A 72,089-nucleotide genomic window follows, 5' to 3' on the forward strand; every position below is an offset into this window, starting at 1 on the left:
AGGAAAGACTACCAAGAATGTCAAAACTTGCAAACCAAAATCGAAAAGGTGTTTCAAGACGGAGGGCAACCGATATGTATGCACACACACAAAAACAAAAACTCTATATGGTGTTAGGTATGGATGTGGAAAGCCAAATGGAAGAACCAAACGAAAAGTCTATTGTCAAAAGTGGGTAAGATCCAAAATTCACAAGTCAAAGGCGGTGATCACAAAAGGCATACACAAGGAGGAACACACGCGTGGGACAAAATGGGGTTAGCGCGACTTGGAAAATGAGCAAGAACAAAATGGTCCTAACGAAGACTACTAGCTCGGTGTCACGCTAACACAAGAGAGACCGTGGTTTGGTTGCCAAAATTGAGAAGCAACAAGATTTGCGCAAGACGCCTCTCTTCTCTGTTCTCTCTTTTGCTTAAAAGCTTTGGACTCTTTTGTGTATAGGTGTCACTCACACACTTTTTCTTTTTCTTTTTGTATTTTTCTTTTTCTTTTTCTCACTATGTAAGGATACTACTATCTATGCAAGTATGTCACACTTCTTTTGCTTATCTTTTCACACGAGCTTGCTTCGTAGCTTTGCTCAACACACACACACCCTCACGGTCGGGACGCTTGCGCAATGCTTTGCAACACTAGAAAGCCACTCTCGATAGGAAAGGTACGCAAAAGAGGCTAGGGCTACAAGTTAGGAGCAAGTTATACCACTTGATGATGGTAGCCGACGATCTTGAACTTGCTATGGTGGAGGTGTCAAATGAACCGCTTGGATCCTCGGGGTGCCGTCGTCGTTGTCGATGTTGCGGAAGCTTTGTGGTAGCTGAAATGGCACTCAAACCGAAGTCCAAACACAAGGGGGTTAGTACCAAAACGAAAAACGAAGGTTGCTGTCAAAATTTCGGCCAGGCGGAACTTCCGGTCCAGAGGGGCGGAACTTCCGGTCCTCCGAGGTGGAACTTCCGGTCGCAATCAGATCTGCGGGCTGTTCGTCGATTTGGGCGGAAATCCGGGCCGAAATCCTTCGAATTCGAGGAAAATTTGGCACTAGAAGCTGTGGGAAGGTGGGGGAATTGCAGATCAACACCAAAGACAAGTTTCTATTGGAGCAAAATCACAAATAACTCAACAAATCGAGAGATCGATCCAAGGCCAATTTGGGGCTTTTTTTTTTGGGAAAATTTTTTGGAATTTTTTTTGGGCGAAATTGGTGGAATTGGGGGATGTGGGGGTCAAATCCGTGGCAACCAAAGAGCTTCTGATACCATATGATAAGGGCTAAGCCCAAGGATGTGCCCGATCTTCACGGATTTGGGTGGAACTCGTGGGGGCAGGTGGATGAACGCGATGAACACGAAGAACGCGAGGGGGAATCGTGGGGATACAACACACACACGCACACAAACCGGTTTTCCCTCGTTGGCCCGATACACCAACTCGATAGAGGTTGCAAGAAAAGACCTTCCGGTAGAAGTCCCGCAAAGAGATCGACAAATCGAAGCTCGCAAGATCTAGAAGGGTGAAAAGACCGGAAGGTTGATAGAAGTGCAAGCAAAAGACCAAATAGGTAGAAGTGCAAGCAAAAGATCAAAAAAACGGTAGAAGTCACCAAAGAGATCTTGACAAGTCGATAAGGAGCCCGGGTGGGTACAAGATCAAAGATCTAGGTAGGGTTCCCACAAGGGTGAGCTAAGCTCAGGTTTAATTTCACATCAAGTCTAATCTCAGATCTGAGCCAACCATGCTATTTATAGGTTGGGGCGAAGGGTTAAGTTACACGCTAAAAAGTGCTGTTTTGCTGAAGTTCGATGGGGCGAAAGTTCCGGTCATCTTGGGCGGAAGTTTCGGTCAGGGGCGGAAGTTCCGGTCGGGGCGGAAGTTCCGGCCAAGTTTCGGCCTTGTTCCGGAATTCCGCCGTTGTCCCGCAGTAGCATTCAGTAAGGTTTTCGCGGACTTTCGAAACTTGGGCGGAACTTGGGCGGAAGTTCCGGTGGGCGGAAGTTCTGGTCCCTCGGGGCGGAAGTTCCGGCCTGATCCATTTCGCTGGGCGCTGGAAGGCATCTGGAGGGCATCTGGCCGGAAGTTCCGGTCCTAGGGGGCGGAAGTTCCGGCCTGGAAGCTGTAGCTCCATCTTCATCATTTCCAGCTCTCTCTCCATTGGCTTGGTCTTCATGGCTCGCTTCTTGGTCGATGTACCTAATTGAACATAGGGTATTGGCATGAAGTAGCAAGCCATCCAAAGGGGTGCCAAAAGCATACATGGAGAGGAGCGAATTCACCTCTTGGTGTAGGGCTTGGGCTCGAGCTCGTGTCATTGGACCACGAGGAGGGCTTGTCGGTCTTGATGTAGTATCGACCTTGGGTAGAGCTACATCAGAAAGATCTGAGAACCAACTTGTGGTTAGATAGTTAGGAGGCAATGACACCCCAAACCAACCAGAGTTCAAAACGAAACAGGTTGTGACTAGCGGGTGTGAGGCGGGACCAAAATGGCTGCCATCTCCTCGTGGTAAAGATAAATGTTGATGCATCACCTGTTAAATCTGAAGCTAAGAGAGAAGTTGCTGCAATTGCTAGAGATTGTGAGAGGAAGTTTCATGGGTGTTCAGTACCGACATTCATGGGGATAACTGATCCAACCGTCCTAGAAAGCATGGCATGTCGATCAATATCTGAACCACTGATCTCAACGTAAGGCGAATAAAGATTGCAACTGATTGTTTAGAGGTTGCTAACTCAGCAGAGAGATGGAGGAAGATATGACTCCGTTGTGAAGGAATGCATCGATTGTGCTAAACATTTTATAGCGGCTTATTTCCGTTATGAAGGAAGATATTTAATGATGAAGCACATTCCTTAGCTAGATTTGTTTCTATACGGATTGGATTGGATTAAGTTTTAGGGACCCTTTTTTACAATCTGGCAAAAAGGATTTTGAAAAGCAACAATCTTTTTCTTTATAGGCAAAGTGGGAGAGGATAATTTTAATCAGTTTGATTAGGGAATTAACTTGATTCCCAGTTAAGTGATGTTCTTCCAATAAATTTATAGTGTGTGAACCATTTTTTTTGTTACAATTCACCTGCGATTCAATAATTTCAGTTGCAACCTGGCTTATAACTGGAAATATCTCAGTTACAACTGAATCTTTCGGTTGCAACCCATTTGCAACAAAAAAATCCGAGTTGCAACCCTACTTGAAACCGAAAATCTTAGTTGCAACTCATAAAGCGCATGAATCGTGATGCAAAGTTGTTCGTTATCAACTTAATGAACACTAAGTTAATTCTCACCTAATTGAGAATTAGTTTAGCCTTATTAATTAACCTCTGCATGGATTGATAAGTACATCCTTCAAGATTCTTTTAAAGACATACAACGCCAACAACCGATTGGTGTCGGATCTAGCGAGTGATGGAAATATAAAAGCTATACTGATCAAAGCTATGCCATCAACATTGTTGGATTTAACACATTCATGCAATTCTCTTGAATATGTGGTCGTAGTACGTAGCTATTCGGAATACCGCTGAAACATCTCAAAAAATCATTGCCCATACCATCTATTGGAACAATACGAGAAAAAGAGTCGAGTACACGCAATGAATAAACAAGGTCATCATACCCCTCTCACATTGGCAAGAAGTCGTCGATATCAAAACTCAAGCCGCAAAACTTCAAACATGTTCTCATGCATAGTAACAATCTAGTTTACACAATTATAACTGCAAAGTTACCACTATGAAAAAATGCCATTAGAATTTTGTCTTTCTAAAAAATATGTTTAATTCATCTTACAATCCCTTGTATGCCATTATGAACCATGAAAATATCAAATAAAATACCCATATATTTCTAGTGAATTTCGTCTAGGTTTTGCCTGTTTTGCAGAAAAATATTTTTCTACTCACTCCAAGGCCTTGTTTGGTATTAATTTTTCTCGAGGTTAGTGGGGAATAATCCCTTCAGGGATTGGGTGAATTCCCTACCTTCACATAATTCCCTTAAATTTTTTTACGGGGGAGTAATTTCATGTTGATTTTGGAAATGGACATGGACTATAGCAAGATTTCCGTCTAATAGAGCATTATTTGGCATATCGCCTCCTTGTTAAATATTCCTAATGTTTCTTAATGTTCATTTCAGGTTGCAGAAGACCGAAACTTGCAAATGCTCTGATCAATTAGGACGCTTATAGAGTGATAGTAGTCGGAGATGTTTGGTGTCAAGCCCTTGTTTCAAGAAAAGATGGAGATTTTTTGCCGTGACTCCTTCTAGGAGAAGTTTTAGTTCGTTGCTCTAGAATTAATCGATTGAATCAGAATGTAACAACCATGACATAACACCATCTATGCTATGTTTACCTGCAAGACGTTGGAATCTTGTGTAGATGTCACGCTCATATTTTGCTGATTGACACGGTGGGTAAAGTTTTTATAAATATACATGTATGCATTATAATCCCGAATGGATGGTGTAGTATCTTGTGTATATAGCTAGTAATTAAGACGCCCAATGTGGAACGTAGTTCACTCAAGTTATATGTCAAATTGATTCACTTTGATATTTTCATTTATCGGGGACAAACTGAAGATGGTAGCTTCGTGCTATGCTCATAGGTTTCTAGGTCGCACTTGTTAGGGTTAAGAAGAAGAAGGCTAGAACGGGTGAAAGTACGACCATGAACTCATATATTTATAAGTAGGAGATATATATACATGCCATGTTTTACACTTTTGTTGGGAGGATAGATGATTTAGGAGTAAAAAAACACAATATGGGGAAACATTCCCCATTTTTTTTTTACCTTGAATGCCATATGATGATATTGTTGAGGTGTTTTGGCTTAATATTTATCTTGTTGGTTTGAATACATTTATGAGGATTCTTTAGTTTTATTATGTGCGCACGCGTGGGATTTCACATTTCTATTGAAAAGGTCATGTTCCAAAGGAATACAACATTTAAATTTCATATGCATCTCGTTTTTGAAGATGTTTGCCATGCTTAGAATTAGTATTCAAAACTGAAAATTCATGAATTTTGTAGATTAAGCATTTCATGATGTTGTTACTCCTTCTTATTTTTCTTTTTGCCTATGTTTGTTTATTTTTCTTGTGAATTTCTGGATCCAAAATGAAAAGACTAGCGTCAAGAATCACCAAAAGGTAATTAAACGCATCACGCATGAGAATATGAGCAATATTGAAACATGCCCAGGCTTCTGGTACGTATTCTTTGAGGGAAGGCGGCTTTCCTTCTCGCAGAATCCGCATCGCAAAGCTTCCCCCTCCCGTCGCCGCGCCGGCGATGAGCTCCCCCTCCGTTCCCGGCCACCTTCCAGCTCCCACTCCTCCACCAGATCCTCTCCCCCCTGCCTCAGTATCAGGCTCAAGCTCAGCCACTCACAAGGCCTCCGCGCCAAAACCTAAATCCCCAATCACCACCGCGCCATCACCATCACCACCAAAACCAAAACCAAAACCAAAACCAAAGCCCCCCTCCAGAAATGCCGCCGCCATTCCGGTTACGGCGGCTACCGTCTCCCGTAGCTCCCCTGCGGCGACCAGCAGCGCCCCGGAGGACTACACGCCGCGGATGGACATGGAGTTCGATTCGGAGCAGCAGGCGTACGAGTTCTACCGCCACTACGCCTTCAAGGTCGGCTTCAACGTCCGGAAGCGCTACACCAACAAGAGCAGGAAGACCGGCGAGGTCACCTCCTGCAAGCTAGCCTGCTCCCGCGAGGGACACAAGCAGCACTCCAGCGCCGCCACCAAGCCCCACAACGGCGCCGCCATTTTCTTGACTGAATCCCGCACCGGCTGCAACGCCCACCTCACCATCCGCCGCAACAATCCCGGCGAAAAGTTCCAGGTCAACGCTTTCCAGCCGCGCCACAACCACCCGCTCTTCGCCCCGCCCCGCGGCGTGCCCAGTCCCTTCCAGTTCCATGATGCCCCTGTTCCACCACCACCTGATTTTCCCAACGGTGATGCCGGCGCGTGTGCCGTCGGTGAAGGGCCCCTGCGGACTAGGCGGCAGTGGGAGATGAAGTACGGAGAGGCCGCCGCGCTGCTGAACCACCTCCAGCAGCAGTCGCTGGCCGACCCGGCGTTCCACCATGCCGTGCAGCTGGATGCCGAGGACAAAGTAGCGAATGTTTTCTGGGTTGACGCGAGGATGGTCATCGACTATGGCCACTTCGGCGATGTCGTCGCCTTCGACGTCGTTTCTAGGAACAGCATCAGCCTCCGTCATCTCGCCTCGTTCGTCGGCTGCAACAATTTCGGCGAGCCTGTGGTCTTTGGACTGGCTCTCATGTACGACGAGACCTGCGAGTCGTTCCAGTGGCTTTTCCAGAGGTTCCTTCACGCAATGTCTCGACAAGCGCCAAGGACTTTCTTCTCGCATCAGGACGCTGTCATAGCAAAGGCCCTGTCAGTAGTGATGCCTAGTACGAGCCATGTTATATGCACGTCGCACATTAAGCACGGCGCAACCTGGAATGTTAATCATCTTGCTAAGGGTCAGTGCGATTTCATCAACGAGTTTAAGGCGTGCATCAGCGAGTATGATGAGGAGGCGGAGTTTCTGGCAGCTTGGGATGCTATGATCAGTAAGTATGACCTTCGTGGTAACGTATGGTTGCAGAAGTTATTTGAAGAGAAACAGAAGTGGGCTAGGCCCTATGCAAAAGGGATCTTCACAGCTGGGATGAAAGGCACACAATTGAACGAGCGCCTGAATTCTGACGTGCGGGATCATTTGAAAGCCGAGGTGGATATTGTTCTGTTCTTGAAGCATCTTCAGAAGGTGATCAACGACAGGCGGTACAAAGAACTGGAGGTTGAGTACAACTCGAGGTTGAAGTTGCCTTACTTCAAAATTAGAGCTCCTGTTCTGACACAAGCTTCCGAGGTCTATACCAGTGTGATATTTCAGTTTCTACAAGAAGAATTTGAGGAGTTCCAGTCAGCTTACATTGTGAACCGTGATGAAAGTGGCCCGTGCCGCGAGTATGTTGTCTCGATTGTTGAAAAAGAGGAACAGTATACAGTTTATGGGAACTCCACGGAGCAGACTGTTTCATGCTCATGTAGGAAGTTTGAGACAATCGGATTCTTGTGTAGCCATGCTCTAAAAATTCTAGATGCTATGGATATAAAGTATATACCGGATAGATACATCATGAAGCGGTGGACCAAATACGCAAGGTGTTTGAACTCACCAGAGGTTCTAGGGCAAGAAGTTCAAGTAGAGAAATCACTGGAAATTTCTAATCGCTATCAGTACATGTGCCCGAAGTATGTTAGGCTTGTTTCCCGGGCATCAGAATGCGAGGAATCCTGTAGAGTGCTAGACCAGTTTTGGGGAGAACTTAGTGATAAAGTTGAAGAAATCCTACAGAAACAAACCAGCATTGGCACATCTGTGAGACAGCCTGATGTTCAGAGTCTTAAGATAGCCTTATCTTCTATCACAAAAGGCGCTGAATCAGAAAATGTCCTGGACAAATCAAGCAGCACAGCAGCAAAAGTATTAAAGAGGAAAGACCAGAAAAGTAAAAATCATCCGAGAAATTGCATTGAAAAAGGTCTGAGGAAGAAGCAGAAAGTGCACTCAGAAGAACCCACAGTGCAGTATGCTTTTTTAGATGCTTCTGCACAATCTGGAAATGCTATGTTTCAGGTAAACTCACTATTTTCTTCGTTGTGGTTGAGCTATCGACACCATCTTAACCATGCAAGTTTGAACATATGCCTCATATTAATTATGGACTACTACCATTCAGAATCATCATGTAAAATATTCATTGGCCACACACAGCATATTATTATTATATTAAAATCTCTGCTGTCCTTGGATTCTCTCATGAACACATGGTACGCTGCAGAGCAAGTGTGTAAACTCATGCCATGCATCTTATAAGTACCCCTGCTGCCAGGACATGCAGTACTAGAGTTTGCATTATTACTTTTTAAGTTCTAGGAAGCTATTGCATGCATAGCAGGATTTAAAATTTATGTTTACAGCATTGATTTATAGCTTACTAAAATATTAGGTGTACTGGACCAAAGATATCAGATTCCATACTCTGCACTGTTAGTGTTAGTGTCATACGTATCCTAACATTTGCAACATGCAGGACTTGGAGGCTCCTCCTAACATGTCCCAAATGGGTAGCCAAACTCCATCTTATAAAGCTTACATGGTACGAATTTATGATCTATTAAGTGCTTCCCTGCAATATTTGTGTCCTTCGGTCATGCTGTATCAAATATTTATCTACTCCCCTTCGATCCAGGGGACTGGCCTTTCAAGTCCTATGGGGACAATCAACTATGAAGAGATGCACTCTGGCGCAAGTCCAGCGTTCTCTCTGGTATTAAGATTACTTTGTAATATTGAACTCATCACCCCAATTTCTGGCCAGCGTAATGATTATTAAAATTTTACTCCTGCAGTTGTTGCCTTCTCAGGAACTAGACTTTGTCGACTGTCACACTTCTCAGGTTTCAAGTGACAGCCAGCACAACCAGGTAAGATGATTGTACACATGCCTAAAAAATGATAGCATGATAGTATGTGGTTAGTGTAAAGATTTATTGTATTTTGTCTTTGGTCAGTTTTGTGGCCTCTTTATCTGACAATGAGCTCTTAAGCGCAAAATAAGCCGAGTTCACCAATCTGCGTTCTTCATCTGTAGGGGTTGTAGAAATCAGTGTCTACTTGAAGACTCTTGTGCTTCTCTCTCTGGAGCACGATCAATGGGATATGTGGGCTCTTTGTGGTAAACTGAATGATTCTCATGGCTTACGATGTCTACACGTCATCATCAACTCTATATGACAATGATAAGCTGCACAGGTGGGCTTATATATTTTGTATGCCGCATTTCACTTGCCACCGTAGTCCTCTCTTGTTACTAGCAACCTAGTCACTTCGGTTTATTGTAGTTTACAAGTTGGTATTTGGAGCTTTGTTATATATTTGTTGTTCATGTACACTTTAGCCTGCAAGTGGCCATTCCCATGGGTGCTCACCAACTGCATACTTGTGTCCATTTAATTTAAACGGGATGCCACTTTGTCTCGGCATAATACGCTAGTGCTAAGTGGCGTCCGACGTTTATACCCGCCAGCATCGTCAGATAAAGAAAAGCTAGCGGCCAGCGCTCCATCAGACTAGCAGGTAGGCATCCCATCAATTGGCATTGAGTAGTACTGAAAGAGCATGAATGATGTACTGGCATTCTAGTTTCTCATCATACAAACTAATTGCACGAACGAGGTACTATGATTTAACTCCCATCTTAAGCAGGCCATAAAATTAATACATGAATAAGTTATATGGCATTGTGCTTCCTTGTCAAGAGCTACAATTTCTCCAATCATGACAACAAATAATACAAATATCAAGAAAACTGATTTCAAACATCAGAATTGATCTTGCAAACCAAATAATTTGTTGAAGTTTCTTGTTTGTTCATGAGATTGCTAAACGTCGAATTATGTGGAATTTCTCGTTCTTATTTTCGTCCAAACATGTAGATTGATCTCTGTTGAAACTTCAAGAGCGGCATGTACGTGGTTCATTTCAGAATCACAAAATCAGTGTTATATAGATGCACAGTACAAGTGTAAAAAATAGCAGGTTAACTATGAACAAGACGACAACATGCAAAGCATATTAGTGTTATATAGATGCACAGTAGCTCAAAACTACTGATCACAACCAAATGGTGCAATCAGAGCGGGCCCATAAATCACTTGCCTTGTATTTTTAACATAATGTCAAATACTGATGCATACATAAGTGGTCAAGCAATAGGACTGACCGACAGCACATACAAAAGCATGTATAGTCTTAAAGTGAAGAATGCCCAAGCTGCTTGGGTCCCTGTCGCTGTCGCTGCTTGAGGAGATTGCCCAAGCTCCGCCAGTGTCGTTGTCCGTCAAGGATGGCAATGTCTCTCTTAATGCCCAATGCACTGTTGCTGTGAGCGCTGGGGATAATACACCGGAGAAGAAGGAGGGCACCGATGATGTGCGCATTGAGGGGATGACGCCTCAGAAGATGAAGACTTGTCTGTTTGACCCATCTTCGCTGTCGGCATGCGACGGCCTCTCTGCTGCTTCTGTTGAAGTTGTTGAAGCTGAGGAGGGTTGGGAGCATGTGGGTCGGGGGCGCTGCTCCGACCAGGGCTCTTCCCTCGAGCCGTCAAGGGAAGGTTTCGAGCGTAGCCTCGCCTTCAAGCGTTGGGCTCGAGGAAGGTGCTTTCGTTGCCTCGAGCGTGGCCACCAGGTCAGCGTATGCCGCGACTACTTCAGATGCATTCGTTGCCGTCGCCCAGGGCATCGTGAAAGGTTCTGTCGCGCTCGCTCTCCGGCTGCTCGCGATCGCTCTCCAGTCGCTCGCGCTCCTTGCCAGAAGAGTTGCACCCCGTCTGTCCAGCCTTGTCAGACGGCGGTGACGCGTAGTTGGGCTGAGGTTGTGGGCTGCCCGTCGCTACGTGTGATGGTGCCGCCTATGCCCCCTTCCGGGTGTTGCAAAGGTTCCAATGCCAACATCGGTTTGGACCCTGCCTTGCAGTCCCAGTTTGCCCTATTGCGCACGGAGATCCTTCAGCTTGTCGCCGTTCGCATCGAAGAGGTGGCTCGTCCTCTGCGCGAGGAAGCTGCAAAATTCAAGCTTTTGTTGGCGCGTGTTACCAATTCTATGGGGCGTGCAGATTTGTTTGCTTCCTATGAGTCCTATGAGCAAGAGCCGTCTGTGGTTGTTGATGATGATGTGGTCGATGTGATGGCGTCAAAGGTTGATGATGAAGCCTTTAATGCCAAGGCCCGTGGGGAGGCAGATTTGGTTGGAGAGGAATGCTTGTTTGGTTGTTTATCCCCTCGGGTCTCCCCATCACTGCAACCTGCTGTGTCAGTTTCCCCTGAGTGCGAGGGCAACGATGGGATCATGCCTGTGATTCAGATCATGCCCGACCTGCAGGAGCTGTGTGAGGACCCTTCCCCTCTTCTTTCGATGGTTCACCATCAGGCGGACTCGCTTGTGATATCGGAGGTGGCTTCCGCACCACCGCCAGTGGAGGCAAGTCGTTGTAGCGACAAGATTATGGAGGCAGATGTTCTGGCACCTAACTCTGATGCGCTCTTTGCTAGTGAGCTTTGCGATCTTCTCGCCAGGTTGGAGGCGGCTAGCCCTGGATCTAGCAAAGAGATTGCTCGCCTCCTACAGGAAAAGTCTTCGAGGGGCAAAATCCAGAAGGTCAAAGACTACCTTGGGAGCAAAAGTAAGAAAAATGGCGCCACAAGAAAAGAGTCCGCGGTTGGTTGATGGATTATTCTCCTTTGTTGTCTAAAAGTTTGTGGTTGTAGGAGTTGTTTGCTTTGGGAGTAGTCCCCATGGTTGGTTGTGTTGTTGTTACGGTTTTTGCCCGGTTTTCCTTTAATTAACTGGGCATTCCTCTTCTTAATTAATAGATTGGGGCAAAGCTTTTGCCCCCATTTCAAAAAAAAAAAAAAAGTGAAGAATGCAATAACGTCATTGCATTTTCAGGTTGGATGTATAGTCTGCAGCTAATCCTAACTAACAGCCTCAGCTCTTTCACAAAATTGCGTTAGTAATCATCTACGAAATTAGTAGCACTCTTACTTATAGAAGCGCACAAAATTGCAAATGATATGATGTCTTATAAACAGGTCCTAAAAACTGATGTGATCATGATGATTCATTATATGGGTGAACAATTTTTTCCCTTGTGATCATGATAAGTGTGAATTTATTCAATGATGTATCATTTAAGTGTGAAAATATCAATGCAAAATTTAAGTATTCTGGGCTGCATAAAAATGACAAAATCTAAAAATCTTTATAGATTTGATATGTGCACCATTCACTCTACTTAGATGCACAATTTTGTCATTTTTGTGTAGCGTAGAATACAAAGTATTTCGCCGTGACATTTTGCATTCTTGTAAGATATGTTATTGACCACATACCGTATTCTCTGCTTTGAGTACTAAAAACAAGTTTTTCTTGTTCCTTTTAAGCATCCTTTCGTTGAGATACTCTGTGCATCCATCTTTTGCACTTCGATTCTTTATCCTTTTCCTTTTTGAATAAAGTACGTTGCTTTCACTGCGAGTTTCTAGGGAAAAAATTGTTCACCCATATTATGAATCAGATCATGGACGTTTCGATGACTTTGTTGCCAAATTTAAAACTACAAATGACATTATGGTCTAATAGCTTGTCCCTTGTGATCATTTCCACAAGTATTCTCTGATAACAGTATTGATTCACATCAAATTTGAAGGTTGGAGAAAATTTCCAAGATCACATGCCAGCCAGAATACGCATATATAACTAAAGAACACTCTCTCGAGTTCACTAGTATCAAAACTTTGGATAGAGATTCTTACCAAAAGCATCAGAACTCTGTGGGTTCGATGTTTTAGCATAACCATAACACTATAAATCTTTCCAACAAACATGCTACAAAATTTGGCACAATAGAGATGCAGGCGGTCAGATTCCCAACAATGAGGAATTAATAAACAAGGGACACGATGGAATTTTAGCAAGAGGAGAGTGAACAAGATTATATACCTTCTTCCGGCTCTTCAGCAGTGAACTAAGGACCTGGCTAGCAACCTGCTCCTCCCTGATGCGGGTGGCTCTCCATGGACCTGGCCGGACGGGCTGGAGGCGGTCGGAGAAGGGGAGTTCCTCCATTGAGGGCGCCTGCCGCCATCGCCATGCATGGAAGTCTCGATGTGGCGGCGTGGCGGCCATAGCGGGCGCACCGTGAGAGTCCCGTGAGTTTTCTGTGATGCCCGTGGGTGTCCATTTAAGCGAATTAAGTGGGATGGGCTGGCAGCGCCGTGGGCAGCTGGTGCCCACTTATAGGCGTATGCACTTAATAACTGGTATAGATCTGTTCCGAAATCTTTCCTTCTTTAGTTTTCGGATTTCAGTTGTGCAAGACTGATTTGATGTGTTCTACCTACTCTTAACCTTTTGCTCTTCAAATTCTTCATCGAAATACACCCATGAGATCACCTGATAACAATTTTGTCTTCGAGTCTTTCACAATCGCTGTGGCTGATGAGCACACATGTACTGTTGCTGCTACTGCTGGAAGGTAGTAGATGGTTTATGCAAAAGAAAGCTGATTTTGGTAGGTAGTGCAATTTTCCTCATGCCCATGAATTACTAAACCAAGTTACAATGAGAACTTGAAAAGATTCTCGTGTCCCCATCTGATGAGCATTGGATGCATATGGCTTTGCTTTTGATTTTGCACCAGCAAGGAAATAAACAGGACCAGAAGGAGTGAAGCACCAACAAGAAATAGTTTTCTAGCTTATAAGCTTCTACACCGTAGGAAGAGCAAAATAACCAAGTATTTCTTTGAGCTAAGCTGATCCTTCAATCTGCGGGAAAGAAGGAAGAGTTTAGAAGAGCCCTAGGAATGACATGGTCAAACAGCCTTAGCTAAGTAGCTAAGCATCTGCGCCATTCAGTACTTGGAATATATAGATGCAGCTTTCGGTGGAGTTTGACGGCCTTGGCCTGCATTATTTGAAGATGTTGAATGATGCTGATGCGCTGCAATCTAAGTGGCTATGGGAGGCACACACTTCTGACTCGCTACCATGGGCACAAGTGGGCTTGGCAGTTTCCATTGAAGCAAGAGTGATCTTCATGCATGGCCTGGATCTTGATTGAGCTTAAGGATGGCAAGTCGACTCTGTTTGGCAGGGGCCGTGGATAGATGGGCAGAGAGTAAAACAAATTGCACCTGATCTGTGTGCTTTTGTCAAACCAGCAGCGCGGCGGGAGAGAACGGTGATGGACGGAGGATCTTTTGGAGTATCTCTCTGTCCCTGCTGTCTTGCAATTCCTGACTCTATGGAGAGCAATTGAAGCCACCCCTCCACTCGAACAGGGATGTGACAAGTGGATTTGGAAATGGACTGCGTCCGGCTGCCATTCTTGCAGTTCTGCATACAAAATCGCCTTTGAAGGAAGACTGTGGCTGGTCATCTCTGGTTTGGAAACCATGGGTTCGTCTGAAATTCAAGTTCTTTGCTTAGTTTGCACGAAGAAATCACTGCTGGACATCAGATTGTTTAGCGCGGCATGGCCTCCCGCACCAACCAGCCTGTCCTCTTTGCGCCCAAGCCATGGAGGATATTGAACACCTACTGATTCAGTGCCCCTTCGCGCGAGAAGTTTGGTTCTACATGCTGGGTTGGATCGGGTGTCAACACTTCACGCCGGTGGTGAGTGACAGCCTTCTTGAGTGGTGGTCCAATTGCCAACAGAGATTCCCGCGAACCTCTGCTCAGGCTACAACTCTGTGTTACTCTGCACGTTGCGCTTAATTTGGTTGGAACGAAATAGCAGTGTGTTTGGCTTGTAAATGAAAAGATAAAGGTTATGTGTAGGGACTGGCAACTTGTAGGTGGAGGTGGGTTAGTAAGAGTTATTCCTGAAGAGTGCTAGGGGTGGAGTTCAGCCGGTACCGCTTGTGGCGCCGATGATTTGTGAAACAACTCTCTTCTACCTTTATATATAGACACGCAGACCTCCTGAGAGTTCTGGGAAGAAAAAATAGATGTATGTTTTCTTTTGTTGTTAAGATGTGCCATTGGATAGTTTCCCTAACTATTGAAAATGCCTTAATGTGCAGGCAAGTGGTGGATTGATTCAGATTTCAGCTAGGGATGACTTTGACTTCATAGCTAGGGCCTGTGACAGGTACTTTACATATGATTTGGAAATCTTTGTCCGTCAATAATTAATTGTGAGTTCTCTTTGTTGGATGCTTGTAAAATTGATCACAGGAAAGTATGATCACTTTGCCATCGGAAGCAATTTGTGATGCCGAGGCAATGATCTTGTAGAGGATTTCAGCTAGCTGTGAGGGGATAATTGTTTCTGGATGAAGAAGGAAAATGGACTCCTATGTTTTCAAGCAAATGGGTCAAGTTTGACTGATTGGAGATGACGTGTACGTTTGTGATCTTGCATGCACTGTCCACATGGATGGTACGCCTGAGCACGGACAACATTATAATGCCATTACCTTTTGACAGCTGGAAGGGTTCACCAAATGGAGGCCCAGAAATTTAGTTACGAACTTGCGTGTTTTTTTAGAGCAACCACATATTTCATTAATCGAACACCAAGTTACATGAAGCAACACATGTGAAAACTAAAAGACAAACCGGGATAAAATGATTATCTTGAATTTACAGATAAAAATCTGAAAGATCGAGAAATACAAAACGATCTCTAGGGTTTTCTGCAACCACGGTAGCCAGCGGCCGCCGTCCAATTCCAACGCCGCCGAGACGAACGCAAGAAGAGACGCCGAGCCTCCACCGTTGCAAGATCCAAAAAAGCACCATCGCCAACGAGACTTTGTGAGTCGATGAATAGGCTTGCTGCAAGAAGCGAGGCACATGTCGTTGTGGCACGTCGACCGCGGAACGTCCCCGTGCTGTCTTGGACCAAGATATGCCGCCTCCCATCGACGAAGTTAGAGAAGAATGACATAACCACCACCTCTGGACCAACATCTTCGCTCCAGAAGAACCATCTCGCCCCGGCCCCCAGCGCCGTCGTGGACAACGACAAACGCCAGTGACACGTTGAGAAACAGATCTCGCCAGATCTGAAGAACGACGAGAAGACCAAGCCTCCGACCTGAAAGATCGACAAGCACACGTTGCCAACAACTCCGAGACACCACCGTGAAGGTCGCCGCCGGTGTGGGAGTGAAGTTGTGGCAGATTTATTTGCTCGGGTGCCGCTCCCACCACCCCAACGACGCACCATAGGAGACAAAAAAACTAACCCTAACTACTAGGCTAGAACGGAGGAACAGGGTTTCCCCTCCCTCATGCCGCCGACAGAGCGGCAAGCGGAGAGCAAACCAGGCCCAATGTGGAGATTGGCCCAACGTGGAGATTGGGAAGATTGGATCGCCTCCGCCTCTCGCGAGCGGAAGAGGAAAAACTGGCCGTTACGAACTTACGATTGTGTTCTCTTGAGTATGGCATGGTGATATTAGTGTGGAACCATACATAAAAGAATCTACTCGAAAGTATCATGCTAAGAAAAATTAAAGTTGCACGTGTAAATTAAAAATTAAAGTGAACTAAAGGACACGTTTGTTTCAACTATTTATATAAATTAATAAGTGAACCATGAAACTAGTTTTTTTTTTCTTCAGAAATGGGAGTATCGTCCCTGCCTCTGCATCAATTGATGAGGAAAAGTAGTTGGTAAACATCCTTTTTCTTGTGAGAACATATTGAATATAGTTTGGATCATTGAACATATATTGATACATAGCCTATACTTATCAATCAGACTAGGATTCAGTTTCTCGAAGTAAGAAATGAAACGGTGCTTATCATTAAAGCATTTGGTAGAAACAAGAACCTTGAATTCCGATTTCCGGAGAGTCTTCAACATAAATCGGATGCTTCCACTCTTTCCAGGGGATGATGGCTCCCTGGGAGCATCACTTGAACAAATGGAGATCATATATGGTCAGCTGTAGGTATCAATCTCAAGAATGAATCTCTCTCGAATCAATTTCTGCTATCAAATGCGAACAAGAAATTGTTCCTGCTATATCGTGAAATAGGAAACAATATGGCAAGCTATATCAATAGCATTGCAGAATAAGATTCAGGGAGATTGCAACACGGTATGGTGATCAAATTTCAGTTGCAACCTATGTTGCAACTCATGACTAGCATGATTCACTGAGCAAATCTAACTGTCGGAAGCATTTTGCTTAACTGCATCTCCACTTGCAATCTAACTGACAAGTCATATGCATGAGCCACGATGCAATTAGACGGTGTAGAAATTGGATGAGCACTAACCTAGTTCATAGCTAGGAAAACCGAATACTTAAGCCGTTGAGCTTCTCAAGATTACTTCATGACATCCTTCCAGTTTATCTTTACTTGTGAAAGCCAAGTTAAAAGACCCTACTATATCAAGAGAGGAACCTATGCTGCACTCTATATTAATACTCCTTCCTGCGCTACAAAAACCATTGGACGTCAGTCCTTGCACTTAAAATCTGCAAACACGATGTGAAGGAGCAAGCCATGCTCCATTTTTTGGGTATGTTCATCAAGAAACTAGCCCTGGCCGTTCGGCCGGGCCGCGTCGTTTCAGCGCCCCAATAGCCGCGCAAAATATACATGGACCTCATCACACACATCCCTATCCTGCGCGCGCATGTTCGCACCGCACGTACGTACGCGGTAGCTTTCACCAGAACCAGAACCAGACTTCTCTTTTCTTTTGTTCCCCGGAAGGTGGAAGCTACGCGCGGTTGAACCATCAGCCAGCCCAGCCGAACCTTGTCGGCGACTCGGCGCCGTCCCTGGCTCCCTGCCACCGCCACGACCGCGACTCCTTCCCCTCTCTGTTTACTTCTTCCACAGCGCGTCGTCAACTCTGATGTCGGTCGCGCACTGAGCACTGAGCACTCGTGTGCGCGAAATGCTCGTAAAATTGCTCCTGGGAACTCGATTGGAAACCACGGAAATGCAGACGGCGGCGGCCTACCTTGAGCGAGGCCGAACGCAACTAGTCGGTACCTACCTAGTGTTAGACGTTCTGGGTAGAACGAGTGCTTTTGCCTCAGCCTCGGTTTCGTGTTTATATGGGGCAAAACAGCCACGGGTCGTTTACAGAGTTTGTTACAAAAAGAGGTTGTACCAGATACGATACATGAAATATAAAGCTAATACATATTCTAACACCCTCCCTTAATCTGAACCTTCAGAAAGGTTAAGATTACGTTTGAACTCATCTAGCTTCTTCACTGGCAAAGCTTTTGTAAAGCCATCAGCCACTTGATCTTTGCTTGAGATGAAATGAATGCCCAATCTGTTACTAGCAACCCTTTCTCTGACAAAGTGAAAATCAATTTCAATGTGTTTGGTACGAGCATGAAAGACTGGATTTGCAGACAGATAGGTAGCCCCTAGATTATCACACCAGAGACTTGGTTTTTGCAACAGTTTTACTCCAAGTTCAGTAAGAAGAGGTTCAACCCAAATCAACTCAGCTGTAGCATTAGCTAGGGCCTTATATTCAGCTTCAGTACTGGAACGAGACACTGTAGCCTGTTTTCTTGCACTCCAGGAGACCAAATTCGGTCCAATAAATATGGCAAAACCACCTGTAGACCTTCTATCATCCAGGCAACCTGCCCAATCTGCATCTGAAAAAGCACTTAGAAATGTAGATGATGATTTTGTAAAAGTAATTCCAAGTTTTAGTGTATCCTTCACATATCTGAGGATCCTTTTGACAGCTGTCCAATGTTCTGTAGTTGGAGCATGGAGAAACTGACACACTTTATTCACTGAGAAGGCTAAATCATGTCGTGTGAGAGTCAAATATTGCAAGGCTCCAACTATGCTTCTGTATTGAGTACAATCTTCAGAGCCAAGAGGTGTACCATCTGTGAGAGATAACTGTTCAGAGGAAGACAAAGGTGTAGGGGCAGGTTTACAACTATGCATACCAACTTTGTCAAGTAATTCTGTGGCATATTTTTCTTGTGTCAAGAGTAGACCATTGTGCAATTTTTTTACTTCAATACCGAGGAAGAAGTGTAGGTCTCCTAGATCCTTGATAGCAAAGTTCACATTCAAATCTCGAAGAAGGGCATTAATAGCACGATCAGAAGATCCAGTGACTATGATGTCATCAACGTAAATCAAGACAAACATAGATATACCTGACTTCTTTAGGAGAAATAAAGAAGTGTCAGCCTTTGATGGTGTAAATCCAAGTTCACATAGTTTAGAACTCAATCTAGAATACCAGGCTCGAGGCGCTTGTTTCAAACCATATAGAGCTTTGTCAAGTTTGCAAACATGATGCGGAGCATGAGGGTTCTCAAAACCTGGAGGTTGTCTCATGTAGACCTCCTCTTCCAGAACACCATGAAGAAACGCGTTCTTGACATCTAGCTGCCGTGGACTCCATCCACAAGAAACAGATAGAGACAAAACAACCCTGATAGTTGCAATTTTTACCACAGGACTAAAAGTATCCTCATAATCAATGCCATACCTTTGCTTGAAACCTTTTGCAACCAGTCTTGCTTTATATCTGTCAATGGAGCCATCAGCCTTCTTCTTAATTCTGTATACCCATTTGCAATCAATCAAGTTTTTGCTTCTATTTGGAGGAACAAGGTGCCAAGTCTTGTTCTCAAGGAGTGCATTATATTCTTCCTTCATAGCTTTACACCAATTTTGATCATTCAAAGCTTCTGTAAGTGTTAATGGTTCACCTGTAGAAGACAACATGCCATAACGAACCGTGCCATCAGTATACTGTTTTGGATTGCGTATACCTTTCTGCAGCCGAGTACGAACTCCAGGTGGAGAAGGTGGAGGTGGCGAAGCAGCAGCAGAATTGTCAGAATCGGTGCCAGAGTTTGCATCATTCGAATTTTCGTCGGAGCTTTCTCCCCCGGCCAGGAGCCCTCAACGGAGCTGGCCCAGAAGATCCAAGCGAGCCGGCGGGGAGACACGGCGCCGGCGAATGCAGTGCGCATGTGATGATGAGGCCGGGCTCTCCACGCTCGGCGAGGCAGACACGCGGCGACACGGGAGGGACGCAGTGCACGCGGTCCCCGGGCGTGTGGCCGTCACGCGCAGCGGGACGAGCGAGGCCCTGCCCAGCGGCCGACGCGACGGATGGCGGATCTTCCTCGTCTTGCTGCGCCTCGGGATCGACAGAGTCGAGGAATGTTCAGCATATCCACCTCGTGTTCTGTCTTTGGTTTCATCGTTTTGCGTCGATGGTCATCAACAGATTCCGCCCATTTCCTTCAACTGTTTTTGCTGTTTTCTTCAATATGTGTAGTTTCCTGTAGCACATTAGTAGTAGACACAATAGGTACAATATGGGCAGTACAATTTTGAGCACTCTCATGAGAAGAGGAAGATGGAAGGAGAAGAATCTCCTTTTTAAGAAGGGCACCGGCATTTGGATGGAGGGATGCAAACGGAAAGACGTTTTCATCAAAGACAACATCGCGGGAGATGTACACGCGACCTGTAGAGATATCTAGACATTTTACACCTTTGTGAAGAGGACTATAGCCAAGGAAAACACATCGTTTGGAACGAAAAGCAAGCTTTCGTTTATTGTAAGGACGAAGATTAGGCCAACAGGCACATCCAAAAGTTCTAAGGGCATCATAGTTTGGTGTGATATGAAGAAGGCGTTCAGTGGGGGTTTCAAAGTTGAGCACTTTGCTAGGGAGCAAATTTATGAGAAAGGTGGCAGTTATAAAAGCTTCATCCCAGAATTTTAGTGGCATGGATGCATTTGCAAGTAAAGCAAGACCAACTTCAACTATATGACGATGTTTTCTTTCAGCTGAACCATTTTGTTGATGAGCATGAGGGCAAGAGACATGATGTGTAATGCCAACCTTCTGAAAGAAACCGTTTAGTTTCTCATATTCACCTCCCCAATCTGTTTGCATAGTAACAATTTTCCTATCAAACTTGCGCTCAACAAATTGCTGATAGTTAAGAAAAGCTTGATAAACATCAGAACGCTTCTTGAGCAAATAGATCCATGTGAATTTACTAAAATCATCGATAAAGCTTACATAGTATGCATGTTTTCCCACAGAGAGAGGAGCAGGGCCCCATACATCAGAAAACACTTGCTCCAAGGGAGCAGTGGAAACACTAGAAGAAGTGGGATATGGTAACTGATGGCTCTTGGCCAACTGACAAGAGTCACAAACATATGGGGTACTCTCTGGGGTGTAAGCTATTTTATTTCTCCTAAGAACTTGTTGAACCACGAATGAAGATGGATGTCCTAAGCGGCGATGCCATGTGGATGATGAAGGCTTTATTGTGATGAAGGCGTGCTTGGCGGTCTCATGAAACATGGGCACCAAGGGATAGAGACCACCCCAGCAGGGGCCCCTAAACAGAATCCTTCGAGTTGCTTGGTCCTTGATTAAAAAGAAGAAAGGATGCAACTCAATAAAGACATGATTATCAAGGGTAAAGCGATGTACTGATAAAAGATTTTTCGATGCACTAGGAACATGGAGAATGTTGTTTAGATCAAAGGAACCATGAGGAGTGCGCAAAACTGAATTACCAATATGACTAATGTGCATACCTGTGCCTTCAGCAGTACGGACCCGATCTTGACCATGATACTTGTTGGCGATGAGAAGTTTGTTCAGTTCACTAGTAATATGATCAATGGCACCTGTATCAGTGTACCAGTTTGTGTCGACGCCATATGACGCAAGATTTGCTCCTTTGTCACCATCATCTCTGTCCTTCTTGTCATCAGAATAACGCCACCAACAAGCATTTGCAGGATGGCCATATTTCTTGCAGATCTGGCACTCAGTATCAACATACGGAGTAGGGACACGGTCTGAGCGACGTCCATCTGTTCGGCGGTAGCCACCACCATCATCTCTGTTTCTGTCACGGCGATCATCTCTGCGATCACCTCGACGATCATCACGACGCCAACTTCCACGGCCATCATCTCTGCGATAGTTTCTGTCATCATCACGGTATCCACCGCCACGGTATGGACCGCGGTCCGGGCTGCGAGCCCGAGAAGGTGGAGGAGTGCGACCACGGGGCGGAGGTGTATGGGCACGAGGACGTTGATCACCACGTCGAGCCAGATTAGCAGAGGAAACAAACGAGCCATTCTCCTCCACCCCATTGCGCATGTCATAGGAGCTCAGCTGCTCATAGAATTCCTCCAGTGATGTGCCCGGGTTGCCATTTACTGTGGTGATGAGGGCGTTGTATTCTCCTTTGTCTAGTCCATGCAACAGATAGCCGAGAAGTTCATCATCTTCAACCGGTTTTCCAAGAGCAGACAACTCAGATGCAAAACCCCTCATCTTGGTATAATATTGGTCTGCAGTCAAGGTGAGCTTTTTAGTGTCATTGAGTTCACCTCGCGAGATCTTTGTGCCTTGGTACGGGAAGCAGTCTTGAACATGGCTCCGATGGCAGTCCAAGCCTCGGCAGTAGAGGTGACTTCAAGCAGATGTGAGAGGACCTCGGGTGACAGAGTATTGAGGAGAAACCGAAGAACTTGTTGGTCACTAGCCATCCACTCTATGTATGCAGGATTGGGAACTCTGGTCTTGTTCTTCTCTGAGTCCTCTACTTCAATGGTTCTTGCAGGAGCTTGATCTGATCCATCGAGAAGGGACATCACGTTGGCACCACGGAAGGCCGGGAGGACAAGAGCTTTCCATAACAGGAAATTGTTGCGCGTTAGTTGCTGAGCAGGAGGCGCCCCCAGGGCAGCAAGGGCGAGCTCGACATCCCCGTAGAACTAGATGCACTCATGGCTGTTGATGAACAAGATGATCAAAACCGATCTAGGTTTTAGGGTTGTGATAGGCCGGTGGTGACAGCAGAAGGCTGATACGGCAGGTTGTATGTGTGTAGCGGTGGCGGCGACAAGCTGAGAAACTTGACGCGCGGCGGCTTGTGTCGTGTTTGACGGTGGAGGCGGCGGCTGGGAAACAGCGGCGGCGGCGACGGTCTTGTGTTTGTCTGGGTTTTCTTGGGTTGTGGAGGCGCGGTGACAGCAGCAGAAGGCTGCGGTGACGGCGCGGTTTTGTTTGTGTTGTGGCGGCTCACGGCGGCGGCGGCGGCAGCTAGGTCTGGGAAGAGGGTAGCTCTGATACCATGTTAGACGTTCTGGGTAGAACGAGTGCTTTTGCCTCAGCCTCGGTTTCGTGTTTATATGGGGCAAAACAGCCACGGGTCGTTTACAGAGTTTGTTACAAAAAGAGGTTGTACCAGATACGATACATGAAATATAAAGCTAATACATATTCTAACACCTAGAAGTAGAAGGCTAGGGGGAGACAGGAAGGAAGAAAGCAAGAAGCTAGCCGGTAGCTTCCATCCAACAATCCCTACCTCCTGAGGAGCACAGCAGCGGCGACCCAACGCAGAGAAGGTGCCCTATGCCGGGCTCGTGACTCGTGAGGCCACAAAGTCAAATCTCGCGGGCTCACCGAAATGTAATGTACATTTGGGTGAACCCGTGGATAGGCCAGCGGTCCGTGTTCTTCTTCGATCCGGTTGAAGCAGAGGTATATTTAGCGGGGCACCTTATTCGATCCACGCTGCTAATAATTTTGCATATCTGTTTCTGTTAGCTTATTTTGTCCGTTTCAACATAATACAAAAGTAAAAACTACAATAAAAAAATTAAAATAGATTACCATCAAATAAACAACAACTATATTACCATTGGACATTGGCAGTTGCCTCTCGTTGTGTTCATGATTGAGGGTTGTCGCGGCCATCATAACATCGGTATTACCGTCAAACACGTTGTCCGACAATGTATGGATGAAATGATTGTATAAAACCTCGACCGAGCTACTGCTCATCTATGTACAACATAAGAACAATAGTTATATCGTGGTCTCTACATCAATGTATATGCCGGCATCAAAATAGAGGCCGAGTTGTACCTTAATTTCGGCCGCGCAAATGGCATCATAGGTCCTGGACGCCGTGGTTCGCTGGCGCGTCTGAGCCTCTGGTCGGCAAAGTCGAGTTTTCCCGGCCGTACCATAGAAGACAACTGCAAAAGGCAACCACCCTAAGTGGACTGATGTGACGGTGTCAACCGGAAGGATGACACGGGACGAAGGCGGGGACGGCTGCAGGTCCCGAGCACCTCCGACGGCGGCAAGAGGACTGGCCTCCGGCAAGCATCGGCCGAGGCGGGCGCGCTGGTTCACCAACGGCAAGGAACGTCATAGGCGGTGACAGAGAGGAAGGGGTCAATTCAGAGATGGGCTGGTTTCTGTTCCACTAACATGAGGGTTTGAGGAGGACAAGAGAAAAACTTTGGACCCACCACTTTTTCAGCGTAAATTTTGATTACAAATATAACATGTGAATCAGTCCGGGACGGTTGGTCCGGTTTGAATCGCACCGTTAAGCCAGTGCACCCTATCCGCCGCCTAGGTTTGTTTGCCTTGTCTCGCTCGAGCCCCAACAGGTAGCCTTTCATATCGTCGGTGGACTACACCGTAAGTTCGCTTGGCAAACTCTCACCTCTACTCCTGATCGACCGGGGCTGAGATAATGTTGACAATTACTACTGTAACTGGGAATATGTCAATTATTTTTGGTCAAATCCACTAAGCTGGTTTCTGAAAGTCGGATCCGAAAGCTATGCGGTCGACCGATGAGCTAGCCAAACCAAACCTGTCGTTGGGCACCGCCACGGCCGGTCATACCCCTCTGGCCCTCTCGCTCTCGCAATTGCAAATCGTGCGCGTCAACAGTCAACTTAAAGCTAGACGGAGTATTATTTTATATGCACGTTAAGGCAGTCGGAACCCAGGAAGCCCACGCACAATCCAGGACGTGGACGTGGTTGACAGGAAGAGAGCGAGAAGGAACGTCCCATTCGAAAAGTGTCTTTAGCACATGAGCACCAGTGCTCCTGGTACTATAAAGTCATATTATTTGTATTTTAAAAATATTGAAATTAAATACCTACATACATATAAACATTCCGAAAATACGGCAGAAATTTCGGAGAAAAATATGTTATATTTTGAGCTATATAAAAAAGACAAATTTCTGACAAATATACGTCTCTATACGTAGTCATAAATTTGTTTTTTTCCTGTAGCTCAAAATACAATGCAATTTCTACCAAAACTTCTCACGAGTATTCGGAACATATATATGTATTCATATAATAAATGTGATGATTTTTTGAAACACGGATATATAATTTTTTTAGTTTTTCAAAAACTGAGAGCACTGGTGCCCATGTGCACCAAATGCTTACTCCGTCCCATTTCCTTTTTGTCGGAAACTAGGCTACACAGAATTTGACCTTTCGCAAGCAAACCAGCTCCTTTGTCGCCCTCTTCCAGTTGTAAACTGGCCAATCGACAGTCAGCCGTAGGCGTGTGTACTCCTAGTTAGTGCGGAAGTTTCTTTTTATTAAATAAGCAAATAACAACAAATTTTAATTCGAATAAAAAGTAAGGAAATCATAATCATAAAAATAATAACTAAATCAATCATGCAGACTAACAGAATAGTTGAACAAATTATATCTAAACACGATAAACCGATCACATTCACTCCAAACACTAGAACAAGAAGCTATATGTATAGATCTGAAAGAGAGAAGATAGGGTTACATACAGTGCAACTTGAGCGGCGGCTTCGTCTCGGTGTTGTCGCCCATATCGCCAAAGAGGTTGTCAATGTCCAGTTAGAAGTTGTCATCGGAGGACGTGATGATGCCATTAGTCGCACCCTAGCGCTCCCCAAAAAATTTGATTACCCCTCACCCGTACAGGTCTACGAAAGACAGGAATCCGTCCTTCGATGTACACCGAAATACGTGAGTGGGTAGATTCTGGAGGTAGCTGAGTAGGTCGTGAGTGTGTAGCCCACGTCCAAATCAACACAAGCCCACAACCTAGAAACCTATAAACAACTCATAACACGTTCGTTAATGACTCATAAATTAACAAACGAGTAATTTTCCGAATAGTCAAAATAGAAACATGTATGTGTATGATCTCGGTTCATTCCTGCGCCGTGACGAGGCGGATGGCGAAGAACGATGAGTGCACAGAAGATTCTTCTTTTCTCACACCCTAGTGAAAGTAAAAAAGCTCACCTTATAAACCGTCAAGCTCTTTCCTAACTAGCAATAATGTAGAACTAAACTTTAAACCCAGCTAGGGTAGAATAATTGGGGCAACGGGAATTTCCAAATTTTTATTCGCTATGGGCCTACAAGGCCCAGCAACAATTTCACGAGATAGTATTATTGTGGATCCGGTAATACGCGCGCTATACGAAGCTATTTTTGCTTTTCTTATTGCGGCCTGATGGAGGCTTGAGACTAACCCACACCGTGTCCTGCGTTAGGGAAGCGAGCAGGATTGTGCGTATTAATGGCCAGGGCAGTACACGATCGCGATGGTTGCTGCCACGGTCATGAACTACAAACAGTGACACTGGCAGGCTGTCTAGCCGCTCCGCCGCCCCCGCAGCCGGAGGCCACGAGAGAGCGCGCATGGCATGTGAGCGTGTCCATTACACCAAGTGCAGTTGGGCGATCGATCGTGATGTGTGCCCGATTTGCGACGTGTCTCATAATTTGGTGCCGATCTGTACGTACGGTCTATTTGGACGGGCTGCGCGTGTGCCACTGCACGCACGTGCGACTGCTCGTCCTATGTCGGGGGACTAGTCCAGCTCTACACGCATGGAGCCACCGGCCGGCGGGTACATATGTAGCCAGGGCCCGGGGCACACCACGGACGTGATTGGTTGCCATCGATCTCTTTGTATTTTTTCTTTTCGCGAATTTGCCAGTCTCTTCCATTTCAGCGTTTCCTTTTGTGCCATCTTCCACAGTCTTCTCGTTTGTGCGAGGTGATTGGCTCATGTATGCCCGTTTACCGGCTCAGGGGAGATGTAAATCGCAAATCGTTGGTTTGGAGGTTTCCTGTATCGCAAATTCGCTAGCCAACCTTAAGGATGGCAATGGAGCGGGTTTGGACGGATATAGGAAAACCAAATCCATGCCTAAATCCATCAGCATCGCTCTGCCCCGCCCACGAAATTATCCATGGGCATGGATGTCGCCCCAAATCCAAATCCGATGGATACCTGGATATCCATGGATATCCATGCCCATAAAATATCAGTACCATTTCAGCAATATTTCACTTGCATTTCATAAAAAATAAGCTAACATGAATATTTTGGCAGCATTTCGACATTATTTCAGTAGCATTTCAGCCGTAATTATGTCGATAATTCATAGGAATATCAAAGCAACAATATATCACATTACCGAGGAGGCGGAGCAATCAACGAAGATCCACAGTCAATGCGGCCGGCGGAAGCCCTACCAGCACAAGGCGGTTTCGTGATTATTTAGAGTATAAAATCATTAAGGCTTAAATTAAGCGTTTGGTGATTTGGGCCTAAAAAGGATATCCAATCGTAGGTAAAATTGCATGTGTCACTAACATGTGGGTCCCACATGTCAGTTGGATATCCATCGAATATCCATGGAGCAAAATCTCTGCCCGTGCCCGCTCCATGAATTATCGGATATCCGCCCCATGAAATCCGTGGACACAATCAACCCTCCATACCCGTGCCCGGCGGGTCGAATATCCGTGGATACCCGGATCCGTGGATAAAATTGCCATCGTGAGCCAACCTTTTCTTAAGCTCGCTGGGACAAATTCACGTTAGCTGCTGTTTGTCGGCCAAAATCTCACTGGAGGAATTCCTTCACCTCCCACCGATTCACGACGCATGTTTTACACCGCCCCGCCTCACCGCTAAATCTGGCGCGCAGCTCCATTTTCCTCTATTCAAGCTCTCCGTCCGGTGAAACTTCTTCACCGAAGAGCAGGTAAGGGACGCCACCATGGAGGCCATGATCAATGAAAGGGGCAACACCGAGACCCAACATGCGACCCAAGTTGGAACATAAACAAGTTCGGTAGATATTGAAGAAAAGCAATTGCTCGACGACGAGCTCGCTCGCCAAGCCAAAGGAGGGTCCAAAAGAACCATGGATGCACAAAACTTGAGGACATGTGTCTTTGCGAGGCTTGGCTGGAAATAGGAAAATATGCAATTTGTGGTGCCCAACAAGAGGGAGGAACATTTTGGAGGAAGATTTTCAACTACTTTCATGAGGCACAAATACTTGGGTGATCACCAGTTTCAGAGTGATCGGAGTGAGGCCTCTCTCATATAAAGGTGGACATTGATTCAAGAGCAATGCACTTAGTTTCAAACTTTGGGCCACTTCAATGACACAATGAAGATGCGGAAACATAGTGGCATTAGGCATTTCAAACTTTGGGCCACTTCAAGGCTGCCAACCAAATGAAGAGCTTCACACCGGTCCATTGTTAGACGATAATCTAGGATTTCCCCAAGTGGTAAGACCTCTATGCGTCCCAGTCCACCAACGAAGGGGCGAAGTCCAATATCATCGATCTCGATGCCGCCCCGAGTGCGTCTGGTGCATCAAAGCTGCCAAGGGGATGGACCAACTCCAATGTGGATGCAAAGCGCGAGGCTTCGTCGCAAGCAGCCATGGAGACGATCAAGACACTTCTAACCGATAAGGAGGTATCAAGTGAGAAGAGAGACATGAGAAAGAGTCGGAAAAAAGGTTAGGCCGTGAAGAGCTACTACGATGTACAACACAAGAAGCTCAAAATTGAAGAGATCAATGCTCATAACAAGCAAAAGGAATTGGAGGCTTCCCTACTCTCCAAGGAGGCCAAGATCATGGCTATCCCTGTGACCGACAACATGAATCCTACTCAGCGAGCATGGTTTGAGAAGAAGAAAATCCTTGATAGAGATTTGTGATTCATTTGATCACACTTCCATTTGTGTTCCATCCTTTTTGAACTTTGAACTACCTTGTAGTGCTACTTAATTTGCTATCATTTTAGCAAAATTTGGATTATCAGCTATTATTTTCTGTATAATTGGATTATCTAAAATGCGGACCAAAATTGGTCGTAGTTGAGTGCACTGCCACGCGCAAACAAACATGAGACTCTAGCTGGTCCATGGACCACGAACGAACCGAAACAGACACATTCGGTATCCGAAATGGATCGAGGCGCTAGGCATCTCTAGTGGCCCGGTAGAAACGGACAAAAAATAATTGTTTACGTTTGCGCGGATAAAAATTAGTTTGCGCCAAGCGAGTGACCCGATGCAAAGTGACTGGCCAGTTTACCGAGAGGCATTCACGGGACTCAAATTTACACCCGAAATGGTTCGCCGCGGACATCCACACTCATCGACAATTTGAGTCGCGTAAAGAGAATCTCCAGACCCACACTGATCTGACGGACGGTGAAATTAAAGAAGAGGAATAGACAAGGCGCGCTTTACTTTGGGCCAAGCTGCCGTCGCGCTCGCTCCAGACCGACAGCGTACGGAGACTATAGAGCTAGGCAGGTGAGCTAGGTCGACCAGCCGTGTCACCCGTCGCTAGCTAGCAACTGCACCAGTCGATGGATGGATGGATGGAGGACCGACCGGTGGCTTTCTCGGCCACTATCATGGTGTCTCGTCTTTTCCGAAAGCAAGCACGGTTGCTTGGCTAATGGCGACTCCCGCCCCGTGACCGTGAGGCCAGGCCTTTAATAGTATAGTCAGCTGCTGGCTATAGGCCATGTGCCATGTCATTTGTAGCTAATATAGAGCCAACATATATAATAGTGAGCTATAATCATGTACTACTTTATCAATGGATGACCCACATTTTACTCTCACAAAGTGCCTAGGAGCACGTGCTAGAGCTAGCTCTTGCATGAGAGCCCACTCATTTTCTCTCTCCTCCTCTCTCTCCTCCAACTAAGCATGAATATATTATTTTAAGCCTTATAATCAGCTGACTAGAACTTATTATACTTGCTCTGATGGACCGACAGCGAGACGGGTCGACACGATCGATCGGCCCACACCACACGCCGCGTGTGACAGCTACACTAGCCTTCTCCATGAATATGCACCCATCATCAGCCATGAGCCATCCATGCTCGCTAGCTGGAGTAGCTGCCTTCATCTGTGCACGCTTGCTCGCACGCACGTAGCGTGGGCCACCGGGCAGGGGACAAATTAGGGACAGCCTTGATTAGTGCCCGCAATTCGTCTCCATGCTCGCGTGTTTGCCCCGCCCTAATCACCTCTCGTCGCCTTGCTCTGAGCCTGATTGGTAGCCAGCATGGTTTTCGGCCTCAGCACTGCCCACTTGAGCTAGAACGGACAAAGATATGAATTTTGCAAAATCAATAAGTTGTTTGGTAGCCTGCATCATCACTCTTTGCACGAGTAGAGATACAAATGCAAGTTGTTTGGTTGCCTGGACTCGCCCAGGTGTAGGCCAACAACAGAGTGGTGACGCCGCTGGGTGCACCTGTAGTTGTCAAGAATTTGCGGTCACCGTCCTCGGCCATGAGCAGCAGGCGGCAGACCACTTCGTCTTCACAAGAACCACGTTCGCGGCATCGTGCTCGCTTGGATGCACACCAGCGACACGACCGCTATGTTGTGTTTGCCCACGGTTTGTAAGAATTTACGCCCGTTGTTCTTGGTCACGAGAAGCATACGCGTCTATGGCTCCGACGACACATACTGGATGGCCATGTGGTGGCCGGCGAGCATCCTCTTCCTTTTCCTCTTCCTCTTCCCCCTCTTTCTCTTTTTCTTCCTCTTCCTCTTCATCTTCCTGAAAGGAAATTTCGAACGATTTACTCTATGTGAAAAATCTGAAGAAATTCGTCCAAAAATGCTCCACTTTGACCACGAAAATCGAGAAGATATAGTCTACGAAACTCGGTGCCGATGGTCAGAACTGAACCCTATCGGCCATATACATCTTTTTCGTGTAGAACTCGTCTTGATTCGAAGCAAGCTTGTACAAATCAGTAGTGGGTAGGATAAACAAGTTTTGACGAGAGATAACCTAACAATTGCATGTGGAGGTGCAACAGTGTGCTCGTTTTGGCCTGTCCCGATGAAAACGATCGATTCGAACTTCGAACGTTCTTATTTTGCTGGCTCTCCTCCTCGAAATAGGCTTTCTCTCCGCTATATTAATATAGCAACCACACGGTACAACAGCTGGGCATCAGCACAATCATACTCAAGAGAAAACATGAAAGAAAGAGAACACAAAGAAAGCTAACAAGGTCGGATCGATGAAAACGAAGGTGTTCCGTAGCCGTTGCGCCCACCGGAGGATTCCCACCACGATCCTAGCACTCTGAAAAGCCGCATACCAAGTAGCACCTTCAAGAAGGCATGCGACGACGACGACGCTGCTACCCGGACTGGTCCTAGGGTTTCCCCCGGTACGCATGATACGTTGCAAACGTATCTATAATTTTTTATGCTTCATGCTTGTTTTACACCAATTTATATATGTTTTGTTTACACTTCGTGACACTTTTATGCATTTTCCGGAACTAACCTATTGACAAGATGCCACAGTGTCACTTCCCTGTTTTTTGCTGTTTTGCTTTCAGAAAATTTGTACACGAAATACTCTCGGAATTGGATGAAACAAAAGCCAAATTCCTGCTTTTCCCGGAGCGAAGACGGAGTCCATAGGAGAGACGAACAGGGGCCACAGGGTGGCCAGACCAGGCCTAGGCGCGACCTAGGCCCTGGCCGCGCCTAGGGGTGGTCTGGGCCCCCTGGCGGCCACCGACCTCGCCCTTCCGCCTATAAATGCCTCCCGACGCAAAAACCCTAAATCAATATGCCTCCGTCCACGAAAGATTCCGTAGCTCCGCCGTCGTCAGAAAAGATCCGGGGGACAGAAGTCTCTGTTCCGGCACCCTGCCGGGACGGGGAATTGCCCTCGGAGCCATCTCCATTGACTCCAGCGCCATCTTCATTGTGATTGCTGACTCGCACGATGAGGAGTGAGTAGTTCTCCCCCGAGGCTGAGGGCTTTACCTGTAGCTATGTGGTCTATCTATCTCTCCATGTATGATCTTTATGTGATCATGAGCTTTGTAATCTACTTGAATAAGTAGATGTTATTCTTAAACTATTATGCTACTCAAATTTTATTATGTGATCTCCGGGAACACCTTGTCCAACGGTGTGAAGGTGACAGTGTGCACACCGTGTTTGTTTTTAAGCTTAATTTACAGAAATACTTATGAATTTTGGTGTCTAGTTAGTACCATCTTTGTATGCTCAAAGTGACAACATGGGGTGTCCATAGACTAGGAATGCGAACTTTTAGGAGTGCTTATGCATCCCTACGCAGTGAATTTGTGTTTATTATCAAACCGGAGAGTGGTTCAGAGTAGCGCAGTGAAGTGATAATATCTATGTATTCAATTATGATATCATTGTTGAGAGTATTCACTAGTAAAAGTATGATCCCTAAGCCTTGTTTCCAAGCATTGAAACTTTGTTTACAACCAGTTCTACTGCTGCTATTTTTATTTCAGATTGCAATTACCACTCATAATCATCCATATTACTTGTATTTCACTATCTCTTCGCCGAACTAGTGCACCTATACACCTGACAAGTGTATTGGTGTGTTGGGGACACAAAGACTTCTTGTATCGTAATTGCGGGGTTGCTTGAGAGGGGTATCTTTGACCTCTACCTCCCTGAGCTCGATAAACCTTGGGTATCGACGCACAAGGGCAAGGAAGGAGGGCTTCACCCAACGCCCTTCAGGAAGGAAATGTGGCACCCGCGAGCGTCACCGCATCAGCGTCGGCTAACCTGACAGAGGTTTCTCCCGACCCTCGCACCGGATACTCCAATGTGCTCCACCAAACTCACCGCCCACCAACATGCTCCACCATGATTGTAGAACCACCATCGCCGCCTTACCGCGGCCAACGAATCGAGGCCAGCAAGCCAAAGGAGGATTTCGAAGCCGAGGAACAATGAAGTAGTGGCCACGCGGGAGGGAACCGCCTCCACCGCCAATGGCGGTACCCGTCCGAACATACCGACAAGGGCCATACCAGGCCCTCCTGGTCCAGCCGAGCACAAACCCACCTAGTCCATGCTCATGAAGCCCCCGTCGGGACGCTGCTGGACGCGCGCCTCCACCTCGCCCACCTCAGCTCCGACCACCTCTCCTGCCCGCTAGAAGCAGTCCGGCGGCACCCGAGCCAGGCCTCCTAGCCCCAGATGGGTCATGAGGGCCCGACTCTGGGCCTAAAGAGCCCTGCCGCGCGCCATCTCTCCGCCCCGCCGCCAAGCAGCCGCGCCATCGCCAGCCTGCCGCCCGTCGCTGCGCTGACCGAAGACCCGCGCCGCCGCGGAACCTCCCGAGCCGAGGAGCACCGTTGCCAGAGGAGAATGCCCCGCGCCCCACCTCCAAACGCCCGGGGAGAAGCAGCTCCGCCGCCGCCGGCTCCGCACGGGGCTTTGCCCGAACGGCCTGCGCCGACGTCGGCGGATGGGGAGGCCGAAGGAGGGGGGCGAGGAAGGCTAGGGTTTGGGCACCCTCCTATCGCCCGCGGGGAGCGACAACGAGGGCCGGGGGAAGGGGAAGTTGGGGACGGAGGCGGGGAAGGCCTGGCGGTGGTGGCACGGGGCGGAACCCTAGTCACGGGAGCGGTTCCTTCGGCTTGTAAATTCTATGCTCCTGTGATTATTTTTCTGCTTATTTTGCTGGCTCTGAGGCGCTTTAATTTTCATGCTCGTGTGAGAAAAAGAATAACCCTCCGGTCTCTTGTCTCTTTTAATTGACTTGAACAAGGAAAAGCCAAATGCCGCGTTGTTCATTCTACATGCTCCGATCCTTCCCTCAACAAACATCATTAACTGTCGTGTTATATATTATTGAAAAATACTGTGTGTGCATATGCATGCGTGTGTGGTATGTGCATCTCTGCTAACCGTATTTATAATTTGAGATTTGGACGCGTGTTTAACTATAAGATACTATTATTTCTCGCAAAAGAGGAAGGAGCTGTAAGCTCGTGTTGTTTGTGCAGCTACTTGTCTTGGTCGCTCCGTTTCGACTCATTTTTTTTTTCTTTTTTTAAAAAATGGGAAGGTGGTGTATGCTAAGACAACTTGGATGACTTTGGTTCTAGCTAGCTAGAGTTGCGCGGAGAATGGATCGTGCATTCAGATTTGCATCGCAATGATGTGATGGCTGTCGTTACTGCTCCCTCCATCCGATAAAATCATCTTAGATTTATTTAAATTTAAATGTATCTACTTTCTCCGGTTGTATTTAATCGGGCGGGATTAGTTCTGAACATGTACATAGACACAGTGTAGTGGCTGCGTTCGATTAAATCAGGTTAGAGGTAGTAGATACTAAATAATTTTTCCATGCATTCAATTTCGATAAATATAAGACAATTTTGATGGAGCGGACATAATATAATAACTGAAAAACAATGGAACGCGGCTGTTGGGTATGTCATTTGGCATGATTTAATTTGATTTTTTTTTCTCTTAGAACATACACCTTCCAATGAGATGAGATGAGATGAGATCCCCAACAACAGTACTAGTAGTGTGTAGAAAATGAGTGGCGTGTCGGCATGTAGGAAAACACCAAGCATCTCTAACAATAATAAACTAGCAGTACTATATTTCTCACGTCAATTCCTTGTCCACAACATCATTCGACGGAGCACCACACCATTTCTTTTTTTGCACACACAAGCGAGAACCAGCACCCACCGGCGATACGTGTACGTCTTCCACAGGCAGGTGGGCCCCTCGCCACACATGGGCTGCCTACCCCGGAGCCCACCGACCCACCCACCTAGCCGTGCCTGGCCCGGCAAGGAATCTCCCACCACCGCCGCGACCCCCGTCCAAAACAACACCCGGGCCCACATGTTGGTCGGGCCCCGCCACTGCCCATCTGTCCCGTGGGCCCCGCTGCCGCCCCGACCGCTGGACATGCGCCTACGCGCCACCATTTAAAATCCTCCCATTCCCACCCGTCTGATAGACCTCCGGCAACCACTCCTTTATAAAGGAACACAACACCAAAGGCACACCACATCTCGCCACCAATCCTCATCCTCATCTTCACATCCTTTTCCTCCTCGTTCGACCACCGGCGTTATCTCTTCCAAATCCATGGAGCTCGACTGCGCCACCGAGCTCCGCCTCGGCCCTCCAGGAAGCAGCAGCAGCAGCGCCACCAGCTGCAGCGGCGACACCAAGAGGCCGTCGGCGAAGCGCACTCTCGACGACAGCCGCAGCGAGGCCTCGGGGACCGGCCCGGCCGCCGTGGACGACGACCAGGACACCACCACACCCGCCAAGTAAGCTTCCACACACGTAGAAACACCCCTGGACCTCAAGAATCTGTGATACTCCATGAGATGGTTAAACTAACCGCGGCTAATTGCTTACAGGGCACAAGTTGTCGGGTGGCCGCCGGTGAGGGCGTACAGGAAGAACACCTTCCAGGCGGCAGCAGCCGCCAAGAAGGCTGAGCAGCTGTTCGTGAAGGTCAGCATGGATGGGGCGCCGTACCTCAGGAAGGTCGACCTCGGGCTGTACAAGGGCTACAGGGAGCTCAGAGACGCGTTGGACGTGCTCTTCACCGCCAAGCCCTTCCCCGCCTCCGGCGCCGCCGACCAGCTCGCCGTCGCATACGAGGACAAGGACGGCGACCTCATGCTCGTCGGAGATGTGCCATGGGAGTAAGTACCATATTACCCCCATCATCTGAATCTGATTATGAGTTCCCTCTTCAGAAACTGTTGGTTTTTGTAAATATGAACAAGTGCCTAATTACGAGTTCCCTCTGCAGTATGTTCATCTCTTCCTGCAAGAAGCTGAGGATAATGAAGGGGTCCGAGGCCAGGTGATCATGATCAAGGCAGAGGCTCTGCGACACATGGGAAAGGATCAACGATCGGGAACCATGGCTGTACAGAGAGGTTTAGCAGTGCCTGTGCTTGTATCCAAGAGGCTGAAACATCTAAGAAAAATATGTGTATATAGTCCCATCTTTTCCTTTTTCTTTCAGTATGGGGAGTTTTTGAATGAGCCAAGGCCGAGAAAAGAAATAAGAAAAAAAAGAAGAGGAATTTGACTTGAGTTTGCTCATTTCTCTATCCAAAAGATTCTCTCTGTTTCCTGCGTGCTCATACAATGGAACTGTGGGCAGCAGTATTGTTTTGTAAGATCTGAGTGGCTACCATCCCTGCACCCATCACATTTTGATGTAGTACTAGTTTCTTTTTGGTTACTACCTCTCTCTATTGATTCCTACTGCTCTTCATCAGATCTGAAAGAAACATCTCCACAGTTTCGTTTTAGATCGAATTCTGGCCGCACCAAAGTCGCTGAAAATACGGAGACCCCAAACCCTGAACCTTACAATCTATTCACTGAAAATGAATCAGAATTCAGGAAACTTTACCCAAAATTTAAATGATGATTCTTTAGAGAAAGCCTGAATATTTTGGGGGCAGCCAAAATTCAGTGAAAATGCTAAACCCTCCTATAAGAGAATCAAAGGATATCGTTGCCCAAACCCATCAAACAGAAATCAATCATCAGAAGCATATCCTTTGTATTTCCATGAAGTTATCGCTACTAAAAAATACATAAACACTTCTTTCATCAAGGGAAAGGAAAAACAAACACCACTGAAAGAACAATCAAACATGCAAACCTCCAATAAAGATATGGTACCTGCCTGCCTGTCTACTGCCAAACAGAGGAGGGGCATGAACCAACCAACCAACAAACAAACAGAACCTCACTGGAAGAATCCAAACCGCACAGAAACCCACGCATGCTGTCTCAGGGGAACAATTCATGTGCAGAGCTGCAGACAGTGGTGTGATAAGTAGTAGTCTGTACTAGCAGACAGTCGATGGATGATTCAGAGGACATATCATGATGCTGTATATGGTTGGTGCCCACCTTCCAGGAATACGCCTGCACCCAGAATAACGCTGCCCGATGAAATATCCCAGCGTAACGACAGCCGACAGCTGCTACCGTCAGGATTCAGAAGTTAATATAACGGGATGACTGAATCAGTCTTGGGATGTAATTAATAGTGGTATTGTTGTTGTGTGTAAACAAGGGAAAGTAGGAAAAATAATCAGTTAATGCAAAATGTGGAGGTAAAAGTGTTTGCTAATCTGCTATGATATCATCAGGATCCGTAAGTTAATATAACCTGATTACTGAATTAGTCTTGGGATGCAATGGTGAATAGTGGATGTGTGTCAGTTAGGTTTACTGTCATCATTAGAAGTATGCATGGCCAACTAGTTCAAATCTTAACAGAGGTTGAGCTACTAGTGATATCTTCAGAACTGGAAGTATGGCCAACTAGTTCAAATTTTAGCAGAGGTTTAGTAACTAGTGATGCCTTTAGAACTGGAAGCATGACAAACTAGTTCACATGTTAGAAGAGGTTCATAAACTAGTTATGCCTTCAGAACGCACAGATTGAGTTCACATGGTAATTGAACATAATGCTAAGCTCACGGTAACATCATTTGATGAGGAACAAAGAAAACAGAGCTGAATGGCGATTAAACCATTAGTCCAAACTATTTTGACAAATAACTATTACTGAAGCATTTTAAACGCAAAAGGACACTTAAGAGGAAGATTTCGCTTCATATGTATCAGGCAGTTACCTCATACACAAGACAAGGTTGTGGAGTCTTTGTAGAGTCGATGGGTCAGAGGACATATGATGATGCTGTATATGGCTGGTGCCCACCTTCCAGGAATTCCCCTGCACCCAGAATATAACGCTGCCGAATGAAATATGTTAACGTAACGACAGTTGACGACTGCTACCATATTATCAGGATTCAGTAAGTACTATAACGTGATATCTGAATCAATCTTGGGATGCAATGGTGAAATAGTTGATGTCTGTAAACAAGGGAAACAAAATGAAAAAGGAACACGCGATGGTAAACACAAGTTCAGTTATAAATTGTTTGCTTGATACTAGATATTAGGACCTGTTATTTTTTTTTTTTACAGGAGATGATCTAGTGTTAACCAACAACGTAAGGGGCCTGAATCCATATGTTAAGGAGAGATCAGCAAAACATGAGGAAGAACTCGTTGTGAGGTAGGTCATGATTGGAATTATAGCCAACTAGTTCACATCTTAGACAAGGGTCGTCAACTAGTGATGCCTTCAGAATTCATAGATTGATCTTCGCAGGGTAATTGAACAGAATGATATGAGCATAAATCATTAGGAACAAAAAAGACAGAGCTGAATGAGGAATAAAAAAAGGAGCGATTACTATTAAAGTACTAACTGCTGCTGCGCATTGGCTTTCTCAGAGAACATCAGGAAATTTATTCCTAAATAAGTACTCCCACTAGTAGGAAAACCTTTATAGGCGGAGCTTAGTTCTGTGGCGCACCTCGAAAAATACGCCACAGAAATTTATTTTGTGGCGCACCAGGCAAGGTGCGTCACAGAAATAGCTTAATTTTGTGGCGCACCGAATCGTGCGCCATTAAAACTTGTGAGCCCCACAAGCTGTCACCCCCAATCATTGGTTTTACTATTTCTATGGCGCACGTACCACAGTGCGCCACAAAATAGCTATTCTCAGGCGCACGGCGACGATGCGCCACAAAAATAAGCTATTCTCGTGGCGCACGGCAACAGTGCGCCATAAAAATAAGCTATTACGTGGCGCGGTTGCTGGTGCGCCACAGAAATAAGGTATTCTGTGGCGCATTGTGTTCCGTGCGCCACAGAATTAGCGAACCAGATATACAAAAGTGAGCCAACCTCCCACCTACCACACTACACAAGCCATTCTTCTTCCTCCATCTAGCTCGTCCCCCCCTTCTCTCTCATACCATTTTGGCTCTACTTTTCACTTGCTTGGGTATTTATTGCACTTACTTTGGTTGATACTTAATTGGAGTTGAGGAGAAGGCTCTCCATACTCTCTCCTCCTCTCGAACTCATCGATCGCGGTCTCGTCTCGGTATCGAATCTAGAAGGTGAGTAGTTGGAGGAGACATACATATGCTTGGAGGAGACATGCATATGCTTGTAGATCTTGTGTGGCCGTCGTGTGTATGGATGCTTGTTGCAGGTGAAGCGCTTGTGTGTGTGCCGGTGTGGTGCATGGATGTTTGCCGAAATGTTGATTCATTTCCGTTTCGGCAAATTTTGCACTACCCATATGTCCTACTTTGAGGAGAGGTCATGCCGAATTTTTCCGCTCCATGTAATACCTTGAGGAGAGGTACGGCCCATGCATGTGTGTGCATTTGGTGCGGTTCTAATTTCTGTTCTATGTATACCATTTGCGAGTGCAAGAATGGTCCACTCGATGACGTCCGCTCGACACACTACATACAATCTAGACGCGAAGGAGGACAAGATGCTGAACAATAGTCGCCAGATAAGATGTCCGTGTCGATCATGCAAACTCGAGCGCCTGGATCAACCACGATTCCGGACAACCGGAGGAGCACCTGCGAGGCGCGGTTTCATGCAAGACAACCAGCGCGGCCGGCTCCATCAAATGGTGCGCATGAAGACCATGTCGAGCGAGATGACTATCATCATGAAGAAGACTATCATCATGCCGACGGGACTATCATCATGAAGAAGAAGTCGGCGGAGAAGATCATCATGAAGAAGAAGATGCCGGCGGAGAACATCATCATGATGAAGAAGAAGATTCCGGCGCGACCCCGCTAATTTCGGCCTTGCGGGACTCTCATGTTCAAGATCTTCTCCTCCAGGAGACGAGCAACGATAGAGTTGCAGCTAGAGAGAGAGCCAAGCTGTCGCAAATGGAGAAAGACGGGATGACTCCGATCTTTCCCCGGGTGTCGTCCGCAGGATACACGCTTGCATGTAACGCTTGATTACTCGCAGATGAAGACGCAGAACAAGTGGACCGATTCCAGCTTCAGCAAGAACTTAAAATTCTGGCACGATCGTCTCCCGGAGGGGAACACATTGCCAAGTAGTACCGAGGAGGCCAAGAAAGTCGTGTGTCCCCTTGACCTACCGCACGAAAAATACCACGCATGCATTAATGATTGTGTGATTTATAGGTGCGAGTACAAGGACAGAACCACATGTCCGGTGTGTGGCCACGGACGGTACAAGGTTGGGAACAAGAAGGTACCTCGAAAAGTGGTATGGTACTTTCCTATCACTCCCCGTCTGCAGCGGTATTTCGTGGACCCTAAGGAAGCAAAGCTCATGCAATGGCACGCGGAAAGGCGAAGTTCAAGAAGATCCGGAGATGGGCTATATGGCCGACACACCCTTCGAGACGCCGGACGGTGGCAAGCATTGGACATCGCCTTCCCTAGGTTCGGGCGACGCAAGGAACATCAGTCGGGTATGAGCACCGATGGACTCAATCCGTTCGGCAACCGCAGTAGCACGCATAGCACTGGCCCGTGTTTGTATGGCCTTACAACCTACCCCCGTGGTTGTGCACCAAGCAAAGGTACATACACCTGAGTATTCTCATTCAGGGGCCGAAACAACCAGGTGTCGACATGCATTTGTATCTCGGGCTGCTGAAAGAGGAGTTAGACACGTTGTGGAAGACGCCACCCCGTACGTGGGACGCCTACACTAGAACTTATTTCGATATGAGACACTACAAGAAAAGTTCTGATAGACAACGTCTCAAAATCGTCCGCTAAGGGGTATTTTTCGTCGCCTATGGGCCTAACCCGACGATATGGGTTCTGTTGTGGAAACTGCGTCAGGCAAAGTCTTACGACGATTTTTTCGGTCCGTCGCGCTTGGGCGCCCTTCCGCCACGGAAAATCGGACCGTTGCCCAAGTGTTTCCGGGAGCCCGTTGACTGCTGACGTCATGCAAACTGACACGTGGCAGACGCCGTTAATCGCGATTAACGGCGTTAACCGGCTTGAAACCCCGTGGTAGATGGTAGGCCCACACGAGGCTCGCCACGTCTTAAGCGGCCGCCCATTAAGTTTGCGGGCCGGGCCAGCTGACTTAGTTTGACCGGTCAACTATATAGCTGGGCTGGTCCATTAGTTACGTGGGCCGGGCCTAACCTCTAAGGTTGACTGGTCAAAACTTTAATGGGCCGGCCCACTAAGCATGTGGGCTGGGCCGAATGCACTAGTTTGACCGGTCAACAGGCAAAAGGGCCGGCCCACAAGACATGTGGGACCCACTTTCCTGGTATCGGGCCGGCCCATTTACAAAGTAGGGTCCACATTAAAGCAACTGGGCTGGCCCAAGAAGTTAGTGGGCCGGCCCAATTGGCATGTGGGTCCCACTTTCCTGCTATCGGGCCGGCCCATTTAGTACGTGTGGTCCACATTAGATCAAATGGGTCGCCCAACAAGCCAGTGGGCCGGGCCAAAAGCACCGGTGGGTCCCACTTTCCTGTTAAAGGCCCAGCCCATTTAGTATGTGGGGTCCACCATATAGCAAGTGGGCCGTCCCAACAAGATAGTGGGCCGGGCCAAAAACACAGGTGGGTCCCACTTTCCAGTTAAAGGGCTGGCCCATTTAGTATGTGGGGTCCACCATATAGCAAGTGGGCCGGCCCAACAAGATAGTGGGCCGGGCCAAAACAAAGGTGGGTACCACATTACTGTTAAAGGGCCCGCCCATTTAGTATGTGGGGTGCACCATATAGCAAGTGGGTCGGCCCAACATGCTAGTGGCCGGCCAAAAACACAGTGGGTCCCACTTTCTGTTAAAGGGCCGCCCATTTAGTATGTGGGGTCCACCATATAGCAAGTGGGCCGGCCCAACACGCTAGTGGGCCGGCCAAAACACAGTGGGTCCCACTTTCCAGCTTAAAGGCGGCCCATTTAGTATGTGGGGTCCACCATATAGCAAGTGGGCCGGCCCAACAAGATAGTAGGCCGGGCCAAAACACAGTGGGTCCCACTTTCGCCTTAAAGGGTCGCCCATTTAGTATGTGGGGGCCACCACAAAGCAATTGGGCTGGCCCTACTTGTTATTGGGCCGGCCAATTAGTGGGTGGGGTCCACCTTAAAGCAAGTGGGCCGGCCCAATAAAAGTGTGGGGTCCACAGTAAATCAAGTGGGCTGGCCCTATTGGGCCAGCCCGTTTAGTTGCTGTTTATATGCCGGCGTAATAGGCGCTTTAGGATTTTGCGGGCCGGCACATATGTGATTTCGCTTAATTGGGCCGTTTAAGGGATGGGAATTCGTGATTTAGATATTGAGAATATTTACGCAGCATTGATTTCTGTCGGATAGCCTCACTTACCACAAGCACCAAAGAAAAAATGCGCGAAAGAACTATAAAAACTAACTAAATATTACATCACCGCAAGGCATTGAAAAATATTACGTAACCCAGAGAAATTGAATGGTAATTAAACCTAGCAATACAATGAAGGGATCCGACAATCTTTTAAGTTGTCCATGCAAAGACCTATATCCGAAACAAAGACATTACAAGTTAAGACAAAGAACAATGGAAAGGCAAAGACACTACAATATTGTTTTACAATGAATTTGGAACTCATCATTTCGTCGTTATAACAAGATCATTGTAATGCGCACAATAAGCAAACAAAGAGTGCATGCCGCATACCAACAAACAATATAACAGAGCATGTTAGAATGAAACAAATAGACTTACTATCGCCGAGTCCCATGCAAACCAACATGTTCAGGGAGTACAAAATTGGCATGAACAACATAGTAGCAGGCTATAAATTTTGTAACAACGACTGAGCAAGATGAAGTTATGATGGCTACATCTACAGAGCAGGGAATGTAAACCAAAAATAGACGTTACGATGGCAAAGGCTAAAGAGGAGGGAATGTGAACCAACATGTGCCAAGTGCAATTACTTCATTTTGGCCGTGAACTAAATAATACTCCCTGAACTTATAGTGAAGGGGATGCAAATCAAGATGTTTCGGGATATAAACTTGTAATGAGCAACACATAGAGGATAGTTAATGCTGGAGCTTAGGATGGACCAGATACAGAATATAGTGGGATCACCTGTGAACTTGTATAAGAGGGAATGCAAACCAATATGTTCAGCTTTCCATATGTGAGCGTCATGTCAAGTCAGTAGAAACAAGTCAATAATGCAGCTTTTGAAGAACAAGATGGCACGCAAAATTATTATCTAGTAGTATGACAAGTTTATTTGTAGTACAAGCTAGATAGCAGAGTGATAGCATGCCAAACTAAGTCCTTACTTTGTTAGCTTACAATGAACTAGATACAAAACAATGGCATCACCTGTAGTACAGGAATGCAAGCCAACATGTTCATGGAGTAAAAATTGGCACAAACAACATAGTAGCAGCCATAATTTTTGTAACAACGATCGAGCAAGATGAAGTTATGATGGCTACATCTACAGAGCATGGAATGTAAACCAAAAATAGAAGTTACGATGCCAAAAGCTATAGAGCAGGGAATGCGAACCAACATGTGCAATTACTTAAAATTGGCCATGAACTAAATAATAGCAGGATGTTACTATAATACCTATAATTTTTGTAACAACGATCGCGCAAGATAGAAGTTATGATGGCTACATCTACGAGCAGGGAATGCAAACCAAAATGTTCAATCGCTTAAAGTTAGCAATGAAGTAGAAAATAGCAACGTGTTACGGTCATAGCTAGGAATGAACTAAAAGAGCTTCGGACAAACAAGCATCCAACCTAACATGGCGCTAAAACAAGGGACTTACATTAGGAGAAGCACTCTGTGGGAGTCACAACAGATCTTCCGGGGTTGATAGATCCGGTGATGAAGTACGCTACATGTGCTACTTGGGGTTGGAGAGACGGCCATTACACTTCATGGTTACTCATCTCATCTGCAAAAGTAACGGCGCGTCGTTAGCACAAACAAGTTCCCCCAAGATTAAACAAGAACTTGCAGGCAAGCAATAGAAAAGCGACAGTAGAAGAGTTTAGATCATGCACGGCGCCGGTGAAGCAGATCCGGTTCATGCACAGCGGTGTCGGTGAGCAAGATCCGATGCGGTGGAAGACGGATCCGGCGACGCGGCTAAGTCAAGCGATCGCGGTAGACTGCTGGATGAGCATATGGTTTCGAGGTACGGCGGGGATGATCCGGTCCGGTTGATGACGGCGTCGATGAAGCGGCTCCGGCAGGCAGCCGGATGACGAGGATCGCGAGGGCTCGGGTAGGCCAGGGAAGTCCGGCGGGGATGTTCCTGCGGTGGTCGTGGAGGTGGGAGAGAGGGACTTGGGAAGTTCCGGTGGGTGGTCTGAGGGAAATGAATTTTTTCTGGGAGGGTTTCCGGGCTAGGGAGGTGGTGATCCAAAAAATGACGGGCATACCCCCCACCCCCCACCAACCGACCTTTCTGTCATCTCCGCAGGGGTAGAATGGGAATTTGGAAGCGTGTCAAATTTTTGTATTTTGTGGGCGGGAAGTTTTGCCGCTATGAGATTTTGAATTTGGCTAAGGTCCAACTATAATGATTAAAAAATGTGAGACCGTACTAGTACCTCTGTTCAAGGCCGAGTGCAAAATCAAATCATCATCACATTAAATACCGGTTACTACCATGATCATCATCTATCTCTGAAATTGGCTCATCCGCTAGATCTTGCAAATTATAGTGATAAAAAATTGTGAGACCGTACTAGTATTTCAGTTCAAGGCCGAGTGCAACATCAAAACATCATCACGTTGAAAATTTGTTACCCTGATCATGATCTATCTCTGAAATTGGTGCATCCATTGCAAAGTATAATGCTAAAATTTTGAGTGACCGTACTAGTACTTCTGTTCAAGCCCGAGTGCAACATCAAATCATCATCATGCTGAAAATTTGTTACCATGATCATGATCTATGTCTGAATTTGGCGCATCTGCTAAATGTTGCAAAGTATAATGATTAAAAAAATTGTGAGACCGTACTAGTACTTATGTTCAAGGTCGAGTGCAACATCAAATCATCATCACGTTGACGATTTTCTGTTACCATGATCATTATCTATCTATAAGAGCATCTCCACCGGCACAGCATCCTCTATTTGGGGACGCTGCTCCCACACCGGCGGCCCCAAAACGGCAGCCCCGATAGATTTTAAAATTTAAATTGACATCTAAAAACCTAAATTCATACGAAATTTATACCAAAGTAGCTCGAATTTAAACATAACTAAACATAAACTTAATCCTGGTCTACTGGCCGTCGGTAGGGGCGCTCGACGGCCCTGCCTCGTCGTTGTTCTTCGCCATTGCCGCTTGCTTCCGTGCCCGCTTCTCCTCCGTTGCTTCGCGCATCTGGCGGTGGAGCATGGCGGCCGGCGTCGCAGGGGCTTGCCGGCGGCGCTGTCCCCGCGCTTCCAGCCTTTCCCGAGAAGCTTCGATCTCGGCGCGCCTCGCCTGCTGGCGAGTGAACGCGTCCTGGTGGCGATGAGCGTTGAGCTCTGCGAGCTTCTATCGCTCCGCCTCCTTGAGGCGGCTTCCCGCCTCCTCCGTGACCGCTCGCTGGCGCGATATCTCGAGGACGTGCTTGAGGTTCGCGTCGTTGACGAACTCGCGCTCCTCCTCCCTCAACCGCTGGTATCGTTGTGCGTTCAGCGACGCGAGGATCGCCGCCTGCTCCGGGTCGGCGGGGGCCTGCGGCGGCTCGCCCGACTGCGCTGACTCCTCGATCTGCCGCCTGCTCGCCGCTTCTGCTACGTAGACATCGTGCCAGGACTCGAACCGTGGGTCCTCGTCCTCGTCGGAGCTGTGCTCGTCGTCGGCCTGCAGCTCCGGCTGCGGCTGCGGCTGCCGTGGTGGTGGAGGCAGCGCGCGGCCGTTGAGGCCAAGCATCGAGTAGGTGGTCTTCAGACGGCGCGGCATCTTGATGTGGAGAGTAGAGAATGGAGCGGCGGTGGTGGACGGCGTACGTCCTATATATCTAGCGGTGGCAACTACCCACATTTACGGCGACTAGACGCCGCGTGGCCAGTCGCTGCCCTCGTGGCCGCCGCTGCCTCTCGGTTTCCGCGCGGAGGCCATTTAAACGCCGACGACCAACCTTCCCGCGTCGTGGCGGCCGATGCGAACCGTCGCGTCCTCTCGCCGACAAGGCGCCTCCACCAGCCGAAACCGTCGTTCGCGAGGCACCCGGAGCGCTCGATTCGCGCCCCTGGCGAAGGGGCCGGCTCGGGGATGCCGGCGATTCTACTCGGCTCGACAAATAGCCGGCGCCGTTTGGAGCGCACCGGTGCGAGCCCTAAAACGACGCCGGCCCCCAAATCGCTATGGGTGCTCTGAATTTGGGGCGACCGCTAAATCTTGCATAGTATAATGATAAAAAATTGTGAGACCATACTAGTAGTTCTGTTTAAGGCCGAGTGCAAGATAAAATAATCATTACATTGAAAATTTGTTACAATGATTGCAAACTATAGCAATAACAGGAAAAAATGCTCAAGGATTACAATAACAGCAAAAATTCTCAAATACAACAACAAGTCGAAATAACTCAAATGATACAAGCCATACAAATGGCATCATCGGCAAAACTGCATTTCGTTAGGTAGAATTCATCGGAGTGCAAGTAACAGTGGCTTTCCATTAGATCTCACAGAGTAGATTATCAAGGATCTGCTCAATCCAAGCTTGCCTATTTTTCAATTCATGTATCTCATTGACTGTTATGATGATATTTGAATCTCTTTCATCTCTTTGCTGCTGAATTATATCAATTGATTCATGTGCAAAGGCAGCGATTGTTTGCGCTGGAATGGCTGGGACAGTAGCTATCATCTGACAATCAGATGAATTGGCATTGTCACGGCTGTGCTGTGGAAAGACCTGGACACTTGATGTACATGCCCTGCCATCTGCCTTCCTTGCTCTATTCAGGGGCTGAAAACAAGACAGTGCAAGTTACAGAACCATACAATTTGAGAAAACAACCATATTATTAGTTGTCACAGATTTTTGCAAAGCATCAAAACAGATGGCAGATTTTCACAAAGCACAAGGCATAATATAACAAAGCAAGCTATCAACCCCAATGCAACAGGCAGAGCAACCGGATGGCAAATATGAACAAAATAAATCAAGTAACTAGACAAATCTGCCTAATAAAATAAGCCAGAAACTGCATAACAATTGTCTATTAAAATTGACACTTGGAAGGGGTGCTTCAGATCCCTTAAGTTCCACAAAAGTGGTCATGTGGACAAAACTAGCCAGACATTGTGCGCTTGGAGAATCTCCAACCCCTAAATTTCATTATTTTAATCATCGGCCAGCCATGGGAATGCCTCGAGATAAAAGAGAAATATATCCATTTGGTGCCAAATATAAACGAAAGGTGACCAATTAAGACAGATTAGACAAAGCAACCATTCTGGGATTCATATAAACTCGACATATTATTTCAATGTTTAACCCATGAGCGCAATATAAGGGAAGGAGAAACAAACAAATGAACCATTTTGTGCCTAAAAATAAAAGATGGGTCAGCCAAAAAGTAACAACAAATCTTATTTATGATACCTACTGAAGGTGGATTTCCTACTACAGAAGGTGGCATTGGATTAATCAACAGTGAAATCCGAAAAAAGTCTTACAAAAAACAAATATGCTCATTATATCCCACAACAAGCATGCCGAGATAGTCGCAAGGTTTATATGTTTTAATCATCACCAACTCAATGAATCAAGGACTAATAACCAATTGAATCATCATCTGACTCATATTCACCAAGCAAAACATTCTTATCATTATGGAAGAAATCCAGAAGACATAACGGTATGAGGAAGTGCATGAGCAATCAAACATTATGTGGCTGGAATAAAATGCCAGATCATTTAAGTTAAGCAGAACAATTAAATTGGTTTAATCACGATCAAACAAAAAAAGATTAGACAGGCAATAGAACAAGTTTGAGAAGCTAGCAGGAAAATGAACGAAGACGTGCAGTCATACAAATAGCATGATTTATTTCAAACCAGTTTATCCTATCTATATGGAGAGTAAATGTGTTAAACACAAAATGGTTCCAAAGATCGATAAGCATATCAATACAAAAATGAAAGGTACTTACTGGATTATAGGGGTGATTCACTCCACGATTTGTTGTGTTCCATGTGATAGTGCAACATGAAATTACAGCAAAGAGTTAGGGTTGCAGCTCTTGAAGAACAAAAACAATGAAGAATTTAAATGTACCAGAGCAATGAGTTCACACATGTACTACAGGATGGCAAAAGGATAGCAGAAAGGAAATAGTAATTGGCATTTACCGTCATTGTTTACAACAAAACAAATGGAAATTATAACGTAAAACCTTGTGAACACAAGAGCACGTAATGGCGGAATATAAAACAACATTTTGCAACGAACAAAACAGACGGGCGGCTATGGTCCCAGCACACAACCTGTCACACCGAGAATAAGAAAAGCAAACAAACATGTAGGTTTCCTAACAAAAATAGATGAATTACATAGCATGCAATTACTGTTCTAACATTAGGACGAACTAGATAGATATTATAGGGGTGTTTCTTGAGAGTTTATAGAGCAGGGAACGCTTTGCTAGTCTTAGTATGAACAAGACAAAATTAATACTATTTTTTGCAACACACAAGATAATCATAGACGCTCACACGTACATACATACACTCATCACTCAAGCACACACACTACCCCTTCGAGCACCTTCAGAAATCGCATCCAAGAAACTGTTCCGACGGGTATTGAGATTGACGAAGTCACCACTAGCACCACAATGTCATCGGGAACGCCGCATCCCACGTAAGAATATTCCTCCATTTTTGAGACACCAAAGCGTTAAATCTGGGGGTGCCATCGCCCTCCTAACCATCCAAACACAAAGTTGGTTCTCGGTGATTTGGTACTTGACATGTACTACATGATATCTAAAATGAAGTCGGTGTCGAGGCTAACAAGCAGGTGCTGCGTGGGTTGCTTGACGTGAGTCGGTGTGATGCCATCACAAGATGAAGTGCATGGTCCATGTGATCTGGATTAGGGATACTAGGATAATACCCGTGTGTTGCAACGGGTTAATAATGAAAGATGGCTCCCTCCAAATATAGAATAAATGGAATATAATCGCAATGTCTATGTCCAGGATGTGTGGCCACATGGTCCTCATTTTTCTTTAGCATCTATGGTACGTCAGTATCATACAATGTGCACTATTTTTTGTCATCACTGAGACAACTCTGATGCTCGATCGACCGATCCGAGTTGATAAATCGACCGATCTAATTAACATGTTTGAACAAACGATCGAATAATTCATAGTATTTATTGAATGATACTCCCTCCGTGCCAAAAATAAGGCGTCTAAGGATTAGTTAAAAGTCAATGTTTTTAAAGTTTGACCAAGTTTACACACAAAAATATAAATATTTACAATACTAAATCATTATCAATAGAGTCACCCTAAAGTATAATTTCTTAATATGTCAATTTGATATTGTAGATGTAAATATTTTTTAAAATATTTGGTCAAAGTTTGTAAGGTTTGACTTTTGACCAATCCTTAGACGCCTTACATTTTGGGACGGAGGGAGTATATCGTAAAAGGTGCCCGTTTTACACCATCTTTTTTAACAAAACACGGTACAATATAAATGCTCACTAAATGCATACTCGCTCCTACGAACGCACAAATGCACATGCAATCTCTATGAACACCTTCGAGATACTTTGTCTGAGAAACTGATTTGTCGAGAACACACGTCGAAACGTGGCCCCAATCGAACAGATATTTCTCTTTATTAATGAAACACCCACGCATGAAACATGGTTTTTTTTAGGGAGAATGTCATCACGCTCCAAAACATGTGGTTGATTCTTGTCACTAACCTCTTAAAAGCTGCAGTGGTATGAAAGCTTCGTTTTTAAGGATTTTTAGTTGCATAAGTGTTGAGATTTGTATGTCCTACGAATTTTAAAGGGAAAATGCATGCACGTGCAAAAATTAGGAAAAGAAACCTAGAGTCATATAGGTTGTCACTGTATGTTTGCGAATGAAAGAAAAGTTAGAAAATTTAAAGTAGCACGGCAAGAGGAGCTTAATCAATGGGTCTCTTTTGGCCTTTTTCTTTTTTGCCGATTGTGTCGATCTAACCGGGATTGCCGGACACGCGTTGATGAACTACGGCAGAGGAGAAAGGACGGATCACCTGCCGATCTTTTACAGAACTATGCCAGAAAGGATATAAAGATTGACCGGTACAAAAACCATCTCCATCAATCTACGCTCGTTAAGGAGAGGGTTCCTTAGAGAATAAAAAGGGGAGCGAACGAAAACGATGTGTGGCTGAACCGATCTATGCTTGTCTTACCGATTAGAATTAGGAAAGGGATGCTGATTTTGCTACCTAGTGCTACCGATTGGATTTTGGTCGTGACCTAACTAATCGATAAGAACTCCTCATGGAGCCGGTCACGCTGACCTTACTTTTTATGTTCGGGGTGAGTTGTATACACGTTTGACGTACCATCACCAACCACCGCGGCCTATTTTAAATTTAATAGTAAAGATAGTTTATATGACAAGATTATGGGGGGGATTGTTAGTAGTAATCTTATCAATGTGGTTGGCTAGTAAAGGAGCTAGCTTAGTCATGAAGTATCCAAGGTATGTAGAGAGAATTGTAGAATGGGGAATGTTCTAGAGTAAGATATTTACGAGTAGTATGAAATATCTAGAGTTTGTAGAGTATTCTAGAAGTATGGTATAGGGTTTGGATTCTGGCACATGGCAACAATCTAAAGGGTCATGTACAAAAGTTTAAATAGAGTATCACCCGTCCCATGTAAGTAAGCTTTGTACCACTGAGATATCCAATAAAGCTTCCTAGTAGTAGTAGCCCTGTGTGTAAGTGTATGTGAGGCACAAGCTTCCTAGTATTATAAGCCCTGTGTGTGAAGCACATCAAGACAGAGAGCTCAAGGAGTGGCATGGGAAAATGCGCAGGATCCTGCCATCTGCCACGCGCATTGAGAGCGGGGCGGAGCTGGATCTATGGGACTTCTCTGTCGATGCTTTTTTAGACGGACGAATCAGTATATAGACACATTCTAGTTGACCAAGACATGCTTGAACCTTCTATGGTAACAGACCAAAACGTGTAGGGGGGAGGGGGTCTGGTTACCTCGACGGCGGCTTCGTGTAGTCATACTCGGCATCCTTGCGGGTCACGTCGACGACGGCGGGGGTGCTGCGGTTGCGGTGGGCGTTGGCGTCGAGGAAGCAGATCTGGGGCGGTCGATGATGGGTTCGGGGAAGCAGATCCGAAACGAGGGAGTCGGTGAAGCAGATCCGGTGCAGTGCACGGCGTCGTTGGTGAAGCGGATCAGGTACGGCAGACGAGGGAGTCGGTGAACTCAGATAGTGCAGTGCACGGCGGCGTTGGTGAAGCGGATCTGGTGCTGCGGATGAAGCAGTCGGTGAAGCAGATCCGATGCAGTACACGGCAGCGTTGGTGAAGCGGATATGGTGCTGCGGACGAGGGAGTCGGTGGCCTCGGTAGGTGAGGTGGTATGCCGGCTAAGTACGGCTGGGATATTCCGGTGCGGTGGTCAGGCAGGTGAGAGATGATGGGCCTGGAGTATTGCGACAGATTTTTTATGGAAATGGGGAAGACGAATGGAAGGCGGTAGACTATATATATCGTAGGGGATGTGTAAATTATTTAACGAGACCCCAACCAACGCCGGCTTCACTTGTCTGCCTTTGCGTCATTGGTAATAGGGGTCGAAAGGGAATTCGAAATATGTGTATGGAGGCGGGAGTTTTGGCGCTCAACTCGTATTTTGAATCTCCCTGGTGTATAAGCAGTACAGTATACTAGATATTGAATCATAGACCAGGGAAGACAAGTACAATAGTACAAAAATACTGTAATGTCTACATTGCATGATGCTGATCTACCTTGCGTTAGTGTTTGTACTTTGTAGTGGTAGCTAAGTGGTGCAAAGAAGACATATTTGTAATTTCTACAACTAAGATGTATAAGCAGTACAGTATACTAGATATTGAATCATAGACCAGGGAAGACAAGTACGAGTACAAAAATACTGTAATGTCTACATTGCATGATGCTGATCTACCTTGCGTTAGTGTTTGTACTTTGTAGTGGTAGCTAAGTGGTGCAAAGAAGACATATTTGTAATTTCTACAACTAAGATATGTCTATATACATCCGTATTAGACAAAACTAAGACACCTCCTTTTAGATGAAGGTAATATTAATTTTGAATCTCTTTGTACTAATGTTGATGATTTTTAATAGATCTTCAGAGTTTCGTAGAAAAAACTAGGCTCCTCTCGAGAAACAAATAAGCATACAATTAATTAAGTACGTGGGCGGTTATTATTATTTTAACAGGGAAACTGCATTCGTGCCCTATGGCCCGTCATCTTCAAAACCGTCCAAATGCATGCATCTAGCGACGGGCGGTTTGCAGGCCCTGGCGTGGCGGTTAACATTCGTCTTCCTCATTTCGTCTTCTCCCTGACACTCTCGCCTGTGCCCCTCTCTCGCTACCCTCCATGGAAGCGTTCTACCAAGGACACACTTTCCTCGCTCATGGAACAACCACCATTACGGCGAACTATACCAATATGGCGTCTAAGGTGGAGGAACACATCAACAAAATCGAGTTGATACTGGAGAAAGAAGACTCGTACAAAATTGTTGGCCTAGACGTAGAGTACACCTATGGGCCTGAACAGAAGGCTGCCCTCATACGATTGTGCATGGGCACAGACTGCCTCCTGTACCAGATTTCCTCGGCCGACCAGCCCTGCCCCAAACTCGCTGACTTTCTTGGCATGCCTGACATAACATTTGCAGGTGTTGACATCGGCAACGACATTACCAGGCTTGGGCGTTGCAACCTCTCAGTGGCGAACTTCGTGGACATCCAGAAAAGGTGAAAGCCTGCCGATTCCACTAGTAACAATAAGGATTCGTTGGCTGACTATGCTGCGGCCATTATAGACAGCCAATACAAATCTATCATGAAAAAACTTACGAAAGAGGAACACAAGCTGTGGAAGCAGGTGCCCTTGTCCATGAAGCATATCCTGTATGCAAGCATCGACGCATACGCGACATATGAGGTATACAGGTGAATAGTGAACTTTGAGAAGGGTCAACAAAAATTGGCGGAATTCCAGGACAGCGGGAGTAAGAAGAAGAAGAAGAAGAAGAAGAAGAAGAGCAACATGGTACAGGCTGTGGAAGCTGAAGAGGAAGACCACTGATAAGTAGTTCTGTACATCCAGCTATATTTTATCCTAGTGTTAAAAGTAGTACAAGACTAGTATGTATACGATCGTGTGTGTATGCACCCATGATAAGTAGTTCTCGTACATCCAGCTATATTTTATCTTGCAAGTAGTTTTAAAAGTAGTACAGTACTACTGTAGTATGTACGATCGTGTGTGTATGCTCCCAGTGTCATGAGTACATAACTGATGATAATAATACTAATATGTATGGTAGATCTTTTTTTTATCTTTCATACTCCCTACGATCCATAATAAGTGTGCCGTTTCACTCTAACAGCATCCACTGTGTTGTCCACAACAGCTATCCTCGTCCACAAGCAATAAGTGTAGTCCATGCCCATATATATAGTGGACACGTACAAGCTTTTGGTTGCCCATAAGTAAATAGTAATTATTTTACTCGTGCTCTTGTCTTGCATGTGTGTACTTCTAACAAATATGTGCGTCCCAGCGTGTGCCAAACTTAACCTTATACTGAGTATATTGTATAGTATTACTCCCTCCGATCCACATTACTTGATGCTAAAATGGAAGTATCTATAGCTACAATATGTCTAGATACATCTACATTAGAGTCAAGTAATGTAGTTGCTGTTTCAGTAATCTTGTGGTTCCCATAGGTGGTGCCTTAAATGACAAAAGTCATGGCCATATCTAAACCATGATTAAGCCGAACCTCTGCCCCAAGACATGACATCTCTTCTAGTAGAATGCTCTCCGTCCATAATAAAATAATCAATGGATGGGACTGGATACCTTTGTTGGGAAGGTATCGTCACCTGCCGAGTAGGGTGTATGTAGGCATCCTATCACGTCAGGACAGCTATCCAGTAGTAATATCCATCTCCCAGTGACCCAGTCTATGTGTGTGTCTTGTCTTGTCGATCCATGGATATGGCACCTATCGAGGTACTCCACTGCTGATGATTTTGTAGAGTACGTATATTTATATGAGCACGATGCTTTGAACAAAGTTGTCCCGGTCACCTCAAGGTTGCATTAGCAGGACGAAAAACAGTTACTCCCTTTCTTGTTCTTTTTCTTTTGTTGTCACATATTTGAAACCAATAAGTTCAAGTTATGTTCCTGATGATGTTACCCAACAATAGAAGCGAAACTGAAATAATAGTACAACTCAGACAGTGTTAGTACTAGTACTTTACTAGAGGTTACATCCGCATTAGCACTATACTAGTACGTATCATCATATGGAGTAGGAGTACTTATTTTGAGGATTAATTGTTCTCCTTCTCGATGCGAATGTAGAAACGCAGCAGCTTGGAAGGTCCACCAAGCACCAGGTACAGCGGCGGCACCGAGAGGAATGACGTGAGTTCATCAAACGCGACGTCGCCCGGCAAGGCGCAGCTCGACGCCTCCAAAGACACACTCACGGTGTCCGCCCTGCTCCTCGCGTGCGCCAACGAGCACGACGCCGGCCCATTCGCCCACATCTTTGCCGTGTACAGAGGCCACACGCACGCGGCCGCCCTAACGCACACGGTAGACACGATGGTGGTCGAAGTCGAACCGAGCACGCCGATGATCAGGACGAACACGGCGCCGTCCTCCCCTTCGGCGATGATCCGCAGGCACGGCGAACCCGGCACCGGCACCGGCACCTGGAACACTTTGGTCGTGTTGTACGGCGGGAGCTTGTGCACTTGGATCGAGTGGGCCGCTGCGAAGTGGGCGACGAACGCTGTTGGCGGGGCGGCGAAGTCGCAGCCGGGCTCCGTGCAAGCGCAAGGGGCATGCGGGCATGCAATCTTGTGGTCGTGGACCTGGTGGTAGGCCACCAAGCTCCCGCAGCTGCTGTGGGGGCACTCAACCGTCGCCGCTGATACGACGGCGTCCATTGCCGGGTCCTGCTCGAATCCGCCGCGGGGTTCCACGCACCTATGGCACCGGTTCCCGGGAAGCTCGCTGAGGCAGCGGCCGCAGGCCAAATGATTACCCTTGCACTGCACAGATCAAAGTTCGTGGATTCCCATTTTTGCAGTAGTGAACCCACAAAAGAAACATCAATGGAGTGTGGGAGGGAAAGGGATCGACCTTGAAGACGGGGGGCTGGAGGGGCTGGGAGCAGAAAATGCAGTGAAGCACGGTGGAGTCCATCTTCATGGTAACGGTGACAGTTTCCAACATTGCGAGCGCGCGAGGAGTATGGCCTATCGATGGCCTCTCTTATCTCCTAGCCTCGAGGCTGGAGTACTCTATTTAAGGGGATGGGAAGGGATTTTGCTTAAGACGAGGAAAACCCAATATAGTACCTCCATCTCAAAGCTTAAGGCTTATATTATTTTTAGAAAGTCAAATTATGTCAAAATTGACTAAGCATTTACCGAAAATCATGGTAGTTAAAAAATGTGTATCTCCACCATCATACTATTTGAGACTATATTTGTGATGGTAATAGGCACAACTACATACACAAAAATTGACATCATCTGATTATTAGTTATTTGGACTGCGGGATGAACTTTTTGGAATCGTGCATTAAGCACCGGTAACCACTTAGGGCTTCTTTGATTCATAGGATTGACATAGGAATTATGTTGGATTTGATTCCTATGGGAAAATTTCAATCCTACACCTTTCCTATTTCTACACTCTCCACATTCCTTTGAATCAAAGCAACAGTGCTTCTTTGTTTTTTATAGTAAGTGAAAGGACATCTAAAAAACAGGAGAAATGATCTGGAAGTGCACATAGTTTTATATAAATCAGATGGAGGGGTTACAATTACATATAGTTGGAGTATTCACTTCCGATTCACAAAAAAAAGGAGTATTCACTTCCACGCTGCATTCTTATTAAGTATAAGTACTACTACAAACAGTTCAGCACAAATATGAAACGAGGAATCCATAAAAAAATAGCAGCCGTACGAACAATCAAGTACTTTTCAGCGAAATTTATCATTCCTCATGACAAATTGACAGTTTTTTCAACTACGCAAAGTAGCAGTAGCTACATCTGCTTGCATATGCGAATGTAGAAACGCAGCTCCTTGGACGATCCAGCACCAACGAGGTATGGCCCCGGCACAACGAGGAACGACGTGAGCTCCTCAAACACGACAGCGCCCGGCGACGCGCTGCCAGAAGCATCGGCAGACATCTTCACGACATCCCGCCTGCAGTCCGATTTCGAGGACGGCGGCGGGCCGTGCGCCCAGATCTTCACCTCAGAGCGGCCACACGGATGTGGCCGAACTGACGCATACCAAAGACAAGACAATGGCCGGGCCGAGCGCGTCGATGTACAGGACGAACACGGAGCCGTCATCCCCTTCGACGACGAGCAGCCTGCACGGCGAGCACGGGTGCGTCATGGTCACCCGGAACTCTATGGACTTGCCATACTCTAACCTGTGCACCTGAATCGAGTGGGCCTCTGCGAGGTGAACGAGGAGCACTGACGGTGGGGCGGCGGTCGCAGCCTGCTCCGTGCGCTTGCACCGGCCGTGCGGGCACGCGATCTGGTGGCTTAGGGACTCGTGGTAGCTGACGATGACCCCGCAGCCGTCGTGGGAGCACATGACCTGCGCCGTTCCAGCGATGTTGTACGCGATGGCCTCCAAATTCGTAGCGTTTATTTCCATAGTGCCGTCCATCGCCGCCAGTTGGTTGAATCCGGAGCCGCGCTACTCTTCTTCTGGCGCCGTTTACTTGGAACCTCGCCGACGGTGGCAGGCGGCAGGCCTCATACCACGCTGCAACTCCGATCAATATTAATTGATGGTAAAATGGATGTATCTACAACTATAATGTGTGTAGATGCATCTATATTACCATCAAATAATATGAATCGGAGGGAGTACAAGGAATGACAGTTTAGCACAAGTGACACCAGCAAATAAAAATCAATGGACTCTCAGAGGAAAAGGGGGCGACCTTGTTGAACTTGGGGCAAATCAATGGAGTCTGACAGACAAATGATGCGATATCTAAAGCCGGTTAGAGAGAGAGAGAGAGAGAGAGAGAGAGAGAGAGAGAGAGAGTGTGTGTGTGTGTGTCCGTGGCGGGGGGGGGGGGGAGAGTTTGTTCACAACTTCTTGGTTTAAAACGAGGATTCGTACAAGGAAATAGAGCCCGCATGCTCGGCTGGGTAGACAGCCAGGAGTGACCCCAACATGGTCGTGCCACAAGGATTCATGTCAAATGAAAAGGGAAGCATGTATCTTTGAATCTTGTCAAATCCTAGGTTTGACCAAGATAATTTAAACAAGTTTAAAACATGAAAATGAAAAGGGAAGCATGTATCCTTCTTAGTCACTCTAAAATGAAGTTTTTGGGAGGTTTTTGAAATTTCCATGTTTGAAACCCAAAACCACTTCTCTTCATGCTTGACTTCATAAGACGGAGTTTAGGGGTTAGGGGGTAGATACATGATTTGTATGGTTTGATATGTCTAGACCTTGTTTATCAATTGTAATGCTTACTATATGACATAAGAAGACTATGTGATTTTGTTTTTCATTTTTCTGTATGCACTATAATAATCAATCGAGTTTTTACACCAACAGGTCTGTCACTTACGTGTGGTGCCCACGCTTGAGGTCCCACACTTCAGTGATTACAAGTCACGTGCAATAGGTAAGCAAACTCCCAGCCATCTTCTTTGTCAATAGTAGACGCATCAGGATGCGTATTGGAAGTATGTGGGTCCTTCTGGATCCTTCGGTTGTCCCTCTCACAAAAAAAAACAAATCTCTCTCATTCTCGGCCTCGTTCGACTCGCTCGCTCGCACCTCCTGCTCACTGACAAACCCTGCACAAAAGTCATCATCATTACCCGAAAAAGTGGAGACACCATAATGCTCTCCCTTCTTCTCTCCTTCCGAGTGATCCCTCTTCCTCCGAGTTTCAATCGACGGGCAAACACCCATGTGCTGCATAGTAATAATAAACAGGTAGTAGAAAAATTGATATACGAATCCATAATTAAATAGGTTAAACTCGGGTTTTGGCCAGTTCTACAGATCAAGGGTTCAAAAAAATCCAACTACGGGGTTCGAACAACACGATTCTAATCCAAGAATTTTTTCGACCTCATCCAAATGGCCTCAAACTATAGGGTTAGTATCTAGTGCAGTATGTGTGAAAATGTATGCACTATGTGTGCTATAAATTGTATGTCTTTCAAATTTGAACCAAATTTGAATAAGTTTGAAATATTTGAAAAGGGGCTTTTGGCTTAAACGTTTGAAACCAAAACCACTTCTCTTCATGCATGCTTGACTTCATAAGACAGAGTTTAGCTAGGGTTCGGGGGTAGATACATGATTTTCCTGGTTTGAATATATGTCTAGACCTTGTTTATCAACTTAATTGAATGCTTACTATATGACATAAGAAGACTATGTGCCTTGGTTTTTCATTTTCTGATTTTTTTAAAAAAATTATGCCCATTTGAATCTTGGTAAAATCCTAGGTTTGACCATGGTTTAAACAAGTTTAAATCATGGATATGAAAAAATAAGCATCTATCCTTCTTAGTCACCCCGAAATGTAGCTCTTGGGAGGGTTTTTGAAATTTCCATGTTTGAAACAAAAAAAATCACTTCTCTTCATGCATGCTTGACTTCATAAGACAGAGTTTAGGGTTAGGGGTGTAGATATATACATGATTTTCTAGTTTGAATATGTCTAGACCCTGTTTATCAACTTTAATGCTAACTATAGACATAAGAAGACCATGTGCTTTGGTTTTCATTTTTCTTTTTTTTTTTTAATTTTATGCCCATATATTTGAATCTTGGTCAAATCCTAGGTTTAACCAAGATTTAAACAAGTTTAAAACATGAAAATTAAAAGGTAAGCCTGTATCCTTCTTAGTCACTCTAAAATGAAGCTTTTGGGATGTTCTTGAAATTTCCATGTTTGAAACCCAAAACGACTTCGATCTCTTCATGCTAGACTTCATAAGATCGACAGGGGGTAGATACTTGTTTAGTCTTGGTTTGTATATAACTAGACCTCGTTTATCAACTCGAATGCTTACGATATGACATAAGTAAACTATTTGCAATGGTTTTTCTTTTTGCTGAAATATTTTCATTTTTGATGCCCATTTGAATCTTGGTCAAATCCTAGGTTTGACCATGGTTTAAACAAGTTTAAATCATGAATATGAAAAAATAAGCATCTATCCTTCTTAGTCACCCCAAAATGTAGCTCTTGGGAGGGTTTTTGAAATTTCCATGTTTGAAACAAAAAAACCACTTCTCTTCATGCATGCTTGACTTCATAAGACAGAGTTTAGGGTTAGGGGTGTAGATATATACATGATTTTCTAGTTTGAATATGTCTAGACCTGTTTATCAACTTTAATGCTAACTATAGACATAAGAAGACTATGTGCTTTGGTTTTTCATTTTTCTGTTTTTTTTGAATTTTATGCCCATATATTTGAATCTTGGTCAAATCCTAGGTTCAACCAAGATTTAAACAAGTTTAAAACATGGAAATTAAAAGTTAAGCATGTATCCTTCTTAGTCACTCTAAAATGAAGCTTTTGGGATGTTCTTGAAATTTCCATGTTTGAAACCCAAAACGACTTCTCTTCATGCTAGACTTCATAAGATCGACGGGGGGTAGATACATGATTTGTCTGGTTTGGATATACCTAGACCTCGTTTATCAACTCGAATGCTTACGATATGACATATATAAGAAGACTATGTGCTTTTGTTTTTCATTTTTCTGATTTTTTTGAATTTTGTGCCCACCCATTTGTATCTTGGTCAAATCCTAGGTTTGATAATGATTTAAACAAGTTTAAAATATGAAAATGCAAATGTAAGCATGGATCCTTCTTAGTCACTCTAAAATGAAGCTTTTGGGAGGTTTTTGAAATTTCCATGTTTAAAACCCAAAACCACTTCTCTTCACATGCTTGACTTCATAAGACATAGTTAATTAATTTAGGGGTTAGGGGGTATAGATACATGATTTGTGTGGTTTGAATATGTATGGACCTTGTTTATCAACTTCAATGCTTACTATATGACATACGAAAACTATTTGCTTTGGTTTTTATTTTTCTGATTTTTTCAATTTTGATGCCCATTTGAATCTTGTCAAATCCTAGGTTTGACGACCAAGATAATTTAAACAAGTTTAAAACATGAAAATGAAAAGGGAAGCATGGATCCTTCTTAGTCACTCTAAAATGAAGCTTTTGGGAGGTTTTTGAAATTTCCATGTTTGAAACCCAAAACCACTTCTCTTCACATGCTTGACTTCATAAGACAGAGTTTAGGGGTTAGGGGGTATAGCTACATGATTTGTCTAGTTTGAATATGTCTAGACCTTGTTTATCAACTTTAATGCTTACTATATGACATAAGAAAACTATTTGCTTTCAATTGTCTTGTAGATGAATTTAATATTCAATTTTGAATCCCATTTGAATCTTGTCTAATCCTAGGTTTGACCAAGATAATTTAAACAAGTTTAAAACATGAAAATGAAAAGGGAAGCATGTATCCTTCTTAGTCACTCTAAACTCGGGTTTTGCCCAGTTCTACAGATCAAGGGTTCAAAAAAATCCAACTACGGGGTTCGAACAACACGATTCTAATTCAAGAATTTTTTCGACCTCATCCAAATGGCCTCAAGCTATAGGGTTAGCATGTAGTGCAGTTTGTGTGAAAATGTATGCACTATGTGTGCTATAACTTGTATGTCTTTCAAATTTGAACCAAATTTGAATAAGTTTGAAATATTTGAAAAGGGGCTTTTGGGAGGATTTTGAAATTTCCATGTTTGAAACCCAAAGCCACTTATCTTCATGCTTGACTTCATAAGACGGAGTTAAGGGTTAGGGGGTAGATACATGATTTGTATGGTTTGATATGTCTAGACCTTGTTTATCAACTTTAATGCTTACTATATGACATAAGAAGACTATGTGATTTGGTTTTTCATTTTTCTGTGTTTTTATTTTTCTGCCCATTTGAATCTTGGTCAAATCCTAGGTTTCACCAAGATTTAGACAAGTTTAACACGTAAATGAGTTAACTTGGATTTCCTACCCTTGAATCCATAGGAAACTTTGTTCTAATGCACTATAATAATCAATCGAGTTTTTACACCAACAGGTCTGTCACTTACGTGTGGTGCCCACGCTTGAGGTCCCACACTTCAGTGAGCACAAGTCACGTGCAATAGGTACGCAAACTCCTAGCCATCTTCTTTGTCAAGAGAAGACGCATCAGGATGCGTATTGGAAGTCTGTGGGTCCTTCTGGATCCTTCGGTTGTCCCTCTCACAAAAAAAAAATCTCCCTCATTCTCGGCCTCGCTCGACTCGCTCGCTCGCTCGCTCGCACCTCCTGCTCACTGACAAACCCTGCACAAAAGTCAACATCATCACCCGAAAAAGGGGAGACACCATAATGCTCTCCCTTCTTCTCTCCTTCCGAGTGATCCCTCTTCCTCCGAGTTTCACTCGACGGGCAAACACCCATGTGCTGCATAGTAATAATAAAAAGGTAGTAGAAAAATCGATATACGAATCTATAATTAAATAGGTTAAACTCGGGTTTTGGCCAGTTCTACAGATCAAGGGTTCAAAAAAAATCCAACTACGGCGTTCGAACAACACGATTCTAATCCAAGAATTTTTTCGACCTCATCCAAATGGCCTCAAATTATAGGGTTAGCATCTAGTGCAGTTTGTGTGAAAATGTATGCAATATGTGTGCTATAACTTGTATGTCTTTCAAATTTGAACCAAATTTGAATAAGTTTGAAATATTTGAAAAGGGGCTTTTGGGAGGTTTTTGAAATTTCCATGTTTGAAACCCAAAACCACTTCTCTTCATGCTTGACTTCATAAGACGGAGTTTAGGGGTTAGGGGGTATAGATACATGATTTGTCTGGTTTGAATATGTCTAGACCTTGTTTATCAACTTTAATGCTTACTATATAACATAAGAAAACTATTTGCTTTGGTTTTTCTTTTTGCTGATTTTTTTTTCAATTTTGATGCCCATTTGCATCTTGGTCAAATCCTAGGTTTGACCATGGTTTAAACAAGTTTAAATCATCAATATGAAAAAATAAGCATCTATCCTTCTTAGTCACCCCAAAATGTAGCTCTTGGGAGGGTTTTTGAAATTTCCATGTTTGAAACAAAAAAACCACTTTTCTTCATGCATGCTTGACTTCATAAGACAGAGTTTAGGGTTAGGGGTGTAGATATATACATGATTTTCTAGTTTGAATATGTCTAGACCTGTTTATCAACTTTAATGCTAACTATAGACATAAGAAGACTATGTGCTTTGGTTTTTCATTTTTCTGTTTTTTTTTAATTTTATGCCCATATATTTGAATCTTGGTCAAATCCTAGGTTCAACCAAGATTTAAACAAGTTTAAAACATGGAAATTAAAAGTTAAGCATGTATCCTTCTTAGTCACTCTAAAATGAAGCTTTTGGGATGTTCTTGAAATTTCCATGTTTGAAACCCAAAACGACTTCTCTTCATGCTAGACTTCATAAGATCGACGGGGGGTAGATACATGATTTGTCTGGTTTGGATATACCTAGACCTCGTTTATCAACTCGAATGCTTACGATATGACATATATAAGAAGACTATGTGCTTTTGTTTTTCATTTTTCTGATTTTTTTGAATTTTGTGCCCACCCATTTGTATCTTGGTCAAATCCTAGGTTTGATAATGATTTAAACAAATTTAAAATATGAAAATGCAAATGTAAGCATGGATCCTTCTTAGTCACTCTAAAATGAAGCTTTTGGGAGGTTTTTGAAATTTCCATGTTTGAAACCCAAAACCACTTCTCTTCACATGCTTGACTTCATAAGACATAGTTAATTAATTTAGGGGTTAGGGGGTATAGATACATGATTTGTGTGGTTTGAATATGTATGGACCTTGTTTATCAACTTCAATGCTTACTATATGACATACGAAAACTATTTGCTTTGGTTTTTATTTTTTCTATTTTTTTTTCAATTTTGATGCCCATTTGAATCTTGTCAAATCCTAGGTTTGACGACCAAGATAATTTAAACAAGTTTAAAACATGAAAATGAAAAGGGAAGCATGGATCCTTCTTAGTCACTCTAAAATGAAGCTTTTGGGATGTTCTTGAAATTTCCATGTTTGAAACCCAAAACGACTTCGATCTCTTCATGCTAGACTTCATAAGATTGACAGGGGGTAGATACATGATTTGTCTGGGTTTGGATATACCTAGACCTCGTTTATCAACTTGAATGCTTACGATATGACATATATAAGAAGACTATGTGCTTTTGTTTTTCATTTTTCTGATTTTTTTGAATTTTGTGCCCACCCATTTGTATCTTGGTCAAATCCTAGGTTTGATAATGATTTAAACAAGTTTACAATATGAAAATGCAAATGTAAGCATGGATCCTTCTTAGTCACTCTAAAATGAAGCTTTTGGGAGGTTTTTGAAATTTCCATGTTTGAAACCCAAAACCACTTCTCTTCACATGCTTGACTTCATAATTAAGACATAGTTAATTAATTTAGGGGTTAGGGGGTATAGATACATGATTTGTGTGGTTTGAATATGTATGGACCTTGTTTATCAACTTCAATGCTTACTATATGACATAAGAAAACTATTTGCTTTGGTTTTTTCTTTTTTCTGATTTTTTTTTTCAATTTTGATGCCCATTTGAATCTTGTCAAATCCTAGGTTTGACGACCAAGATAATTTAAAGAAGTTTAAAACATGAAAATGAAAAGGGAAGCATGGATCCTTCTTAGTCACTCTAAAATGAAGCTTTTGGGAGGTTTTTGAAATTTCCATGTTTGAAACCCAAAACCACTTCTCTTCACATGCTTGACTTCATAAGACAGAGTTTAGGTGTTAGTGGTTATAGATACATGATTTGTCTGGTTTGAATATGTCTAGACCTTGTTTATCAACTTTAATGCTTACTATATGACATAAGAAAACTATTTGCTTTGGTTTTTCTTTTTGCTGATTTTTTTTCAATTTTGATGCCCATTTGAATCTTGTCTAATCCTAGGTTTGATCAAGATAATTTAAACAAGTTTAAAACATGAAAATGAAAAGGGAAGCATGTATCCTTCTTAGTCACTCTAAACTCGGGTTTTGCCCAGTTCTACAGATCAAGGGTTCAAAAAAATCCAACTACGGGGTTCGAACAACACAATTCTAATCCAAGAATTTTTTCGACCTCATCCAAATGGCCTCAAGCTATAGGGTTAGCATGTAGTGCAGTTTGTGTGAAAATGTATGCACTATGTGTGCTATAACTTGTATGTCTTTCAAATTTGAACCAAATTTGAATAAGTTTGAAATATTTGAAAAGGGGCTTTTGGGAGGATTTTGAAATTTCCATGTTTGAAACCCAAAGCCACTTATCTTCATGCTTGACTTCATAAGACGGAGTTTAGGGGTTAGGGGGTAGATACATGATTTGTATGGTTTGATATGTCTAGACCTTGTTTATCAACTTTAATGCTTACTATACGACATAAGAAGACTATGTGATTTGGTTTTTCATTTTTTTGTGTTTTTATTTTTCTGCCCATTTGAATCTTGGTCAAATCCTAGGTTTCACCAAGATTTAGACAAGTTTAACACGTAAATGAGTTAACTTGGATTTCCTACCCTTGAATCCATAGGAAACTTTGTTCTAATGCACTATAATAATCAATCGAGTTTTTACACCAACAGGTCTGTCACTTACGTGTGGTGCCCACGCTTGAGGTCCCACACTTCAAAGTGAGCACAAGTCACGTGCAATAGGTACGCAAACTCCCAGCCATCTTCTTTGTCAAGAGAAGACGCATCAGGATGCGTATTGGAAGTCTGTGGGTCCTTCTGGATCCTTCGGTTGTCCCTCTCACAAAAAAAAATCTCCCTCATTCTCGGCCTCGCTCGACTCGCTCGCTCGCTCGCTCGTACCTCCTGCTCACTGACAAACCCTGCACAAAAGTCAACATCATCACCCGAAAAAGGGGAGACACCATAATGCTCTCCCTTCTTCTCTCCTTCCGAGTGATCCCTCTTCCTCCGAGTTTCACTCGACGGGCAAACACCCATGTGCTGCATAGTAATAATAAAAAGGTAGTAGAAAAATCGATATACGAATCTATAATTAAATAGGTTAAACTCGGGTTTTGCCCAGTTCTACAGATCAAGGGTTCAAAAAAAATTCAACTACGGGGTTCGAACAACACGATTCTAATCCAAGAATTTTTTCGACCTCATCCAAATGGCCTCAAATTATAGGGTTAGCATCTAGTGCAGTTTGTGTGAAAATGTATGCAATATGTGTGCTATAACTTGTATGTCTTTCAAATTTGAACCAAATTTGAATAAGTTTGAAATATTTGAAAAGGGGCTTTTGGGAGGTTTTTGAAATTTCCATGTTTGAAACCCAAAACCACTTCTCTTCATGCTTGACTTCATAAGACGGAGTTTAGGGGTTAGGGGGTATAGATACATGATTTGTCTAGTTTGAATATGTCTAGACCTTGTTTATCAACTTTAATGCTTACTATATAACATAAGAAAACTATTTGCTTTGGTTTTTCTTTTTGCTGATTTTTTTTCAATTTTGATGCCCATTTGAATCTTGGTCAAATCCTAGGTTTGACCATGGTTTAAACAAGTTTAAATCATGAATATGAAAAAATAAGCATCTATCCCAGAAACTCAATTCGGCTCCCGGGTGCGTATGATCCCTCTACCATAAAAATATATTTCCAAGTGTTAAAAAAATTTGACAAAAAAAATTACATGTACATCTCCATAATATATGTGTATTCGTCAAGTTTCACGAAAAAATGATATTTTTTGTAGTCTAAGCGAAAAAGAGAAAATTTATCTTGTGACAAGTCTTTGTTTCAGCACTGAATTTTGTCTTTTTTACACACGCCACATGACATGTCGATTTTTCATGAAACGACTTTGTGAGCGCGTAGCACATGAAGATGTACGTGCGAAAATTTTTGTTTCAATTTTCTTTGACATTTTAAATTGTGTCTAACATGTATTTCAAAATAAAGGGAGCATATGCTCCCATGTGCCAAAACATCACTCCCCATCTATCCTTCTTAGTCACCCCAAAATGTAGCTCTTGGGAGGGTTTTTGAAATTTACATGTTTGAAACAAAAAAACAAATAAAAAAATAAAAAACCAAATCACATAGTCTTCTTATGTCACAGAGTAAGCATTCAAGTTGATAAACACGATCTAGACATATTCAAACAGGGAAAATCATGTATCTACCCCTAACCCTAAACTCTCTCTTATGAAGTCAAGCATGAAGAGAAGTGGTTTTTGGGTTCAAACATAGAAATTTTAAAAATACCAAGAGCTTCATTTTGAAGTGATTAAGAAGGATACGGGCTTACCTTTTCATATTCATGTTTTAAACTTGTTTAACTCTTGGTCAAACCTAGGATTTGACCAAGATTCAAATGGGCATAAAAAATCAAAGCACATAGTCTTCGATCTTATGTCCTATAGTAAGCATTCAAGTTGATAAACAAGATCTAGACATATTCGAACCAGAAAAATCATGCATCTACCCCTAATTAACCCTAAACTCTATCTTATGAAGTCAAGCATGCATGAAGAGAAGTGGTTTTTGGTTTCAAACATAGAAATTTTAAAAACCTCACAAGAGCTTCATTTTGGAGTGATTAAGAAGGATACAAGCTTACTTTTTCATATTCATGTTTTAAAACTTGGTTAACTCTTGGTCAAATTAACCTAGGATTTGACCAAAATTCATATGGGCATAAAAATTCAAAAAAATGAAAAATGAAAAACTAAAGCACATTGTCTTCTTATGTTATACAGTAAGCATTCAAAAGTTGATAATAAACGTACAAAGCTCGATCTAGACATATTCAAACCAGAAAAATCATGTATCTACCCCTAACCCTAAACTCTGTCTTAATTATGAAGTCAAGCATGAAGAGAAGTGGTATTGGGTTTCAAACATGGAAATTCCAAAAACCTCCCGGCCACGAGCTCCATTTTGGAGTGACTAAGAAGGATCGATTTTACTTAGGTATGTAGTATTGTACATCACAAATGTGAAATGAAACAGATGATGTGAATCTCTATAAACCCTAAACCCTAATTATATTAAACCCCTAGACCCTAACACTAAACCTTGTATATATATAAACCATAAACCTATATATCACTACCAAAAAATGAGTCATGCGATTCAAATGTTTGGCATCGTTTTCTCGTAGCATGCAAAATGCTCTCACACACACTTCTGGGGAAGCGAGGCCTCAAACACATGGTGCAAAAAAATATGTAGGGTTCTTGTCTAAACATAGAAGTGTATATATGCCATGTTTATTTGGTACTGTTCATAGAGGTATTTGATGACCCACAAGTATAGGGGATCGCAACAGTCTTCGAGGGAAGTAAAACCCAATTTATTGATTCGACACAAGGGGAGACAAAGAACACTTGGAAGCCTTAACAACGGAGTTGTCAATTCAGTTGCACCTGGAAACAGACTTGCTCGCAAGAGTTTATCAAGAGTAATGAGTTTTATAGCAAAGAGTAGTGAAATAACAGCAGCAGAGTGACAGAGACAGCAGTAGTGATTTTAGTAAACAGCAGGATTAAAATACTGTAGGCACGGGGACGGATGACGGGCGTTGCATGGATGAGAGAAACTCATGTAACAATCATAGCAGGGCATTTGCAGATAATAATAAAACGGTGTCCAAGTACAAAGCAATCAATAGGCATGTGTTCCATATATAGTCGTGCGTGCTCGCAATGAGAAACTTGCACAACATCTTTTGTCCTACCAGCCGGTGGCAGCCGGGCCTCAAGGGAAACTACTGGATATTAAGGTACTCCTTTTAATAGAGTAAAGGATCAAAGCAATTACACTCCGTGAACACATCTTATCCTCACATCGCTACCATTCCCTCCGGTTGTCCCGATTTCTGTCACTTCGGGGCCATCGGTTCCGGACAGCGACATGTGTATACAACTTATAGGTAAGACCATAAACAATGATTATCTTGATGAAGCAATAACATGTTCAGATCTGAGATCATGGCACTCGGGCCCTAGTGACAAGCATTAAGCATAACAAGTTGCAACAATATCATCAAAGTACCAATAACGGACACTAGGCACTATGCCCTAACAATCTTATGCTATTACATGACCAATCTCATCCAATCCCTACCATCCCCTTCGGCCTACAGCTGGGGAATTACTCACACATGGATGGGGGAAACATGGCTGGTTGATGTAGAGGCGTTGGCGGTGATGGTGGCGATGTTCTCCTCCAATTCCCCGTCCCGGCGGAGTGCCGGAAACGGAGACTTCTCGGCTCCCGCGACGGAGTTTCGCGATGTGGCGGCGTTCGGAGGGTTTCTCGGCGACTTCGACTTCTCCCCCGGTGTTTTTAGGTCGAGGCGAATAAGTAGTCCGAAGGAGGGCGTCGGAGGCCGGCCGAGGGGCCACACCACAGGCCGCGCGGCCCCCCCGGGCCGCGCCGCCTATGGTGTGGGGCCCTCGGGCCTCCACTTCAATTGCCCTTCTCGGCTCCGTTAGTTTCCTGGGAAAATAGGGCCTTCGCATAAATTCCGAGGTTTTTCCCGAAAGTTGGATTTCTGCACAAAAACGAGACACCAGAGCAGTTCTGCTTGAAAACAGCGTTAGTCCGTGTTAGTTGTATCCAAAATACACAAATTGGAGGCAAAACCATAGCAAAAGTGTTCGGGAAAGTAGATACGTTTTGGACGTATCAACTCCCCCCAAGCTTAGCTTATTGCTTGTCCTCAAGCAATTCAGTTAACAACTGAGCGATAAAAGAACTTTCACGAACACATTTGCTCATATGATGTATATATTCTCATGCAATAGCTAATACTTAAGCGATTCATAATGAGATACATGCAAATAAGATCATCTAACAGCTATGTCAATCATGGAGAGGTACCAACAATTAATAAGAAGCATCATGAATCATGTATATAAGCAAGATTGCAATGTTCATAAGAGAGTATGATAAAGTGGTATCTCGCTTGCGTATTTGATTGGCAAAACATAAATGCCCTAGCACCTCTGGAGTTCATAGAAAGACTAGAAGTAGTGATTGTCAAAAGATAAATGCATCAAAGTTATACCACAATCAATCATATTTTGAGACAAGCATATTGTACTAAGAATGACAACAGTGCTCTCAAGATAGTGCTCAAAGAAATAATGGAGACACAACATAAAAGTAAAAGATTGACCCTTCGCAGAGGGAAGCGAGGGATTAACATGCGCTAGAGCTTTTCATTTTTATAAAGACAGGAGTAAAATTATTTTGAGAGGTGTTTGTTGTTGTCAACGAATGGTAATGGGTACACTAACTACCTCGCCAACCGGACTTTCAAGAGCGGCTCCCATGAATTATTGCATATTTATTTGGCACTCCTTCCAACCTTTCTTGCACAAACCATGGCTAACCGAATCCTCGGGTGCCTGCCAACAATCTCATACCATGAAGGAGTGCCCTTTTATTTTAGTTTTATTATGACGATGACACTCCCCCCAACCTTTGCTTACACAAGCCATGGCTAACCGAATCCTTCGGGTGCCGTCCAACAATCACAAACCATGGAGGAGTGTCTATTTAAGTTAATTAATTTGGGACTGGGAATCCCATTGCCAGCTCTTTTTGCAAAATTATTGGATAAGCGGATGTGCCACTAGTCCATATGAGAGTCCGTCAAAAGTAAATGACAAGGTTGAAAGCTAAACACCACATACTTCCTCATGAGCTATGAAACATAAACACAAATTGAGAAGCATTTTGAAGGTTTTAAAGGTAGCGCACGAGAATTTACTTGGAATGGTTTGAAATGCCATGCATAGGTATTTATGGTGGACACTCTGGAATAACTTGGTTTTCATGTGTTTGGAAGCACGAGCAGCGTTCCCGCTCAGTACAAGTGAAGGCTAGCAATAGACTAGGGAGCGACAAATCAAGAGAGCAAGAATCGTCATAATCATGCTTGCGGCAAAATAAATTAACGGAGGCATAAAAGTGATACAAGAACTCTGAAGCAATATAAATCATCGAGGCTTAATTGACTTTTTGTTCAGTCATATGCATGCGTGAGCATGTGCCAAGTCGATATAAATGAATTATTCAGAGGAGGATACCACAATGCCATACTTACTTATGAATAAAACAATGCAAACAAACATACATGACATGCTACTCATATTAATAAATTGGAGCTAAACATGAGAGATCATGAACTACTAGACTTTCTCAAATAACATATACCTCACATGAACCAACTAAGCATGCTCACATGGATGAGTATATGTACAAAAATGAAAACAAATAGAGTTCATACCAGCCTCTCACCACAATCAGATTGTCGTAGATCATCATTATTGCCTTTTCACTTGTGTAGCTTGGATAATATGAAATGAAAACCACACTCCAGCCACCGAAGACCATTGAACTCATAAAGAACTTTACAAAACAGAGAAGAACAGCAAATATTTTTGGTGTTTTCGAATTTAGAAACAAGAACAAAAAGAAACAAACAAACAAAGCAAAATCTTTTTGGGTTTTCTTATAGCAAACTAGCAATAGCAAATAAAGTGAAACAAATGCAAGAAACCAAAGCAAACAAATGGTGAAGAGAAACAACAGAAATATTTTTGGTCTTTTTGTGTTTTGGGAAGGAAACAAAGCAAAACAAGAAATAACAAACTGAAAGAAACACATAAAAGCGAGATAGCAGAAATCTGCCAAAACCTGACAGCAGTACAGAAATCGATTTTTACAAAAATCTTACGTTGCTCAGATCGAAAAGTGTTCAACTAATGAAAGTTAGATAACAACCTGGGGAACCTGCACAAAAATTTGCAGCTCAAAATGACGCTCTGGCTGTTTTTGACGATTTTTACAGTAACGTTCCAGAATCTGTTTTCAGGCAGCATTTCCCCAAATATCATCCTCCTCTCATTAGAAAACCACTCAAACGAACAAAACAAGTATGTACAAGTATCCAGCAACCATAATATGCAAAGAATGAGTGATGCCGGTATACCTCCCCCCAAGCTTAGGCTTTTGGCCTAAGTGGAGTTTAACCCCAACGAGGGTCGTTGTTCCTCGCCGGTGGGTAGTCCATGGAGTAGTCATAGTAAAGCTCCTGCGAGAAGAAAAGCGTGGAGGCTCCGCATATCCACCGTGTTGATGCGAGGAACTTGCTGCATCGGATGATGAGTCGAGGTGCTCCTCGACCTCCGTGTCGTCTCTTGCATGTTGACCTCCTCTCTCTATGTGTGCATCTAGTGCACCCTCTGTGACCGACCAATCTCCCCTGGAATCAAGGTTAGACAAAACAGGCGCAGGCAATCTTACTAGTTTCTCAGTTTTCTTAGTTATTCTCCAAACTTTCTTATAAAATATCATCTTATAATACAGGTTACCCAAGTTGGAGGAATCTGAAACAAATTCATGTTTAATCATAGAGGCTATGTCAAGTTTTTCTATGGGGAACGGAATATCAAAATGATGAGGTTCTACATTATGAAAAGCTAGTAAACGAGAGGCGATGAGACCTCCACAAATTCCACCTTTCTCGCGGTTAGTAGCAAGTCTATAAGCTATTAATGCCCCCAAATTATAAGACCTACTATTTTGCAGTGCTGCAGCTAGAAAAGCCAAATCCGGGATAGAAAGTTTACCACCAATCCTTTTAGCGAGAACGCACTTGGTAATAAAATAGGCAAAGTAGCGGATAGCCGGGAGCTGAATACTAGTGATTTTACCACTTTCACCTGAGAAACTCCTTCCATCACAAATCATCTTGTAGAGATCCGAGAGTTCTTGCGGCGATCCCTTTATCTTCTCACATGATCCCCATTGCGGTACTCTAATTGCTGCACAAAAAGCACTAAATGGCAAGTTGACTTTATTGTAAATTTTATCGGACCGTGGGGTTAGATCGCGACCAATTGAACTTGAAGTCCTGCACAAAAGACATAGTTAATTTCACATATTGTCTTGGCTCTCCTTCAACAAAGTCACTCAGCCCTGCACGAGAAATTAGAGTTTGAACATCTTCAAATATCCCCGCGCTTCTCATGAAATCCGCGCACGGGTATTA

General features: G+C 44.5%; 2 protein-coding genes across 5 annotated transcripts; both read left to right on the top strand.

Annotated features, from left to right (window-relative positions):
* Nucleotides 1-5,220: 5,220 nt before the first annotated feature.
* Nucleotides 5,221-15,153, top strand: LOC127322008 (protein FAR1-RELATED SEQUENCE 5). 4 transcript variants are annotated; one of them, XR_007864476.2, is made up of 7 exons: nt 5,221-7,689; nt 8,147-8,212; nt 8,306-8,383; nt 8,466-8,540; nt 8,708-8,868; nt 14,708-14,775; nt 14,862-15,153. XR_007864476.2 is itself a non-coding variant. In XM_051350958.2 (5 exons), exons 1-5 carry the CDS (start codon nt 5,308-5,310, stop codon nt 8,714-8,716), a joined length of 2,610 nt encoding a protein of 869 aa, XP_051206918.1. In that variant the 5' UTR covers nt 5,221-5,307; the 3' UTR covers nt 8,717-9,031. The 4 variants fall into 4 exon arrangements, 1 of the variants encoding a protein (XP_051206918.1); XR_007864478.2 differs by having other exon boundaries at nt 8,481-8,540; XR_007864477.2 differs by lacking the exons at nt 14,708-14,775; nt 14,862-15,153 and adding an exon at nt 13,319-14,664.
* A 19,498-nt stretch (nt 15,154-34,651) lies between these two features.
* Nucleotides 34,652-35,732, top strand: LOC127321881 (auxin-responsive protein IAA24). The gene is made up of 3 exons (XM_051350839.2): nt 34,652-34,939; nt 35,033-35,323; nt 35,434-35,732. The coding sequence occupies exons 1-3, from the start codon at nt 34,752-34,754 to the stop codon at nt 35,489-35,491; spliced, it is 537 nt and encodes a 178-aa protein (XP_051206799.1). The 5' UTR covers nt 34,652-34,751; the 3' UTR covers nt 35,492-35,732.
* Nucleotides 35,733-72,089: the final 36,357 nt, after the last annotated feature.

This window comes from Lolium perenne, chromosome 2 (genome assembly GCF_019359855.2).
Source record: "Lolium perenne isolate Kyuss_39 chromosome 2, Kyuss_2.0, whole genome shotgun sequence".
Classification (NCBI taxonomy): Eukaryota; Viridiplantae; Streptophyta; class Magnoliopsida; order Poales; family Poaceae; genus Lolium; species Lolium perenne.

Excerpts from the sequence above, each read along its gene's own strand:
- LOC127322008 (XM_051350958.2), top strand. The coding sequence starts at position 5,308 with ATGAGCTCCCCCTCCGTTCCCGGCCACCTTCCAGCTCCCACTCCTCCA. Across the intron at positions 8,213-8,305 it reads CATCTTATAAAGCTTACATG|GGGACTGGCCTTTCAAGTCC; the intron begins GTACGAATTTAT and ends CCTTCGATCCAG. Across the intron at positions 8,384-8,465 it reads CAAGTCCAGCGTTCTCTCTG|TTGTTGCCTTCTCAGGAACT; the intron begins GTATTAAGATTA and ends TTACTCCTGCAG.
- LOC127321881 (XM_051350839.2), top strand. The coding sequence starts at position 34,752 with ATGGAGCTCGACTGCGCCACCGAGCTCCGCCTCGGCCCTCCAGGAAGC. Across the intron at positions 34,940-35,032 it reads GACACCACCACACCCGCCAA|GGCACAAGTTGTCGGGTGGC; the intron begins GTAAGCTTCCAC and ends AATTGCTTACAG. Across the intron at positions 35,324-35,433 it reads GTCGGAGATGTGCCATGGGA|TATGTTCATCTCTTCCTGCA; the intron begins GTAAGTACCATA and ends TTCCCTCTGCAG.